The following is a 72089-nucleotide window of genomic DNA, read 5'->3' on the forward strand; positions in this document are numbered from 1 at the left end:
AGTGAACAGTCCTTAATGTAATATTGCGCGGCAGATTCGTGGAATCGCACCAGGCGTGAAAACATGCGAATTGTGCAACGTGTGGTTAGTTAAAAGCTGCCCACTCTTACAATGTATACAGCTGCGCAAGTGCGCATGGCACCTTATGGACGCGTAGTGGGCACTTCGCAACTGAACATCGCGTAGTCATTCTAGGATAGTTTGAAACGACCGATGTTGCGCACACAAACGTTCCTTTCCTTGCGGCGCGGTTTGAAGGCGATGTACGCGGGGCCCGATTACGCTATGTCGCTCTACTCTTGAAGGCGAAGCTCAAGCGTTCTCCAAGTTTTTACTGAAACAGTTTGAAGCCCTGGCGTGGCTCTTTGGTAGAACGCCTGCTTGCAACGAAGGGGGCCTGGATTTTTATTATTGAATTGTTTGCGTATGTCTCGATATTCCGCTCGCAACCTGACTTCTTTCTTGTCCTGACTTTTTTCTTGTGTCCGCGTTTGCACGCCCTGTCTTTTTTAGAATGAATACTTACCAACTAGCTCAGCTCTCTGTTATTCTAATTTCAACTACCGGGGGGTTCTTCACCGTGCACCGATATCGCGCAGTACACGGGCGTCTCGCTTTCCGATTCAATCGCAATGCGACCGCACCGCGGTGATTCAATCCTCGCGTTTCGAGCCAGAATCTTAGCACAGTAATCACTGCGACGCCGGATAGTCACAGAGAAGATTGACCATTACACTCAGTCTAAAGAGTACACATTTCAGCCTATTGTACCTTATCGAAGTAAGCAGTAAAGCTATGCTTTATTTTGTAAGAACCCCTGCTTGTTCTAATAGTCGCAATAACACCCTATAGTTTAGTGTGAGATTTTACTGCAGTGATTTGCTTTTGAAATGCTACTCCATGCACTTGAAAGAGCCCCCTTCTACGTGCATTTGTCTGATTCTACGTAAACGGTCTTAAAGGAAATAACTCGAGGGCCAACCGCACGGCTTCTGCGCAGATTCTGCTGCGTCAGCATTCTTTTGGTGCTTTTAAACAATCAGGCTATGATAACTGGCTCTGCAGAGCACGAGGGCATCGGTTCGATCACGAACCTCGGCTGCCGCATTACTTTAAGAACGAAGGGGCGAAACGTGTTTTCTTAGATGCAAATAAATGTCAGTTCACCCGTGGTTGTCACAGTGAATCAAGAGACCTCTCTACAACATTTTACTAACGATATCATATATTCCTCAAGTAGCACGCCACAATTTATTTTACTTTATTAGGAATTTACTCCCACAATACAGAATACTGAAGTGTGGAAAAGTGTGTCGTTTGTATTCGCATAGTTCTTTATGGATTGATACAAGCATAACGCCATCATGGAGGATGCGCAAAGCAGAGGGCCTACAAGCATCTCTAACTTGAAAGCGACGGGTGGCCAAAAGACAAGTCGCCAAGACAGTCGAATAGAACCAATAGATGTTGGGTTTTGTAGGAGGGAATATTACCGTAATCGAAATAAAGGCTGGACGGCATAACAAGGTAGAACAAAGAAAGTACGCGCCACAGTTCAGGATTGATGAACGTCGCAGAGTGAAGAAAAGTCAAGGGATCCTTTTCTTTTCCTGCTCACTCAAGTGTATCGACCCCCCCCTCACCCATGCCCGCCGAAAGCTTTCAGCACCTAATGTGGTTTTGCACTGCATACGGGATCGGAGGCGTTGGAAACTTCCGGCACCCCACGTGCATTTGCAGTGCCTCTATAGGATAGGCCCACCTTTGACCAAGCCACGATGTCATGTGATCACGTCGCAGTGGCGTGAGAAATTTTGGCGACTTGTGACGTAACCACATGATTTTTTTCCGTCACTTCGTGTTGACGGCAGCAAAGTTATCTTTCGCGTTCAGAGGTATATAAAGGCTTTCGCCCTAGTAAAGAACTGTGGCTATCAATGACAGCACACTGAGCCAATGAGCAGAGCTCACCAAGCGCTCCGTCCCCCCACAATTCTTCACATCTCTCAACGAAAAGAAGGAGCATCCCTTCAAATTCTAGAAATATCGATAGGCCAACATTGCAGGTTTCACTTGTGCTGCTTATACATTCCGTTTTCAGATATTGTCCGCAGAAAACAGCCAGTTTCAGATATATCCTTGAAACCATTTGTCTCTCTAGATGTTCACACCATCACCACTTGAATGGGCCTCCCGTGCGCCTCGAAATGGTACATTAAGGCACTTAGACTAATGCGCAGTTTGAGAAAGCCGCGTATTGTTTTAATTAACTGTTTATTATTTGCAAAGTATGCTTGCATACCATGTAGTGCAACACACCGCAGCACGTGGAAACTGGATTCTCTTTCAGTATAATGCCCATGATATTTAGCAGCTACCAATTCTCATTTATAGGATGATCACTGTACGCATCAGTAAAATTGTAAATTTCCGTCCATCTCGTGATTCTGTGTGTGCGCAAACAGTTGTCGTTGCCAGTCCTGGTAACGTTTGTCATATTTCTGTTATGAAGTTGAAGGCTTTTGCAGCGGAACTCAGGAGAATAGCGTGCCGCACTTTGACAGCTGTTGCTTCTGTAGTGACGAACTATTGAGTGATGAACGAACTGTAATTGTGCTGGCGGGGTTAATTTTAAATTCTCACAACAGTGATGCGAAACGTCTTAACGCAGAGTTCAATGATAATCTTAAATGCGAAGCATTTCTTAGCGAGCCTAAGACACTTCGAGCGTTTCTATCTATCTATCTATCTATCTATCTATCTATCTATCTATCTATCTATCTATCTATCTATCTATCTATCTATCTATCTATCTATCTATCTATCTATCTATCTATCTATCTATCTATCTATCTAGCCGCCTACGTTTGGGTGCTCTCGTGAATGCTTCATTAACTTGGTGTAGACGAAGATTGGTATCGAAGTTACCGGTAAGATGATTTGACAAACATGACTGGCAGGTCATGACATTAATAACGTGAAAATCTTGTGGCGTACGTCATCAAACTCTTTCCTCCAGACACGTGTGGCACATACCCAGTTTCAACGGGCCGTGCTGTACGAGTATGCGCCACAGGTGATTGTAAGTTTATATCTACCCAAGGACGACGGGAACATATAATGGTAATTTAAATGCAAAGAGTAATAATTAGGATCCCAGCAGAAATCGAACCCAAGCATTCAGCGCGACAGTCATGTATTCTACCCCATAGCCACGCAAGGTCTAGAAACTGCTTTGGGAAAGCACCCTATTCAGGCGTAATGTCGGTGGAACTCCAGTTGTTGTGGTGCTGGCTATGTAACTTTATAACAAAGCAATAAACACTGCACATGTACTCCTGCGATGCAGGCGTCATGTCAGGTTAACGTCTGTGATTCCTGTGTTGGCTCCGCTTTTCTAGCAGTATAATAAACATTATATTTGCACTCTTATGACTCAACAAGCTAAATTCAAGCGTCGTTCCACCCCGGAGGAATACGCTAACGAAAGTTACGTGTGATAGATTATTGACAGGCAAATTGCATTTAGTTTTGATAATGCTGACGTATGTACTCTAACTTAACTGCTGACGTTACGTCAGACCATAAGTCTCCCTTTAAACGCCATTGTTGTCGACGTGCATGGTAAGCCTACCTTGAGCACACCACTACTACACCTACATAAACACGTCGATCCGCCTCGTAATGCTTGGCTCAAAGCCAAAAAATGCAGCATAGAACTACTCGCTGGCTGCTTCGTATGAAACCGATTCCGACAAGGCGCGGGATCTGCCGAAAGTTTTTTTCCCTTGCGTTCTAGCTTACAAATCCCCCGCTATGAGAATAGACTTGTCTACTGTCTTATTACAGGCATCCAGCAATGGGCAAAGCCAGAAAACGGACCCGTCAACAAGTGTCCAACCCTGTCCAACGCATTCCTGGAAAAAGCTGATTGGAAAGGGAGCAATGTTTTGCCACAGTAGCTCAAGACAAAAAGTGAGTCATTGTTTTCGTCAGAGGTGTCTGAAATGTTATCAGGAATGTCCTCGTACTCTTCATTTAGCTCAGATTCAGTTTCTTTCTGAGAATTCCTGCTTCCTATGGCACACATTTTGGAGTTCTTGAAGTTTTTCAAATCTATACTCTACCGCAGAAAGTAAACTGATGGTCTAGTAATGTTACCACATTAAATAATATTACCCTATCTACGGCAAGTTGATTTTTCATCCATTTTATTTTCTTTCCGTTTATGACGTAGTCACTATACTACAATTAAACGTACAACCAATAAATAACCCCAATGCGTTCCTTATCTTCAATCTTGGTTTAATTAGGTAGTGTTCCGAGTAGCATAAGGTCGTCATCATCATCATCACCCTGACTATGCCCACTGCAGGGCAAATGCCTGATGGGCGCCCAACACCACCGACACACCGCCCAGCGGAATGCATGAATCAGCAGACGCGAAAATAATTCTAAACAGTGCAGATGGACGTTCAAGACGACCATTTGAGTTGAAGAAATCGCTGATTTTTCTCAGCCGCTTCACGGCTTATGTTTCACGTTGGCTTCACTTAGAACGAGTCGATACATTTCTTTTATTGCGATAGCAATTATATGGACAGTCTCGGCTGATTTTTGCCGTCGGTGGCCGCCGTCATTCACCGTATATGTATATATATCCTCGAAGAAAAGTATTTAGAAAAACTTTCCGACGCGCGGACTCGAACGTCCGACCTCTCGCTTGCCAGCGCGCGGCGTTAGACGTTAGGCCACGAACGTCAACGTCTTACAGCCTGCTAACGGCGAGCTATTAATATACACCACCTACTTCAGCATGCTTTCTTAGTGAACACATAGATGGCGCGACGTGCGCCCGTGACGCGCTTTAAACATCGTCGCCCCGCTCCTGCGAAAACATCGTCGCCCCGCCCCGCTCCTCCTACAGGGCGTGGTCGCCTTCGTACGCTTATCTCTAGGAAAGAACGGGCAGCCTCTAGGGTGGGAGCGGGGGGCACTAAGGTTACTGCGCTCGCTGCAGCGGCCGCGTTTGCGAAAGGAGTGCGCTGTTCAAACGGAAATAAGTAACAACTGTGACAATTAGTTCGCGTTCGTCTTGTGTGTACCTGTTCGTTCGTTTCGTGCGTCCTGCTTTATGTTTGAGCAGTGCGCTTCAAGTGTCGAGCTGTGACGCATTAGTTTGCGCTCGTCCTGTATGCGTTCTTTTCGTGCGTCTTTTGGGCTTGAGCGACGCGCTGGCAATTTCGAGCTGCTTTCCGTTCTTCGCGTTACATTCCAATTTCTTGCTATCGCATTCATTGCTTCGCCGTTGCGGCGGAACTGTGACTTTTTTATCTAAGAAGGCACGCTCTTGACAGTATAATGGGTGCTTGGCACACGGCTGTATCGCAGACATTCCGCCAGGAGAACGTGCTTGCTGCGTCACACCCTAACTGATACTGCTGCACACCGATCGTTTCATTCTCTTGGCACGTGGGGCCCCGATTCAAAAGGCGCGCTCTCAATGTAACCTAACCTCGGCGCAAGTGATGTTACGGTGCTTCACCGCGGTGTGGCGCTAATTTCTTATGATATTAGGCAGGCGCTTTGAGGCATGTTGAAAGACGCAAAGATTGCTCATAATCAATGACGCTAGCATTATTTCAACGACACGTTAGGACATTAAAGGTCAATTTCGAAGCCATAAAACATAGAGCTACTATTTAAAGCGCAAAAGTCATAAACGAATATTTTGCTGCCAGTGCTCCTTTAAGTTGCCTGTTCTCGATCAGAATTCGTCAAAGCATTCATTGCAAGCACGCAAATATGATGCCTTCAGTCTCGTGTCCGTCTCCCGACCCATTTTGGCTTCTGCACTGCTTCCTTTTTCCTCACGTGGTTGGATTTATCGTAGCCGCAATGCAAAACGTGTCAACGCACACTTTTCTAGCGATCGTTTTTTTTTTTAATTTGGTGTTCTAGCTTACTAATATTCAGCTATGAAAGAGGAATACTACACTGTTTCATTGCAGGCGTACAGCTATGACGGAACCCAAAACACGGACCCTTCAAGAAATGTCCGGCTCTGTGCAGCTCTCTCCAGGAACAAGCGGAGGGGGAATGAAGCGATGCTCTGCCGCATTGGCCGCAGACGAAAAGTCAGTAATCCGTTTCGATCACGCGTCATTTCAGAAATTTTCTTCTTCTCTTCAATCAACTCAAGTTCACTTTCATTTTAACAGTTTTTGTTTCCTGTCGCACACATTTTGCGAGCTTTTCAAGTTTGTAAAATGTATTCTCTACCAGAGGAAGGCAGCTGATGGTTTATTAATTTTTCCGCATTAACTGTTACTTCTGAATGAAGAAGATGCGAAGTTGTGCATTTGCTTGTTTTTGTTTCCACAAGAGGACTAAACTGAGCTGGACAGACAGAAACCTAGTACGTGTACCGAACAAGGCGGAAATTGATCGAGGGCTTGTTCCACTTGGTCAGACACAACCTATTGAAAGCAGCAGACCATGAAGCTAAGGAACTTATAGAGGACATTGCTTATATGTTTTAGCTGTTTAGAATAGCAATTATGTCATCGATGGAAAGGAATTAAAATGGATGAAAAATGAACTTGCCGCAGGTATAGGGACCAAACCTACAGGCTTCGGATGACTTGTTCGATGCGCTATCATATGAGCTACAGCGGCGGTCGCTTTCCCATCAACTTTATTGGGCATTTTTATGCTGGTGTGATCCTGGCAGTGTGATCCTGGCAGGTGTGATCCTGGCAGCCATGGCGGTGAGTGTGGAACAATATTTTTTTGCCAGCTGGCGTCACGTCGCACGGGCTGTGATTACGCGCACCGAGCTGACGCAATAAACTCTAGTATACTACCTATGTCAGCCGCAACGAACCGTACCTGCGGCAAGTTGATTTCAGCAGCGGAGCTGCTTAAGCTTGTAGTAGTGCGGTTTGCCGACAGCACAAAGCTGGCGAAGCTCAGGTAGGAGGAAAGCCGAGTATAACTATGCAATGCAACGGTAACAGAGGAAGTGCATAATAAAGTATGGCGAGCCATCAGCGTTTTCGCCGCCGACGACAACGAAGTTGCGCTGCCATGGCCCCCTGAGTGTGTGTGAGCCAGCAGTACAGGATCTACATCTACATCTACAGCTCCACGCGTCGCGCGTTCGTGCCAGAACACAAGAAGGGGACCAGCCGAGCAAGTGAAAACGTCTACCGGCAGTCGGAGCGCAAGCTACGAAGAAATAACAGATTTCAGCTGCTGGAGACGTCTTCATTAATTTCCACAAAAGCATTGTATGGAATGGCAAGGGGGTGGGAAAGGGAAGTGAGGGTGAGGAGGCAAGAAAAGAGAAGGAAGATGGTAAAGTATGGCTACCTTTAGTATAGCATATCAAGGGAGGGGAAAGGGAAGTGAAGGTTACAGCAGGGAAAGAGGGGAGGGATGAAAGCATGGCCATATTTGTGTTGTATAGACGGTTTCGCTGTTTGTAAACAAACTGGCGTGCACCGAACGGCCTGCCCCAGAAGACTTCCGGTGCGCCACTTCCGGTAATACTTTTTCAACGGTCCCGGCTGTATTTCCTGGTGTGTTTGAGTTTGTTGCTCTATTATTACTGGCGCATTCCTTCAGACGTGTTTAGAGCGATGTCTAGCGTCTACATGAAGGGGCTCGATGACGTCGCACGGGAGAGGTACAAACAGAAACTGCAGCCGCGAGGAGAATTGCCTGATCCGCTGGGATAGAGAAGTCGTGCAATTCGGCTTTTCGACAGGAGCCAAAAACCTGCCTTTTATCACAGCCGCGGACATATTTTAACACGAAAGTGCGGGGGTCACAAGTACATCCGTCACGGAGGACGTTGATATGGCGCAACGGGTGAGAAAGCAAGAAAGAGATACCCCGCTGGGAATCGAAACCACGACGTTGCGGCCGCGACGGCAAGCGCCCGACGCTCTACCGACTAAGCAACTCGGGAGATGCTAACGGCGCGAACGCGCCTTATATCTTTCACATCTCTTTCGCGGCGGGCGGAGGGGTTGGTGCCGCGTTGTGAGATGAAAACAAAGTAAGCTTCACGACGACACTTACTAGCGCACTCCGAGATGCACGTGACATCGGAGGTCATGGTTAAAGCGCTCGATTACCAGAGAGGTAGACTGGCCGCGCTGGCGTCGCCGAGGCACCTGGAACGCGTTACGCTCTTGCCTTGGGATTCGTGTTAGCGTGCGTCGGCATCGGAGTAGTGCAGCTTCCACGTGCTCGAACGATTCTCGCCGGGACTGATTCAATGCGAGAGCAACGACTAACAAAACTGCTGCAATATGCGTATGCAGAAAGGACGCGATTTCGACGGGCGAATGTCGTGCTTGGTGGAGCGAGAGCCGCGCTGCAAACAGAGGCCGCGGGACGCACGCGTTGCGGCTCAGGCTACGAACTCTACTCCGGGTTGCTGAAGCGCAGTGGTGTTTGTATGCATGAGCACAGGCGTCGGCTACCATTACATAGAAGCGCACCCCATGCTTTCCTTAATTGACGACGCTTTGAAGAAGTGCATACCGGGTACCAGTGTTGATTATGACTTGTTCTATCATCCTTATTCACCGATTCGCTGTGTCCAATATATGTTCACCCGTCAGCTACCTCAACGGGTTAATCATGATCATGGGCGTTAGTCGTCGCGATAGAGACATGCTGTCAACAGGTGCATCCACGTCAAACGGTGCTATAGCTGCCAAACACGAATGGACATTGTACAAGCTCTCTAATCACAAGTACTTCTGTGAAGACACGTCACTTCTTATACCGATTCCTAGACGGAGGGATCAGCCATGTTTTTTGTATATTCGTCTAGGCACACAAACCTCACGATAAAACGCTTATTACTGCGCCTCTGTCACACCGGGCACTCTTGATAGAGATCGGCGCCGATGGGAATCGCTCGCCATCCCGCGTTTTCGGTATGACTGAAATAATATAGATGAATGTACTCATGTGATCACGTCAGGTGCGGCTGAGTCCCGCGAACTACAATGGTTTACTCACGAGTACAGTATTCATTAATCCAACTTTCAAGTTAACCCGCCTACATCTACTGCCCACACTCACACCGAAAGGTGATCGATTTAGCTAGAGTGGGGCGATGTCCATTGGCGGCAACAGCACAGGTGATTAGTCATTTGCTCTCACTGATGCGAACTCATTCGCAGGCGTCGCTCTCATACAATGCAAACGCAACGGCAACAACACATGGGCACTGCGACGTACACTGTGCGGGAATTCATGTTGAGAGCGGCTGCTTTGGTGCCCCGCGCGTTCCTTCGAACAGTACACATCACTGATGAGGTTCCAACTACAGGAAACACCTTTATGGTGGATTTTCTGCGTTAGCCAGCTTTCACATCTTGCTATCCACTTCAGGCGTCAGCGTACTTATCTGCCACGGGTGGAAGACGACGGCGTCCGACGTGTTCTTTTTAATCGGGCACCTTCGACTAACGTCTCAACATCGCCTCTGTGCCATTAGAATATGCTTTGAACTTTACTTGCCTTTGATAAAGTGGGCAGAACAAATCTACGCGCTTTTTATGGGAATCCAGTTTTCTCGCTTGATCGCTGCAATCCAGGCGCTCTTTCTGCCTTCATCTCTCCGGAACTAGAACGTTTTGACTTGCGATAGGGGGGGGGGGGCAAATTAGCTCCGTATCGCGGCTTGCATCCTGGCACTACAGGGCAGTACCCGAGTCGGGAGCGCTTCATCGGGATAATTCTATCAGCAGAAAACATCGAAACACAAGCAGCCGCGCCCAGCAACGCAGGCTAAAACCACGCTAAAACAAGGTAAACAGGAAGTTTTCTAGGGCGAGTTTCCGGTCAACGCACAACGTTGCCAGAGAACGGCAAGCGCTGGCGAAACCGTCTATATCAAGGGGGCGCTAAATGGTTTTCAGGTTGAGGATAAGTGGTGTGAGGGTGAGGAGGCAAAGGAAGACGGGATTATGTGCAGTATAGCAATGAACAGTACTGGCCTCGAGGCCCACCACTGGAAACGCCGGCGCCACCGTCGGCGTGACGTGCTTGTCAGGATCACGTGGTCTCGGCGGCCGCGTCGGCTGCTTGTGGCGCACTGCCGCGTGCTTTGAAAACGAGTTTCAAGTCCCACATGCGCTGCGGTCTGTTCAAATTCGGAAGTTTTCTCTCATTTTATACTCAATTGAAACCATTGTAATAGAGTGGCTGCCTCCGAAGGCGACGAACATGGGGCTCTACCGCTCGGTGCCGTAGTGCCGCGCTTACGCAAAGGAGCCCAGTGTCAGCCTGCACTGATAACCGCGGGACAAGAAACAGCGTGAAGCATGGGTTGTAAAGCTAAGAACCGGCAAGTAGCTATCGGCTACGAGTCTTGTGTGCAACAAGCACTTCCGCGACGAAGACTTTTGTTACTGCGTCGGGCCTGCGATGTTCGGTGAGTAGCAGACAGCGCGCACTGCTCACGCGCGCTTCCCGCCGGCAAATGATGCTTATCTGCCACAGGATGGTAAAAGCGCTACCTTTTACCACGTGCGATGCCATCTCAGAACCCTCCAATGCGACCTCTTGATCGTCGGCCCCGTGCCCAGCGTCCACAAAATCGGCTGCAGATGCGCAAGTCATTGTTTAGATACGTTAAATTAAAAAAAATGCACAGGGTCCCTTATGCATTCGTTACAGATGACCAGAAGGCGAAAGCCATCTTCTTCTTGTCAGTCGATGTACTGATTTTCCCGCGCCCCCCTCCAAAAGCGTTCTGCGCCTAACGCGGTTTTGCACGGCCTCCGTGACCGATCACGGATGCAATGCAAAGCGACCATGACGTGTGAATACGTCATTATGTGACGTCACATTATGTGACGTCATAATGACGCTACTTTTTCGACGATCTGTGACGTCATGATGACGTCATATGGTGACACCATCACGTGACGATTATTTTTTGCATCACTCGTGTTGACGCCGCCGACGCGGGACGCCGACGGGCAACCTTCCCATTTGATGAGGCATGCAGTGCTTCATAAGCTACATAAATTTTGCATTGCCTCCGTGATCGGCCCACCGGCCAACCCCATGTATTCACTTGGAGCCTCATTTATTTACGTGGGAAAGATGCCACCCTGTTGGCGTTAGACACGACACTGCTGCCAAAATTGCTGGGGTACTCGCCAAATAATTACTATCCTGTTTTGCGGCTGCTGGTTGCTGCAATAACTTCTATTTTATTCACCGCTATTTCAAGTTCACGTGGGTCCTAGTTCAAGGCCGACGTTTGCAGAACAAGTCCGGCGAACGTTACTGTATTTTCTTTCTTTCCTTGACGTTGCATGCTACTACCATGCTCGGTCTCGTACACTACTTCTCCTTCCACCAGCAATCTCGAGGTGGTGAAGCTTTGGTCTATGAATTTGCTGATGACAGAGAGCGGCAGGTTCACTGGAATGCAAACGGAACGATAATTAAGGATCATTAAAAAAAGGCGTCGCATTTGCTCACGTTTTGTGTGAGCACCAAACGAAACGAATGCGCTGAATAAAGAAACAGAAGCAGCGAGCGGCATTTGCCCGCTGAGAAGACCGATCAATACGCAGTGCGAGACAACTTGTCAAATGACATTGAAACGTACCCGAATTTAGACCGAAAAAGAAAAAAAAAACACTGTATCGTCGGGACGGCAGATCACAAAGTTGCCATGGGCACCAAAGCCGCAGTTGTAAGGAAATTGTTTTTGAACTGCTCTAATAGCGTCCGCGCAACACTAGTTGTTTGTTTACTCACAAATTCTCATATTTTGCGGCCTAAAGTTCACAGCGCGGTGCCAAAACGCGCTCGTAGCAAAAGCGAAACCATCAGTACGAACATACATGCAGACGCTCATACATGCAGAGGCACCGTCAGTTGTCGCGAACCCGTGCGATCGCTGGTTTGGGGCATCTTTCTGTTATGCTCCGTTTGGTTATACAGGCAGTCTACTCTAACGAGATATTTCACATAGTTTGAACTCAGCGAGTCACCTTTCACGCAAGAAGCCGGTTTAGGGGTCTCAAAAGCGGTGACAGTGTGAAGCGGGTGCTCGGTTTTCTGCAAAGAGACAGCGACTGTAGACTATCTTGTGCTTTCAGTTCGTCGAAAATGAGTATTTTGACATTAAAGAACACAGTTCATTTCGAAAGTACTTACAGAAATGCCCTGGAGGGCTTCCGCAAGGTGTTTTTGTAGAGCGCCGGCAGCAACACCTATGGGGAGCGCGCCGGCGGTATCCTGCCTAGCACGCAATCGAGGCGCCTCCGATAGAGGGCGACTCCGTAACTCCTCGAGGCCAACAGTATATCAAGTGCTGGGAAAGGGAAGTGAGGCTGAGCAGGGGGCGATGTTCAAGTATAGACATATATATTAGAGTATAAAGAGGGTTTGGAAAGGAAAGTGAGAGAGGTGATGAGGGAAAGTAGGAGGAGAGAGGGTAAAGCATAGAATAGGCATACATTGTATTTCATAGTAAGGAGGCGGGAAAGGAATTTGAGGTTGAGAAAAACATACACGCCTTCTATTCAATGGTTAACTTCATTTTCTGTTAGTTTCATTAGGTTCCGTGTAACAAAAAGAAATGGCCGCTCGATCAATCTCCCCTCTTTCGTTCACTCATGGCGAGGATCTCGTTGCGGTAGACTTTATGCCGTAGGGATTATACATGGTTTTTTTTTTGCCAGCTTTGAGCGCGTAAAAAAATCACGTTGGCAACAACAGAGGGTTCTAGCTGGCAACAAAAGAGGGTTCACCACTCGCCTTTAAGGCTGCGCATTGCGCTCGCTAACACTCCCTGGAATACATAAACATGAAACGACCCTATTATGTGAACAGCAAAGTGACCACCGCTGTAGCTCGATTGGTAGAGCATCGAACACGTTATCCGAAGGTTGTAGATGCGGTCCCTACCTGTGGCAAGCTGATCTTTCATGCTCTTTAACGCCTTTCCATTTATGTCATAATTAGTATTCCTTAGCTTCTTCGTCTGGTGGTTTCTTTAGGTACATATACCGAGTAGCATAGGCACACCATCATCGTCAGCCTGACTACGCCCATTTCAGAGCAAATGCCTGTCCCATGTTTTGCCATTTAACCCGTTCCTGCGCTTGCTGGGGCCAGGTTATCCCCCCAAACTTCGTAATCACATTTTGTCAATAGGTGCTGGAAACATCTTCCACCTATCTTTCTGCCTCTCATTGGCGCATGTGCCTTCGCTTGGAATCCAGCCAGTTACTCTTAATGAGCAGCGGCTAGCTTGCCTTCGCGCTACGCACCCTGCCATGCCCATATGTTCTTCTTGATTTCGACTAAGATGTGATTCACACCATTTCGTCTCCCGACCCATTTTGCTATATTCTCGACCGAGTTCGGAGAACTGTTCTAGTATACCCACTGAATAGTGACACATCAGTATTTGAATATGCACTAAACATTTTATTGGTCTGTCATATCCGAGACAAAGATCTATGACCGCTTTTCTCTCTGGCATGTGGCTGTATAAAATGCCCGAGGCACCAGCCTTGTGTAACTAGTATAACAAAACGCAGGATCAACTGCAAGAAAGCATGACCGGGACGTAATAGGCAATAAAAATTGCGCATAGAGCACATTACTGCTGCACATAATTGCAAGGCGACATTCGCCAAGCGTTGGATTGTGGCGCCTTTATTTGGGAACGTGAGCTTCGTTTAGATCGACGTTAGGCAGGTTTGTTTGTCCTAGAGCATTGCACGGGCCCGGACAGACCCTAAAGCGTTGTGCCGGCCTCGGCCTCGGACAGCGCCGTCAGCAACGATGTTTGGCGTCTCGGGCCAGGTCCTAGCTTCAAGCCGTGGTCGATAGCCGGGCTCGTGTTTGAAGCCACGGACCTGGGCCAGTCTCGGACCCACTTGCAAAACGGCCTAAGTCAGGCTCCGAACTCAAGCGAGCATTCCGCATTGGGTGGTCCAAGGCATACCGTGCCAAGCTGAAGTGACGCGTGCAGAGAGCTGGTGGCTCTTATAATAAATATATATATGGAGATGACGTTATTTTCAGCGGCAAACTAACGTTGCTTCTGCTCAAAAATCAGAATTTTCAAAATGCTCTCAGCAGACCCTTTTTCTGTTCTGTGCAAGTGGTCCATTAGCGCCAATAAGCAGGCTTTTTTTCAATACAGATTTTTAAATAAAAATCATATGACAGAAAGGCTCCTGTCGTTTTACCTCACTAACTCTAAGTAGAGGCGGAAATATTTTGACCCAGCTGAAATGAGGTTTTGCGAATAATTACAAAAACTCGCTAATTAGCTTTTTTATTACTGACTTGACGTCAGCTGTTTATATTAAAAGGTTGTAGTGCCTGACAATTTATAATAATAATAATATCTGGGGTTTAACGTCCCAAAACCACGATATTATTATGACAGACGCCGTAGTGGAGGGCTACGGAAATTTCGACCGCCTGGGGTTCTTTAACGTGCACCTAAATCTAAGTACACGGGCCTCAAACATTTTCGCCTCCATCGAAAATGCAGCCGCCGCGGCCGGGATTTGATCCCGCGACCTTCGGGTCAGCAGTCGAGCGCCATAACCACTAGACCACCGTGGCGGGGCTCTGACAATTTATGGCATACCCATTATAGGGGCGAAGCTCCTTAAAGCGGCACCCGTTCGTCCCTCGTAGTCGTAGTAGTCGTAGTGCGTAACCAGTCATAACGCTAGTACCATATCTTGACCTCCAAGGTGGTGCCGGTGGGAGATTTTTCCTGTGCGTTGTTGAACAATAAAAAATTCGCAGCGTGCGCGTTAACTAAAAGCCGACTTCTTCTGTCTCTCATTCCCATTAGCAGCCATTGTTTACCTCCAAGGTAGTGCCTGGTGAGATTTCTCCTGTGCGTGATTAAACAGTAAACATTTTGTTCAAAACGCCGTTGTTTGATGAAATAAACCAACGAAAGACGCCAGATGTTTCTAAAGCAAAACGAAAAGACACCAGCTGCTTAACGAAAGACGCCAGATGTTTTCTAAAGCAATGGTTTTCTAAACAATGAAAATTCACAGCGTACATGTAAAACTAAAGTGAGCTGCTAGTCATCATAACTTATCGAACCTTTAGTATAAACGCGCCCGATCTCACGTCGGTGATGATGTACTGTGCAGAATTCACGGAAGATTCACGGTTTACCGATGAACCTCCACAGCTTCGCCCACTCATCATCATTCACTCCGTGGATATGCTGTGATTTTGTTTTAGAAATTACAAATGTTGCACGTAATTTCCTATGATTCGTGGCAGGCATTTTCCAATCTCGCCAAAGCTGATCATAAGTAACGACACCCTCAGGGACGCCAGATCGTTGGACGTTTGGTGAGTAGCGTCACCACGAACACTAGCTCACGGGGTGGTCATCCGCCCTCCCAGATGTAGTCTTTGCTGGCTGTCCAGTGTCTAGGCAAAAGTTATTACTGGGTATTCAGACAATGGCGTGTGTTTAAGGCCCCCTCGTGGAGGCGACACACCCATCTGGCATGTGCTTCGCGCGTACAGGGTCCTCTATTGAACCGAGCGGGCTTAGTTGGGAATCGCGTCTTCGTACTCTTCGCTTTGCCCAGTTTTTAACACCGAAGATGTTTAAGCTATCGGTAGCTTGTGCTCCATCGCGCGAAAGTCCATAGGTGGGTATGTGCCACCAGAATCGCGCCAACCCCACTACAAAGTACGGAGGCGCGAGCGTTAAACGAAAACTGTGCTCACGGAAGTAGAGCACGTAGAACACGTGAAAGAGAGAGAGAGAAGTAAAGAAACAGAAAGGAAGAGGAAGAGAGAAAGAAGGCGATATAATGAAAGAGAAAAAGAGAGATAAATAAAGGGAATAAAGACATAAAAAGATATGAAGACAGAGAAAGATATAGAAAGATACAGACACGAAAAAGAGATTGAAGAACAGCCAGCAAGACAGAAAAGGAAAGAGAGAAATAAAGAGAAACAAAAAGAAAAGATGGAGAAAGAAGCAGGGAGTGTAAGAGAAGGTAGACCGAGAACTAAAAATGAAAAGACAAAGAAATACATAGAGAGAGAAACAAGGAAACAGATACAAGAAAGAAATACAAGAAACAGACTGGAAGGGAAAGAAAGAGAACAAAAAAATTACACCATCTCCCGCTAAAGGGAACCATGTGTGCATGCGAAGCAGCGGGGAGATAGCTTGAGCGGGAGATGGTGTAATATTTTTTCTTGCGTTCTGGAGCGTGTGCCTTCCTCTGGCGTAGAATAAGCACTGTCTTCCAGTCATCATCAAGCTTCCCCTGCGTGGAACTGCCGGCATCCGAGGTATTCGACTCCCGCAAAGTCGCAAGATCATGTGTGTCTGCCTCTCTGCAGTCCATGCCGTTGTTGTCGTCGTGGGATTCTTCAGCGAGAGAAGGAGCGCACGAGCGCCCCCCGTCTAGAGCCACCGAAGCAGAGTCGGCCGCCGGCCGCTCGCGCCATGTCAAGCCGCCGGAGGCGTCGCTGCTGCCAACTCGTCGAAGGAAGAAAGAGAGCACGAGCGCCCCGCGTCTAGAGCCACAGAAGCAGAGGCAGGCGCGTGAGGGGGGGAGCGTAGGAGAGGAGAGAGAGAGAGGGGGAGGGGACGCGCATGCGCTGGCGCATCACGTGGGGGGGAGAGGCTGCGCCACGGCTGCAGCGCGGGGCAGGAGAGGAGAGAAGGCGACCGAACACCTGCGTAAAAGAGGATAGTGGGAGAGCGTGTTTGCGCATTGCGCAGTAAGCGTGGTCACGCCACACACCTGATTGAACTCCGCCATAAGATGCTTCGCGTTCAAAAAAATAAAGAGAAATGAGGATGATGATGATGAAAACTAGGTCCAAGGAATTTCACCTTGGACGTGGGGGAACCCCTCAGGGATCGGTCATTTCGCCATTAATTTTTAACATCGCGATGACGAAACTCTCACTCGAACTCGCTCGTATCGACCGCATCGGACATGCGCTGTATGCGGACGATATTACTATATGGTGCACTGGGGGTAGAGACGGAGACGTCGAGGAGTCCCTCCAGCAGGCCCTCAGATGCACGGAAGAGTTTTTGGATAGCACGGGGCTGCACTTGTCGACCGCCAAGTCGGAGCTCCTCCTGTACACACAGCAGAAGAAACGCAAGTTCACCACCATTCCATTTCCGCCGGAAGAGATTAGGATCAAAATTCACACACGGTCAGGGCAGGCCATCCCACGAGTCAATAAAATTCGGATATTAGGCATGTTCCTGGAGGAGCACGGAACTAACTCTCATACTCTGACCCGTATTGCGGCGAAGGCGGAGAACATGGTTAAGCTTATACTTCGGGTATCTAACAGGCGTGGAGGGCTTTGTGAGGCCAACCTCATGAGGCTTTTCCATGCCTTTCTTATGAGTCACATTAATTACATTGCCGCAGCGCATAGGTGGGAAAGGAAAGAACAAGGGAAACTGGATGCGATTATTCGAAAGTGCATTAAGAAGGTTTTGGGTCTTCCAAACAACACTAATGAGGAAAGGCTCAAGGCTCTTGGTATGCACAATACATTTAATGAGATTGCAGAAGCGCAACAAACAGCACAAGCTGCACGACTGTCCTCTTCCAAAGCTGGGAGGCGCATCCTGGAGTTTCTGGGCTGCGAACCAACTATGGTAGCAGACAAAAAGATACAACTTCCACCCAAATTGAGAGAACAGATTACGGTCTCACCAATTCCTAGAAACGTTCACCCACTCTATAATGTCGGCCTCCGGGCCGCTAGGGCTAGGTCGCTCCTCAGTTCCGCCTCTGCCACCCCTGAACTTGTGGCGTTCGTTGACGCAGCACAGTATCCCGGCACAGCCAATTTCGTGGCTGTGGTCACTGACCTTCACGGTAAACTCCTCACAGCAGCATCTCTTCGAGATACCACGCCGGCCAGGGCAGAGCAGGCTGCTATAGCACTGGCCGTGGCGATTCACTGATTCTCGGGCTGCTGCACGAGCGTTCATGACCGGGTCAATCTGTGAGCAGGCGGCCCATATTCTTACCAAAAGACCAAATTGCACACAAATCGACGGCAACATCACCTGGTTTCCTGCCCACATGGGCAAGGATGTCCACCCTGTTATCCCCAATGCCAATGAGCTTGCCCATACCCGCGCACGCGAACTGTCCCACCGTGACGGGCAATCGGCATCTAATTTTGGGGATGGCATCCGGCAGCTTGATTCTCTCCTCACCTTTAATGAGATCTGCAAACATTATCAATTGGCCAGGCGCAGCTTTCCACTCCCGCACCCGCAACTCTCGAGGACCCAGTCAGTCACATTAAGAATGCTGCAAACGGGTACTTACCCGTCACCTTTAGTGTACAGCAAATTTATTGACAGCATAAAGCCGCACTGCCCTCATTGCGATGAGAGACGATGCAGGTTAGCCCACATGCCCTGGCAATGCACGGCGCTGCGCGATTGCGAGAATCTCAGCACAGAGGACGCCTGAAGGACGGCAATCACCAGCTCGGACCGGGAGGTCCAAATCCGGGCTGTCCAGAGGGCCCGCAATTTGGCGGAGGGGCTCGCTCTTCCTGTCCCCACGTGGGCGCGGCCCGCATCCGACCCTCCCTCTTCAGGGGAGTCGGCTCCTCAGGACAATTTATAAATAAAGTTCATTGACTGACTGACTGATTGGTTAGAGGCCACGCGGCTCTGCTATTTCTTCTATAGCTTCCCAAGCAACGCTTAGCGGCGCTGCGGCTCTTGACAGGCAGCGCCATCTCTGGCAGAAAAACAGAAACTGGGGTGTTCGCAGCGCGCGTTTTCCCTTCTCTCCACCGCGTTTCTGCTCGCTTCTGTGCACGTGCAGAGCTCTCGCGGTGCACTTTCGGCGCCTCGCAATGTACCGCTTGCGGTGCGGCTTCAAAAGAATTTTCAAGGTTGACTGGCACTTCCGAAAAGCGAACTTGATAAAATGAGAAAGGCTCGTCAATCACGTTAACGGTGAAGAGCAGACGATCGACGACAACCACGCCCGACTCAAAGCGAAATGCATTTCCCAAGTCGCGATTACACCGTGTAGGACGTATACCTCGAGGTAAGTCTCATTCTGTCATGTTAAGGATGAATAATGGTCCACATGCACTCCGAAATGAAGCCGTACACGCTATCGATGTTCTGCGGCGTGGACTACGAATCATATGCAGTGATTCCACTCCTGCGCCAACTGCGCCAAAGTGCGCCAAATTGTATTTACTGCGCCATCCTGATAATATCGACGAAATTTGCGCCAAACTGCGCCAAAGTCTCGGGATTGGGGGCGTCTATCACCGGCAATCGCACCGCCGGCGCGTCAGAACATGTGCAGCTCGATCTTGGGGCTGCCAATAAAGTCGCAATCATGGACCAAGAATTATTCCGCTCAATAAATAGCGCTCGCGCGTGCGTTCCGAGTAAGCCACGATGCCATGCACGGTGCCGACGCAGCTTCTGTTCTGCAAGTCGGCTCGACAGCAAAACGCGCTCTCCGCAGAGGCTCGTGAAGTCTAGGCCTATCGGTAGCGGGAAAGTGCGACGGCGATTCATCGGCGGACGTCGTCTGTTCCAGAAACGCTGCTGATAGCTCGTTTCAAGCGTCGCACGGCACGTAAGGAAAGCAATGTTCAGGAATAACTACATGAGTGCCGCTAAAATGTCTGTCACTTCTGTTTCCGGACATCGCGGAATGAAATCTGGCATCGCTCGCAGTAGATATACGGGACAATATCGAATTTTCCTTGCTTCGCGTTTATGGAAGAGCACGCGAACGGTGGAAACGCGTTGACACGTTTCCTCAGATATACTTTATCCATGGATCTTCATCCAGAACAGCTTTTTCGTAATTCCTTCCGCCAGCACGTCTGAGTTTGTAATCACTCTGCGGTAAATACCCCCTAAAAGGCCCTGCCCTTTCGAGCTCACGTGCTAGGGTTCCAATTCGAATTTTTTGCTTGCTTTTTTAAAAATGTCATCTCATTAGTAAAATCATATCTCCTGGTCGGAGCAGCCGCAAATGCGCAGCTGTCATTAGCGGGCCCGTCGCTGACGGCCCACAGTGAAGCGGCTACGCCATGTTACACGTCCGCCCCTCGCTTTCGGGGGTCAATAGCTAACGGTTAAAAAAACTAAGTTTCGCTTAAGAGCGAAGAAATGAATGCGATACCAAAAATTGTATTTTGAAACGAAGTAAGACTAGCAGCTAACTCTTTTGGATCCGATCTCGCGTAACTCAACAAAACGCTGGTTTAAGGGAATATGGCCCCTCCAGGAACCGAAGCGTTTTCTTGCTCCGAGTTTTCTAAACGCGAAGTAAGCGTTGAGGACACAGCAAGTTTACGAGCCGTCTCCTGATGCCTCGAGATAGCGCGCGCGCAAGCGACTGCGCCCTTCGAACGATGCGGTCCCCCCCCCCCCCTTCCGCTCCCCTGGCGTCCCGTCATGCTCCTTACGAAAGACGGGCGGGGCGTTTCCTCTCTGTTTGATGAGCAATCGACGGCAGACCCGCACGCGGGAAGATATCTCATGCGCTGTTCGTGCGGCGGAGACAGACGGCCGGCTAGTTTAATCTCCGCTTCAGCCGCGTTCGTCGCCAGCGCTCGCGAGCTTTTACCCGCGGCTAGAATGCGCGTGGTGATGTTATTAATTTGGACTTTATACGGAAAATTACGGCAACGGCGACGGCAAAAATCCGCCGAGAGTGTCCATATAATTGCTATCGCAAGGGTCAATGTACGGGGCAGATTTCGCCCCCCCCCCTTAGGTGATTAGGGGGGGGGCGCCCCCCCCCCCCCTGTGCGCACGCCTATGCTCCTGAGATGATTTTTTCCGTGAGATTTGCAATGAATCGAAATATTTCTAGCCTTCATAAGAGCCCCATAATAATAATCAAGTGCTTGAATGTTAATGCAATATGCTTCTGTATTGCACTCCAGGATATAAAATTCGCTGCTCCAAAGTGCTCCCAGATGCAAAATTATCTGCTCCAAAGTGCTCCAAGATAAAAATTTTGCTCCTCCAAAGTGCTCCAAAACGGAAATTTTGCTGCTCCAAAAATTGCTCCAAATCGGAAGTCCTCGGTAGCATCACTGCATATGATTGTTGTCTTGATATGGCATGCTTACAGTAGCAGCCGTGTACTTTCGTGAACAAACGTTTGCGGCGTGCGAAAAAAAGATTATACGGCCATGGCACTGCTTCCTGAGAAGGTTAGAGTCAAGTCGCCCGTGCCGCTGGAGAATCACCCGCCGATTAAGACGCGAGGCAGCTAGCTGAGCTTTAACCACTGTGAAGCAAGATGAACTGCTCGCCTCGTTTTTTTTTTTTTTCGGCTCTCGCGTCATGCTTGCCGTCTCTTTTTATGATATCGACTTGACAGGCGTATAAAACCTGCTGCGTGAACGCGGCTAGAAAATCGCACAAAGTCAGAAGGTGGTTACTTCAAGGTTGCAATTGCAAAGCATGTATTAAGTGCCAGTTATATTTAGCGGCTTAAATATATATCACCCCAATAAAGTGACAAAAACAAAGCAAACCTGCAGAACGATGTCAAAGCTTGCTGAAAATGCACAGACGTCCGTTCCGGCGTGATAAAGCAGCCTTCCCGACGCGTGAAATGTAGGCGCCGAACTTCTGACAATGTGCGGAGTTCAATTGAATTCAACCAACCGCGCAACGCTAACGGTATGACGCGAATGTGAACGTTCAACAACGACGGGTAGGTCTCACGAGCACAGGGAATCAAAACACAAAGTTCCTTTACCTACAACCGTAACTGGACTTTAACAATGCGAGAAGACAGCGAGTAATCATTAATGTAGTCGCTGCGTGCATGCGCCCCGTTACTTACCGATTCAGGTAGTCGGAACGAACGAAAGCGATGAACTCAGACAGCCAAAATAGAAGGCGAGACAGCGCTGTCAGCTATCCACGCTTGCCGCCTTTATTTATCGTGCGACACGCCCGGGAACCGATACAGTTTAACACGTCAATCGTGTGCCTTGTCTGCACTGTTGTGGCTGGCCACTAAACCGCAATACTTCGGACCACGCTTGCGCTTCCGGGGGATCGCTTCTGCCATCGTGGAAATGCGCAGCTTCGCACAGCAAGCCTCTCGTTCAACGTACCCAGCTGACGGCCTCCCAGTTACCCGCACCGAGAGAAGGCGGCGTGCGCACGTGCGCTACCAACCTTGGCGCTACCGCTACCGTGAAAGGGGCTGAGTCGGCCGCGCTACTGTAGCCGCGCGAAGGTTCAGAGCTTTCCGACAGAGCCGCAGCGCGGCTGGCGCGGCGCTGTCGTCGCGCCGCAAACTTGAGCTTGGGTTCCCTATTCACCACTAGTGCGACGCTCGCATAATTTTTGATACCTCGCCTTTATTCTTTGCTGTTTTCTTCTATTTGCTTCCATTTTTCCTGGCGGCATGGGCTAACCTTGTATCTGTATCGAACATTGGTTTTACACATGTTAGGCTGACCTAGCCACGTGTAATTGGAATGACGTAGCTTACTTCACCTATACACCTGCCGTGTTTTGTCGTTGGGCTTGGTGGTGGGTGTATGAAATTATTAGCGAAAGGAAAACGCATGTGGTCATCGAATACTTTCTGAACTGAACCCTCCTAAACAGGACGGCTCTCATATGCGACCTTTCAATTCTTCCTGGTAGTCAAGTTCCTCGCTGCCACAGGAAGTGCCTTATTGTCCCCGATGTGGCAGTTGCCTTGATGCCTAATTACCGCAGTGCGAGAGAAGTCGCAATAGAGAAACTGGGAAAACTTTTGGCAAATGGCGACAAACACACATCTGCTGGTGTACACCGACCAACGAACACCTCTACAGTGTGGTGTCAGGTGGCGACATCAAATATTTGACTAACTGCAGAGTGGGTCAAAGCAAAAGGCGCTATGCACTTGCGGCAACAAAGAATTGTCAATAGAATACACAATACTCACGTTTGGGCTCTAGCACACTAACGCACACAGTAAACACAGGTAACCTCAAGTTATGTTTGAGACGTTGCATTCTAAACCAACGACGCTTTTTTCAAAGCTCAGAGCCTGATCATTCTTATCAAAAACTCCCAGGGCAGCTTTTGCAACGTGTGGCGCCATACAATTCTCCGGTGACGACTGCTTTGCTGAGTACCGCTGTGCGAACTGCGATGCGCTAGTCTTCCGTATTCCAGATATCTCACAGCCTGAAGGAAAGAAGAGGAAATTGGCAGCTTCAAATTCGAAGAGAACGAATGTGGCGTTTTTTTTCGAAAAGAGCCGAGTCCACTTTAACCAAAACTGAGAAAAACGTGCTTTTTTGCTACTGACAATATGGTCGGGCCTGCTCCAGCAATTTGTGCCAGTGTGTTCATGTCACCAAAATACCTCAAATATATATATTGCGGCTGAAACCTATGTACCCCACTGTCGTCGTTATTCCGAAACTAATTTGGATTTGGCTCTTATAGATTTAAAAATTTCATTTGGACTTGAATTACCTCGTAAAAGAGGTCTTAATCGCAATGAATGAATGATATGCCAATATTTTGCGGCAAAATTAACAACATCATTGTGCTTCCGTCGGTGCCGTCCTTTGCTTCACTGACGTAGTGGCCATGACAAGACTTCAAGACTTGAGACTTGGCCCATCCAGGCAACAGGCACACCATTCTGGTTTGCCGACAGCGTTTTGTTGTTTTTGGCATCTATTGGAGGCCTTCAAAACGTGCTGCAGCTCTTCTTCTTCTTAGCTCGTTTTATGCCGTGCCGTTTCGGAAGAGATCGGTGCCCAGTATCTCGATTTCAGTTGTCTTCTGTTTCAAGTCTACCAACTTAGAGCGAAAGAAAGCCATGATCATCATCATCAGCAGCAGCAGCAGCCTGTCTACACCCACTGCAGGGCACAAGCCTCTCCCATGTTCCGCCAATCAACCCGGTCCTGTGCTTTCTGCTGCCACGTTATACCTACAAACTTCTTAATCTCATCTACCCACCTAATTTTCTGTCTCCCCCTCACGCGTTTGCCATCTCTTGGAATCCAGTCAGTTACCCTTAATGACCACCGGTTATCCTGCCGACGTGCTACGTGCCCGGCCCATATCCATTTCTTCTTCTTGATTTCAACTATGATGTCCTTAACCCCCGTTTGTTCCGTGATCCACTCTGCTCTCTTCCTGTCTCTTAAGGTTACACCTATCATTTTCCTCTCCATCGCTGGCTGCGTCGTCCTCAATTTAAGTTGAACCCTCTTTGTAAGTCTCCAGGTTTCTGATCCGTAGGTAAGTACCTGTAAGATGCAGCTGTTATATACCTTCCTCTTGAGGGATAGTGGTAGATTACCATTCATGATTTGATAATGCTTGCCGAATGATCTCCATGATACTGCATGGTACTCCATGATATCATGAAAGCCATGATACTGCAGCGCAAAACTCGTAAAGAAACAAAGGCAGAACGAAGTAGCAAAGCCGTCGTCTTACTCTTTATATTCGAGTTTTGCGCTGCAACATCACGTCCTTCAGTAGATACCAAGTCGCCCAAGAAAAGCTAATCGTGGAACGAAAGCAATATAGCAACACATCTAGGACACAAATAAAACAGATTGATTGCGGCATGTTGGTTGTTCTACTCACAATTGTCGGCACTGCGCTGGTTTAATTGATCTGGCTCAGTTTGTTCGAAACAGATGCGGGATTTGACTATTTTTTATTCGAAACCGCCTTTTTGAGTTCACGATACGTATATTAAAGAATTGTCCCATTTTGATTTGAATTGTTTTAAAAGTGTAAGATACTTAGGCGCGCTTAACGTTGCCATGAAATTTAGCCTAGTATCGGTTGCTGGATTTGGCACTTAAAAAAAGCGCTACAAATTAGAAAGGTATGACAGTGTTGCTCACTCTGGTCATCAGACAGAGTATCTTTTGACGAAATGTCGAAACGCGGGTCAGCGCCAAAAAGAAGCCTTTTGTGTCTTCGCGAACCATGCGCTGCTTACTCAGGCAGCCACCATCCATTGTTGCCAGGTCAAAAAGACAAAAAAATGGCCATAAATTTGGAAAAACTAGCCAGAAAGCAGGCAACATTAGTCAAGGGCGGCAAAAGTACTCAAAATAGCCACGCGTGTGTATAAACGACTGCGACATTTCTATGTAAATGACGAAATGCAGAAGCCTTTTGGCGGAAATGTATATAAGTACTGCCTGAACCTTCCACAATCCGAAGTTCTTAGATAAGCATTTTTTTTTCACTTTAGCGACCATTTTGTGCAGGACGACGAAGGTTCTTACGCTGTTGCAAAAATGACACTCTAAACGCATTTTGCGTAAACTTTCTTAAAAGGGCTAGGACTAACTGACATGTGGATACAATAAAAAATAGCTAGGGCATGAGTGTGCTCAAAATCACAGTTGCGAGGCTTAAAGCATATAGTGCAGTCATTTTAGCAATCGTTTATCGCGTGAGGCTGAAGTGCTAGCAGTTTATATTGCTGTGTTGCAAACCATACCTAATATTAGGAATTACACAAGCGCTTCGTCGCATATCCGATTTCTAATGTCAATTAGTGCCGAGCAGCCTTATTCCGGAGCGCTTTGGATCGTTCTGTGCATATGCCATTACGGTTTAAAATCGCGTTCACCAATATAGGTGGTCTTCAAATTGAGGCTCTGTGTAACAGGCTTCCCCGAATACCTGCCAGGTATCCAAAACTCTTTTGTTTTATGCACTGCAAGCGCCAAATTAATTTTAGGAGCTGGACACCCACCTTGGCTTCCTTGTTTGACACCGCATACTCGAACGGCATCAGCTGCAATATCACCAGATATTAACAATTTCATTGAAATCGAGGAAACAAGAAAGTAGCCAAGTACCCAAGGCGTCTTTTCTGCCGCCGCCACCATAAAAAGCAGCGAAATTGGTGCAAAGTGTCCAAACATGGCAACCCTGCCGCCATCCACCATCGCCGTACAAGTTGTCAAGCCTGCCTTGCCTGATATTTAAAAATTGTAGCTCTTACCTTTCGGAGTTTCATAGGTGAATATCAATCCCCAGCCACATTTGGGGAACGCATGAACATTAGTAATCGTCTGCGAAACAGAATTAATCTCAAAACGAGAAAATCACCCACGGACATTATTACCCTACTGAAACATTCATTATTTTGTTCCAATAATCCCAGAAATTTTCTTACGGAATCTAAATATATTCAATGTATCTGTCATATATATCCGTAACAATCTCATGGAGGCATGGCATTATTGGAGGGTCATACGGAGCGCTTCAGAAGGCCACTCAGATAGCATACTCACTTGGAATATTATCGGCACTGTCAGCCTTCCCTACACGAAAACATTACTTAGCTCTTTCCCTCCCGTTGATGAGTGTAGTGAGTATAGTCGTCATGAGATATTGCACCAAATTGATCGATACTCTTCATCAAGAAAATTGGTTACACATGTAACCAATGATGACTAACCTCGTCATAGTTGTGTTTCTTGATGACCGCACTTGCCCATGTTGTTCCATTCGTGTCTCAGCCTTCATTTTGCTGCCATGTGGTGAAGCCATCTCCGAGCTAACTTTTTTGCGCAATGCGTGAAATTAGGAAACTCCATTGAATGAAAATAATGTTATTGTTTTATTCAGAAAGCTACAGAACTTGAGCGAGAAACATTCCGGCAAATTTTGTGCAATTGTCTTCTCTTTTCAGGGTAGGAAAAGAGTTAGAACCGCAAAAACTTTAGATGCGGTTCAGATTCCCGCGCTTTTCTGACATCAATTGCCTTTTAGTTTACCACATCTGGAACCCACGTAAAACTAGAGAAACGCTACAGAAACTAGAGAAACGCTTCTACAGCCAGACAACTGAGATTTGAAAACTTCAGATCATTGCTGTCCTCGATAAAGTAAGTTTTAATATAATAATATCTGGGGCTTAACGTCCCAAAACCACGATATGATTATGAGAGACGCCGTAGTGGAGGGCTTCGGAAATTTCGACCACCTGGGGTTCTTTAACGTGCATATAAATCTAAGTACACGGGCCTCAAACATTTTCGCCTCCATCGAAAATGCAGCCGCCGCGGCCGGGATTCGATCCCGCGAGCTTCGATAAAGTAAGTTTAATCATTTTATTAATTTATCGTGCGGTATGCTATATCACAGATGTCGGATATTCACGCTCAATACATTACAACCATAAGGTTTCACTGTAATATCACAGTCATTGCGTGCGTACCCTAACGGGGTCATTGAAATTTTGCATCATAACTAGATCTACAATAAATAGACACAATAAATACCTTTGAAATCTGCCGACACACCTCACGGCCTCGTATCCCTTTGAAATACTTCAAAATTTCTTCAAATTCGCGAGTGGCAATATGTCGTATTTGGCATACATCGGTTCCTTATCTTTTCACGCGATTTTGTGGTTGGTTGAGTTTTGTTCTGTTCTTCTATTTCGAGACGCTCACTTGAGGGCAGGGCTGCGATACAAATATACACATTAGTTTAGAGGGTGATCGTTCTAGCACCTGAATAAGGTTTCTAGGACCTTACTTTTGCCAACTCTGAAATGAAATAGCAGCACGTATTACGTTTGTAGAGGCAACGCGGGTTGCACCATCTTCATGTTTGCAATGCAGTATTAGGTCTTTTCATAAATCGTGGAGAAGGTTGTCAACATTTACGAACTGTCTGTAATGCTCAGTGTATATTTCTTTCGTCTGCAGGTTCGCTGGCGAGATCAATATGTCCCATGCAGAAACAACCAGCAAGCATTTGGACATGACATCTTCGCAGTGTGACCTATGCCAGAAAGTTTTCAAGTGCACGTCGGGGCTGCGAGCACACTTGTTAGTTCACGCAGGCCTAAAAGGATATACTTGTAAGGTGTGTGGCAGGAAATTCGCCCAGAAATGTAACCTCGTGAGGCACAATCGCACGCACACAGGCGAAAGGCCTTACGAATGCTCGTTATGCCCCGCTACGTTCGCGTGCAGTTCGGGTCGGAAAAGACATATGTTGTCCCACACGGGCGAACGCCCACATGATTGCATTCAGTGCGGAAAGACATTCGCGTTGAAATCGGACCTTATACGCCACACTCAGACTCATTCTGGGAAGAAAAGCTTTGGCTGCGATGTGTGTGGCGCAAAATTTTCCCGCGGAGGTAACCTCCGGTGCCATACCCGCACGCACACCGGTGAGAAGCCCTACGGTTGCCACCTGTGTCCTGCTACATTCGCACGCATGAGACAGTTGAAAGTTCACTGTCTGAGCCACTTTCAGGGGCGACCTGATAGGGCCGGCATAGACGAGGAGAGTTCTACCTCAATGCGCTACCTTTCGAAAAATGAATTTATTCACTCAGGCATAGAGGAGCTCGACTGTAAGTTCTGTAGCCGCAAATTCAATTATAAAGAAACACTGAAAAGGCACATGCGCATGCATACAGGAGAGAAGCCCTTTGTCTGCCACCTATGCCCTGCTGCATTCGCGCAGAAGTCTACGCTCGAAAGGCACGTGTCAACACACACTGGTGAGCGACCTCACAAGTGCGACATATGCCAGAAGACTTTCACTACAAAAGCGAACCTTTCGGACCATAAGCGTATTCACTCAGAGATAAAGAATTTTTGTTGTAAGTTCTGTAGCCGCAAATTTACTTTTAAATCATACCTAACAAGCCACATGCGCAGGCATACAGGTGAGAAACCGTATCAGTGCCACCTGTGTCCTGCTGCATTCGCGCACAGGACAACGCTCAAAAGGCACGTAGAATCGCACACTGGTGAGCGACCTCATAGGTGCAACATATGCGGCAAGGCTTTCACCAGAAGGTCGAACCTTTCGATCCATAGGCATATTCACTCAAACAGTAGCTAAGCTTGATTATAATTTCTGTGGCCGAACATTTTACCAGAAAGATAGACACAAAGCCCAAACTGCTTGAGAAGCTGTACTACGCGATGTTGAGCGGTGCGGATGCCTCCAGAATTGCCTTCAGATTTGGGTTGTTTCGTGCCAAGCTGAGTCACACAGGGGTCAGGCGGTTTGGCTATTCTATGTTTGGGAAGAAATTTTTGCCACAAGCAAATACTCTAGGACCACACATACGGAGCGTTCATCACCATACAAGCATCAAGACCGCATATGTTGTCATCCCTTGGCTTGTGACCCTGGGCATGTGATTGTCGTGCCGGAAATTTAGCTACCAAAAGAGCCGGTGGCGCTAACCGCGGCAGCAGAGTGTAGTAAAGGCTTTATCCTAGGACTTCCGTCATGGCTTATCTCATAGACTGAACCATCTGGATAATTACAACTGTATGAACACGGCCAAAAGGTCACTGTATAGCATCCAGGCAGTGTTGAATTCTAATGAATCGCAGACGGAAATCGTAATGTTAATGAAACCGTATGCAGAAAAATGTGACAGCAAGGTATTTTCAGCCTCACTGCACTCACATTGCCTGCGGAAGGCAGAAACGATGACTTTGTTCTTTCATTTCAGTTGCAGCTATTCTATGACTTATTGGAGTGCGTACGCAGCCTATGTGAAATAGGCAAGTTCTTTGTGATGTTATGTATTCATTTGAGCTCCTATGCACTTAGTTTTGTTCTGTTCCTTGACGGTGAATTACCAATTTAGTTTCCTGTACATATAATACTCTTACCATTCTCTTGAGTGTTCGATATGTAACCTGTTGTTTGTCGTATGCAATAAAATTAGAACTTTCATCTTGGTTGCTTTCCTCATTATGTGATGCCACGTTCAGTAGGTCAACTAAAACGTGGATGGTGCGCCGAAATAAATAATGTTGCTGGTGTTACTCGTAATCTGCTCTTTAAAGAGAGTTGGTTTTCTTGCAATGGACATAAAACTTGCCTCATTTTGAGAATGAACTGGAGATGCGAATTGGCGAAGTAGGTGGGCCGACATAGGTAACCAGCAAGATGACGAGTAGGGCTAGTTGATTTACGTTTCGCTTTGGAAAATTCGGTTGAAGCGCATTGAAAAAATGTCCACAGTAGAAGTGTACAGGACAGCGCTTACACTCACAACTGATTATTTAGCATTCCTGGCACATGCGTAACAGAGCAGGACGCAAGAAAAAGGCAAAAGTCGTGTGTTCATCTTATTAGTGATAGCTTCAAGAGTCAGTTGCATAAATTCCAGAAGTGAGGTTACCCTAGGCAGTTAATGTTTTCAGTGTGCACCATTCAAGCCAGATAAATAAAGGGCGCAAAAGAGCGAGCCAGTTTGGAAGCAAGTAAGTGAAAGAACCGCGGGAAAACGGCTGTCATTCCATATGTGCACACGTTAGCACACAACTTGGAGCGTGTTGGCAGTAGGTGCAACGTAGACGAGAAGTCTACGGTAAGAAACAAACTGGCAAATATGTGTCTGCACGTGAATGCGCAGATAGATTCCAGAGTTTGCTCTGTAAAACGGCAAACCAAGTTTTGTGAAATGCGTAAAGGGGGTGGTTTATTATGTGATTCATTTTTCTTCTTGTAAACTGTACGTCGGTCAGTCTAGAATACGTGTGAATGACCGGCTTAGTGAACACCACGCATCTATGAGGACGCCTATCAACGCTCGTCTTGCTGATCACTGTTAAAGGGACACTAGAGAGCAAAACTATTTTTCTCGTATTAGTAAAGTAATCTTTCACGATACCAAAAACACCACACTTGCTGCGAGAAAACGCCTAGTAAGCGAGAAAACGCGCAAAATAAAATGTGGGTGGCGACGCCACCTTGAATTTTCCGCACTATTCGTCGTGACGTCACATGTTTCGACGGCGCCTACTAGGGACTACATAGTTCCTAATCGGTAAAAATGAAGTACATTGTCCTTTGAGGGAGCCATAGACTTAACATACAAAGATTGGGGTTTTTGTTGAGCCAATGGCGCCAAAATACGATAAATACACTTTGAAATTCGTGACGTCACGCGCGGAGATTGCGGCACGAAATCTAAAAAATGAAACTTTCAACTTGATTGTCTCCTTTGCTATCAAACCTGTGATGGCGAAATTAACGACATTAGAGTTCTCAGAGCACAATTTATCGATCTAAACCGATTCATCGTTTCTCTTTAGCGTCCCTTTAAAACTGCGGCTGTAACCCCGTACTTAATGAAACCGAAATCGTTTTAGGCATAATGATGAGCTGACTCCCGAGATAGTGGAATCGTAGCATCCACAAGGGCGGGCATGACTGTGTTAGTCAAGCCACGATTATGCGGCACGAAAAGGAGTACGCGTGTCTAGACACGTAGTGCTTGTGGTTCTAATTAATGACATAATAGCATTCTCGTGGTAATCCCGACAGGAATGCTTTTTTATTGTGCCCTCCTCTGTACGACTGTGCGAGGAAGCCTGTATCTGATTTATATGATTTTTTTCTGACTAATAAAGAATTAGTCGTATGTGTAAGCGCTGTTCTGTCCACTTCTGTTGCCCACGTTTTTAAAGTGCGTTTCATCCTAATTTTCCAAACATGTACGTAAGCCGCGTTCCAAGTTTCCATGCTGGAAAAGCCTATCTCCTAACGCGCACATGCAAGGTCAGTGATTCCGGCCATCGCTAATGCATTATTCTGCGTACCTCTGATGGCGCATTACGCTACCGGGATCTCTGTGTTCGCTTAATGAAGTTAGCCCTTAATAGCTCTTACGTACTCTTAGCCTACTCTCCCCACCCTTATTTGAGATGAGAAAGTGGATAAGCTTATGTGAAATAATGGCCCCGCCACGGTGGTCTAGTGGTTATGGCGCTCGACTGCTGACCCGAAGGTCGCGGGATCGAATCCCGGCCGCGGCGGCTGCATTTTCGATGGAGGCGAAAATCTTTCAGGCCCGTGTACTTAGATTTAGGTGCACGTTAAAGAACCCCAGGTGGTCGAAATTTCCGCAGCCCTCCACTACGGCGTCTCTCATAATCATATGGTGGTTTTGGGACGTTAAACCCCAGATATTATTGTTATGTGAAATAATGGTTAACTGAAGTATGAATCATCAAGAAGAGTAAATATGAAAAGAAAATGTAGAAGGTTGGAGAAGGAAAGGGAAAAGAGGGATGGACAAAGGGAGGGATCTCAGACTGACAGCTTGGTGAAACAGATGGAATACTGGTCTACTTGAGAACGTGCTACCCGACATCCAGACGTGTCCTTTTAACGCGATAGCGTTAAAGAGCTCGTTTCGCAGAAACTCCGGCGCCGGGTTGGCTATTTGGATTTTAGTAAATTTTCAACTGCTTTAAAGCCGAAAGTAAGCCGCAGATTAAAATCGAGAACGCCCGAGTCAATCATGCGCCATTGTTCACAGAGGTCGTTCACTGTTGAACGGGAAATGCCTGATGACCACCCTTGAGGCATCCACTTATCATCATTGTTGTCACTATGGCTAAAACCAGTTTGCCATAATATTGTTCCAGTTGGCGTTCATCTGTACCAGTGGGGAGGAAGGCACCTCTCCTCGAGAAGGATCTGGCATTTGTAAAACTTTGCACCGCGGTCTGCGCCGAGCGTTGCTAGCCGTCTTTGCGGGTCAAATCCCAATACAACAAAAGTAGGCACTCGCCTCAATATGTTCTTTGTTAGCATCCGCCATGCATCTCACACACTCATTCTGGTCCCACTGCCTGAATACGAAGATTCAATGTAAGTAGATATTTTTAATCACTAAGCTTCGAATATCGGTTTCTGCTCCAGTAGAGTAATGGCATCAGTGTTATAGTTCCCACCCTTTTGCTGCGGGTCTTCACAGCAAATATAATAGCAATTCAATCACGCCTTTAAATACGTGGATGGTGTGTCCGGCAGCACTACTGCAAAACAACCAAGACAACTGTTTCTTTCCCAAGACAACTGGTTCTTTCCCACTGCACTCTACATTTGACCTAAGACGGGCCCTGAAACGCGCCTCTTCCTTTGTGAAAAAACACGTAGCGGAAAGCAAACGCTGCAGTGAACATCTCAACCAAACCTTGCAGACGTGTGAGGCAGGGAGAGTTCACAAGCGGAGCGCGAAGTTTCAATTTCTTAAGCGCCCCCTTTACATAGGGAGGCCCCTAAACACATTTGTCCAAGGGCTATCACGCAGCAGATTTTTCATCCCTTCACATGTTGCTGCTATTGGTCGATAGCTAGCATAAGCCACAGCCGGACTGGAAAGGCGCGCGAGAGTTTTGTCTTACGGCCTTCACAAAGCGCCTGTTTTCACCTCCCGCCGCACTATCGTGTTGTCGCTGCGACCCTGCCGTTGCTAGCCGTTGCCAGAGTGCCTCGATGCGCGCGCCCCCGCTTAAAGTGTCGCCATTCATTCAAAGGGTCGACGCCGCCTCGCCTCGCGCGTCCTCCATGTTTTAGCCCACGCTGTACTTTGTTTAAACGTGCACGCGGCGCCTGTCGCCTTGTCGCTAGTCCCGTAAGATGACTGGATGTTGCGTGCCACAGCGCACGAACCATTCTGGCAATGAATGGAAGATGTTTTCTTTCTGAAATGATCCTAAAAGAAGACTTTTATGGACAGTGACAATAAAGCGTGACAAGTGGTAGCCGAGGAATACCTCTCGTGTATGCAGCGTGAGTATTGCGAGCTTTGTTGTTATCTATCACCTTTGCTTTGCTACGCCGCGTACTTTTGGGATGATTTTTAAAACGGGGTGTATATTACTAGCAACGCTGTCACGGATTAGACTACAGACAACCCAAGCTCAAGTTTACGGCGCGACGTCAGCGCCGCGCTGCGGCTCTGGAGAGCTCTGGCGAAACTGGGGGCAGGCGCAGTCGACTCAGCCTCTTTGTCAGCAGCGGCAACACGCTCGCGCTCGCGCGTTTCTCAGTTGGTGCGGAGAATTGGGGCCCGTGCCGACAGCGTGGTACGCTGAAACGAGAGGCTTGCTGTGCGAAGCTACATTTCCGCGTTGGCAGAAGCGAACCAGCGGAAGCGGATGCAAGGTCCGAAGTATTGTTGTGTCGTGGGCTGCCACAACAGTGCAGACAACACCAAGGCAGGCGATTCACGTGTGAAACTGAATCGGTTCCCGGGCATGTCGCACGAGAAATAAAAGCGACAAGCGTTGATCATCGCAGTAAGGAGAATCAAGTATATCCTAGCTGACAGCGCTGTCTGGCCTTGTGTTTTGGCTGTCTCAGTTCATCGCTTTCGTTCGTTTTGACTACATGGTTGACAGCTCTTCGCGCTGCGATCGTATTGTCCCTACCGCACGTCGCCAACCCCACCGACGAGGGTCCCCCTAACTCGAACGTGGTGGCACGTCGCTATGGGCAAGACCCTATCATCGAGTTCGGACCTCTTGGTGCGAAACACGCGAGAACGCTTAGTCAGGTACAATGACATCACCAAGCACTACCAGTTAGGCAGGCGGACATTGCCCCCGCCTCACCCGAAACTGAAACGACGCCAGGCAGTGATCTGGCGAGCTGTAGGCACACACCGCCCCAGTCCGGCGCGATTGCGTCACATACTCCCTGCGAAATACCCGAGTGCTATTTGCAAATTATGTCAGCCAACTAGAGTGACACTCTCGCACATGTTGTCGGAGTGTCCTGTTACAGCAGCTAAAATAGCAGTAGCACCAGAGCCTCTTCCGTCGAAGTGACACAAGAGTGGGCAGTCCAGCGGGCCCAAGAGGCGGCGACGTGGCAAGGCCTCGAATTTCCCTCACAGGGGACCTAGCGCGGGTTGCTAAACATCGCCGGACTTTCAATAAAGTTTGTTTCCATCCAGCCATCCGATTCAGACTGATGTGTCTCGCAGCCGCCTCGAGCCACGCGCCGCAGGCCGTACCTCATTTTCCTCACTGGGCCGACGGTTGCGCTCCCTATAACCGTATCTACTTCCATAGCGGGTGAATGAATGCCTACGTAACTCTATAAACGAAGAAATACATTAGAGGCTCATTCGCAAAGCTTCGCGTCGCTTAAGTAGCATCAGGTAGCATCCTATAGTCCAACGGAAGTTTGACACGTCGCTGATAGCTGTAGCAATTGGCTTGCGGTCAAGATAAAAAGTCATAATTTCCCTCACCGGCAGTTCATCGGAACATTCATTACACGCACCACGCATTATTACGTTCCCCAATACGCGTACATGGTAGTTTTTCTTGCAAATCAATCTTGTTCGATGTCTTACGAAAATGTAATAATGTATTTTTAGTAGAACGTCTGGTGGAAAGGTAGAAAAAACCGTCAGGTGGGTAAACAAAATTGGTAGTCATGCGCTGCAGTACACACTAACAGAACATAAACATGATTATTTTGTGTATGACACTAGTGAAGAAGAATGTCCAGCCCTGCAGCCACATCGCCAGCCCTGCGCGAGGCACGAGCTGGCGCTGCCTAGCCCGTGTTTTGCTCCAACGCTTCCCAAGCCTGTCCAGTTCTTGCTGCTACTGTTACGACGCAACCACCGCTTGCAGCCCAGTGTTTGCATTATATTTTAAATGCGAAAGCATCTTATGCTCCGGGCAGTGTCTGTTCTGCGGCGTCCGCACCCATACTGCGCATGCGCCAACTCTCCCCCTCTCCTCGTCTGAGCGCGGGGAGGTGGGAGGAGGCGGCGTGAGCGCTGCCTCCACTTCGTTTTTCCTCCCCCGCTGCTCTCTCTCCGCCACAGCTGTGCGCTCGTATATAATGCGGTGCGCGCTCGCTCCCGTTGCACTGTCCTTCGCAACGGCACTATGGACGCTCGCGAAGCTGAACGTAAACGGCAACGCCGGCAAGCGAATCTCGAAGCTGAGGCAGTGAAAGCGCGCGTTCGCGTTGCTTCCGTCATTGCAACGGTGTGCAACGGTGTGCGTCTCTGTGCAACGGTGTGCGAAACGCCATGAACAACGCCAACGGCAGCGCTAGTTGCAGCGGCAGCGCCACCGCCGCGGAGCAGAGGAAGGCTCGGGAAGCCGAACGTAAACGTCAGCGTCGGCAAGTGGTAATTCAAACGCCTCGACGACCACCGTCTCATAAGTCACATAAGAGAAACGGAAACTCAATGCGCACCCCCCGCGATGCGTTCGCATCCCACCATGGTTGCCCGTAGGGGGAGATGATGTGTAATTTTTTGGTGGAGGTGCTGGGTAGTGTTTGCTGTCGACCACCTGACGCGATACCTCTTCCCTATACCCTTCCTCGCGATTCCTCTTCACGGCAACACAGATATTACATGCAAGCCAGCTGGACGTAACACTAATATTCTTTATTTGTTTCTGCAATAGTAAGCGGCACATTTCGCGGGCGAGGTTGTTCTAACAAAGAGAAGTATAGCACGTAAGAAAAATGTCCGTACACGATGTCAATTTTTTGTATCACCGTTTTCAACCGCTTTTAATCAATTTTGTTTTATGGGGATAATAAAATTATAACCTTTGGAGTGCATTCTACGCGACCGATTATGTAGATGGAGCTCCGAAAACGGGAGGGAGCACGCATGTGCGTAGTAAAATGTAGGCAGGTTAAAATTTTCTGCAGTAATTTCGATAGTTGATATCAGGGGTCGGCAACCTGCGGCTCGCTCGGCATTGTTGTGAGGCCCATGGCACGACGTCAGAACCCTCCCCCTCCCCTTCTCTCTTCTTCTCTAAGGCCGGTGTGGCAGTTTTGACCTCAAATGGGGCTTTTGCTTTTTAACCTATGTTGGTAAATTGCAACCTTCTGTTATGCGTGCTGAAAATAAACACGATTTCTATTCCAGTTTTGTACATTATTGGAAATTCGAGGAAACCCTCCCCCCCCCCCCCCGCCTCCCTGACTTGCCGTGCAGCCCCCGCCGTGTCGGTTTCATGCCACTCGGTCCTTCGCCTCAAAAGGCTGCCGAACCCTGGTTTATGTCTACTTGTCATAAACGTATATTTTCTGAATGACTTCCTCTCATGGCATTCCTGAAATGATCAAGTGATGCTAAAATAAATATAGGAGATTTCGTACATGAAGCTGTCCCACTCGAAAGTCGCAGTAAGATTTGTTTCCAGTAATTAATTTCCAGGTCCAGTAACGTTTGCGGCCGCGTAATAGATCCTGGTGGAACTAATGTTCGAGCTGAGCTGTTGGAGAGGAAAATTAGGACAGCCTTCTTCTCAGGAAACGCCTGTTATGCAGCAGCGCCACATATGTGTGTGTGTGTGTGTGTGTGTGTGTGTGTGTGTGTGTGTGTGTGTGTGTGTGTGTGTGTGTGTGTGTGTGTGTGTGTGTGTGTGTGTGTGTGTGTGTGTGTGTGTGTGTACTGACATGCGAGACCCCCTCCCCCCCGAACAAAATTTCTGGCGACGGATCAAGTCAAACTCTGGCACTTATTCATGTTCATGTCTCTCTTTCGCACTCATAGGTATTTATTTCCCTTTATACTGACAGATACTGAATTTATTTTTCACACACTCACGCCTTCGAAGGCATCAACGGTTCTATACATTAGTGATTATACTTACCCACGATCTTATTGTAGTAACTTTCATTGTATCGTTTAGCGGGAGGACTCGTGCAATGCTGTCCGCCTCGTGCGCTGTTGCTTTGAGCTGTACGGGTGGCGCCACCAACGGCGAACGGTGGTGAAAACTGGATGCGCGCGGCTCATAGAAGCCTTGTGCAAAGCATCCCCTGCCGTTTTTCCAATAATGTTTCATTCTGATTTGACATTTCCACTACCGACGCTGCTACACTACACAACCATGCCGTTTGTTACGTCGATTGTTGTATATTATTCGTTTTAAAATGACAGGCCCGTTTTTGTATGCGTGCGCGCGATGCACTGCGTACGTTGCCTACGTGCATGCGTATAAGTTGTTTGCGTGGTCTCTTAACACAGATGAAAGAAACACTGTTGCAATACAAAACAGCATTCTCGTTTTATTGAACACCCTAAACAGTACAACAACAATGCAGGCCTGTATGCCTGCGTAAGAAACGTACAAGAGACACGCACTTTTATCTTCGCCCTACACTTGTAGCACTCAACTATACAGCTATATAATTACGACAAGAAAACCGAAATCTAACTTGCTGAACGTTTTAACAGGCGTCACACAGATGCGTAATGCGGGAAAGTACTAGAGCAAACGACCAACAAACATTCCCACAGCCCTTTGTTTTCATTTCAAACACCGTATTAAAATTATTAGAAAGTTCTAACTGCAGTACAATCACATATTTCTGAACATCTAATCAATTTCACCATTGCAGCCACAATCCTCTATCACATGCGCTTTAAATGCGATTCTAGAAGTAATATGTTCGTGGAGTAGCGAGCATAAAGAAGGGCAACTACTTACAGCTTCACTGACCTTTGCAAAAATGGTATTCGAATTGCAGTTCAATATTAACCGACCCAACAACGATAACAACACACTTGTTGCACACAGCCGTATCAAGTTGACGCGCGAGGCCAAGCGTGGTATTTTAACCATTTTAACAGTAGCACATTCGTGCGCGTACAGTACGCTACAATATTCTGGCACAATGTCCTAAAGGTTGCAGTCACTTTAGCAGTTCCGACGATGCAGCACCAGTTCACCTCCTCGCGTCATCACACTGTTGCGACGCCGAGAACTACACACATAGCTGACAGACAGGGGAAAACGCGGTCTTGTAGGAGGCCATCTTGTGCAGCAACCAACGGACTAAAGTGCACAACTGAGGAATCTGAAACACTGCCGTTGATGAGATGGATGCTGAACGAAATGAGGGCTCATCGTCCGACGTGTGGCCACCGCCTTAACACAATTTTAACGTTGGAACGTCCAAGGAAGACGCGACGAAAGCGACAACAGCTGGCCTTGTCGAGCGACGAGTGCGCTGTAGAAAACAGCGACACTCTCCTCCGCGCGCGCGTTTTCCTCCTCAATTCTCCTCGGATTTCTCCCCTCCCCTGCCCGGCGCGCTGCGCACAGCACGCTGAACCCTCCACTGGCTCGCCGCAGCCGCATTAGAATCACTGGGCGCGCTTGTTTAATCGGCCCCTTGAAGCATTAAATGACAACCTGCCTCTTAAAGGGCCCCTCACCAGGTTTGACAATTTTGAGCTAACGAGCGCAATGCATACACTGGGCCTTCACGATCACGTCAGCCAAAATTTGCAAAGCTACGCGCCGCGGAAATGGGTCAAATTTCAAGGTGAACGCTGCTTGCCCTTCCTCTCGCGGGCGCGCGCCCAGAGGATGAGGGCATGACGTACATGAGAAAATGGCCCTACGTAGATGGTAGTGCTGTGACGTCGCTCCTGTACGTAGACGTCTGTGCTCTGACGTCGCCAGCAGTAGCACGTGACACTGCAATAATTATTTGACACGACCGTGTGTAGTTTGTGTAATTTGCTGCTTGAATAGAATAATAAAACTTCAGAGAAATAATGAGACGCACAGAGGCAATGTGTGCGTCTTTTTCACTTTTTCGTGAATAGCAGCGATATGTGGGGCTAATGTGCCTCCGTTTTCCACGCGTTCGTGTCCCCGCGGTTAGCGCATCGAGCAGACGCCAGCCCTGGAAACGAAAGTAATCTTCTGGCGCATTCGAGCACTCATTATGCTCATTTATTCTACCACGTCCAAGTAAACGTTAATGCGGCACTGGCTCATGATACCGCCACTCTCGTGCCCGTACAAATGTCGCAGCTTTCATACCCGTCCCGCAGAAACAGGCAGTACACCACAGAGAACGCCGGCACAACGCCCACGGCCGCTACATAAAAAAGAAATTGGCCGCGTATCTGCGTGCTTCGCTGCAAATATCGTCTAAAGACGATAGAAGAGGCGCTGCGTGAGATATGGACGCCATCTGGCAATACGTCGGGAAACATGAGTGCTGTGTTGCGGGCTGGTAGTCCCGGCGCAGCAGCAGGCGAAGACCGGCGGTGACCAACGCGACCGGCGGGGACGCCACAGAGCCCGAACACACGGTTTGGCGCGAAGCGCTGAAGCAGAAGACACGTTCGCACTCAACGAGTACTCTCCACACACTCTTTTATTTACACGTGGCCTGGGTAAAACATGAATGCCAGAGCGGCGCCCCATGGCATTCGTACAGTGCAATACAGAACCGAAACCGAAACACAACAATGAGCTCGCGCATAGGGCACGGAGGAAGGCAAGTTTCAGCGCAGTCGCATTTTCAGCGCAGCTTAAGAAACTAGGGTCTTTAGAATTACGTATGTATGCATTTTCTATTAAAGGAACACACCACCTAATACTTACCTAGTGATGTTGCGCCTCAGATATGCGTAATGTTTGCTTTTTGATCGACAATGTACACAAGTATGGACCTAGTCAGCCGTTCAAAATGGCTGGCCCTTGGGCAAGTGGTTCAACTTTTGCCGTGTGGTTGAATCGAGTGACGTGCCGACAAACAGAAAGACAGACAGACCAAAATCTCTCCGTTTAAGTATCCCAAGAAAGACTATCGTCTTTAAAAAGGTAGCGGCCGTGCAACGCCGCTCGCGTGCTCGGGCTGGCTGGGACACATCATGCGCACGTGCCCATGCATGCGCATGACGTGTTCATGCGTATGTATCAAGTGAAGAGGGCCGGGAAGGGATTTGGCTTGCGAAGGCTACACGGGGCGAGTGGCAAGGGTTTGAAACTCGCCTCCTCGCATCATGGTTTCGTCCCACTACAAATTATTGTTTTTCTGAGCTCCCAATGAACCGATTTGAAAAATTCTTGGGGCATACTGCTCTTCATTCGGCACACAGCAACTTCCAGCGTCAACTATAATTTGCTATGCAGCCTGGTGAGGGGCTCTTTAGGCAATAGTCATGACGAAAGTGGGCTTCCGATAGAACTAATTAAGTGACAAATATATTTTTTAGGAAGCTTCGATAAATACAAATGAGCGCTTCGAAAAAAATTAGTATACCAACTGGCGGCTGAGCGGTTTACCTCTCCGTCGCCGCCTCGGCTGTCCGTAACGCGGAGGTGTATTAAGCGCATACAGTGAAACCTCGGTGATACGAATCTCACGGGACCACCAAAAATATTCGTATCATCCGAAATTCGTATCACCACTAAGCATGGAAAAAAACCATGCGACAAAGGAAAGCTGGCGTACATTTTCATTTATTGTTTTTCAGGGCCGCAAGAACATCAGGAAGAACCCTGAATGATTTCCATTCAAGTTTTAAGATGTCGGCAATCCTACCAGCACTCGTAAATATACGGCCCCTACGCGCGTATTTAACTAATGAACCAGGTGCGTTGTGACCCGCGACAGCAGTAGCCCCTTCCAAATTTTAGTATGCTTCTTTGCATCACGACTGAGTACTGCAGCGAAAGTAACAAAAGAAGCGCTTTGAAGCGATAGATCAAGGCCACAAAATTACAAAACCACGTTACTGTGTTATGATGTTGTTATCGCGGAGGTGTTGGGGGATGTTTTTTGGGAGGTCTACGGCGGTGCCCGCACAAATGCGACCTCAACGGTCGCGCATGTTGACGTTGTGTGGCCTGACCCCTTCGCCAAGACCGTCCTCGCCTTCTTTCAGTCCTCGTACACCAGTGTTGGGCAGTATCGAAGATACATGTATCTTAGATAATATTTTAGATACTCTTTGGGTATCTTGTGTCTGTATCGCGATACGTCTCGCAAAACAAGTATCTGTATATGTATTTCCGATACATTCGATAATGTATCGTGTATCTTAAGATACAACATACTGCTATCGCAACACAACTGTGCGAAACAATAATCGCTGGCCAAACCCAGATCCTCAAGCTGGTACTGGCGCCACTATGCCATCTGAATAAAACTAAAGGCAGTGATGAAATTTTCTTTCTGCCAGTGCCCTCCAGTGTGGACAGAATATGAGGTCTGCGTGTACCTTATTGGTGGAGCAGAGTCACGTGGCAGCGCTCGCGCAGTCTCGAGAAAAACAAGCGCGCGGATGTCTACGCCCATATCATGTACCTTCTGTTTTCTCAATCCTTTTTTTTCTTTTTATTTGCGCCAATGCCATGACACTTGCTCTTAACCACTGTCCTACGCCGAGTACTCCAATGCGTGCGGCGTCTATCGCGCAAACTCTGATGATGCTATTCGCCGCGAGATCGGGCTACAGGTGGCAGCACCGTCGCCGCGCTAGTGTGGATAGGCGGTTGTCGGCGCGTATACAAACGTGCACAACAGCGCTTCGTTGTGAGCTATGCGACCCGATTTCCGGCAAACAAAATGAGTTGACTGCAGTTTTGTGGTAATATGTGTGCTCTTCATTCCCGAATTAATGCATGAAGCGCGTCGAACGTTAGAATTACTTGTGAGAGAAGCGCATTCTGCCAACGAACAGGTTGCTCGCCTTCGGCGAACAGTCGGCGTTTTCGCAATGGGTGACGTTTTCTTGTTCTTTTATTTGTACATCTTTAGCTTGTGTTCTACCTACTACGCACTGCTGTATTGGCCGCGAGATCGACCTATAGGTGGCAGCACCGTCACCGCGTTAGTGTTTAGCGGCGGTCGGAGGCGCGTATACAAATGCACACAGCGGCGCTTCGTTGTGAGCGGTTTGAGCCAATTGTCGGCGAATAAAATGCGTTGATTGCAGCTTACTGGTAATATATACGCTCTTCATTGTTGAATCGATGCACGAAGATCATCCAACGTTACTATTACTAGTAAGAGAAGCGCAATCTGCCCACGAAGGGGATGCTCGCCCTGGATGACAGTCTGCGCTTACGCACTATATGACGTTTTTTGTTGTTCAGTCGTGCTACGCAATGCAGTAACACGACAGAACTAGTTAAGTGTTTAGGTTACTTCTTGTTCATCTGTATACCAGCCCATATTCCTGTGCAATGAGTTCAATAGCACTGTTCACGCGAATACGCATATATACGCAGGTAAGAGTTTAGTACAGAGCTTTCATCGATTGATTACGTGCACGACAATGATGCAACAAAGGTCCGGTTATTTTATGGAACAAGTGTCTTTTTTTTAACTAATAATGTCCGCTGCCATCCATCAATTTGTAACAACTCCACACAATTGCTCAAGATAATGTAAAAATAAAGGATGAGATTTTGCGTGAAATTACACGACATAAATGTAAGGCACGCCGTCGGGATTAATTTTGAACATCTGGGTCCTTCAAAGCGTACCTAAATCTAAGCACACGGGTGGTTCTGCATAATTGTCGTCCCAACTTAAAATTGCGCGCGGCAACTCCGTTTTATCACTGCCGTGTCATTCCATTGTCTGTTTTTTTATTTTCTTTTTTTAGGGACAGTTTGAGTACCGAAGTCTCAGATTTCACTTGATAGAAATATTTCGTTGTAGCGGGACCACGACCGTACAATAAAAGGACATCTTAAGCACAACTAAAGCTGATCGTGAACTGGAATGCCGCGGTTATACACTCAACAACAACGCGATAGTGCACGAGCCTTGTTTTTGTTTACCACCGAGTCGCTAAAACGCTGCATTCACACAATATTTATTGTTCCTCATGTTTGGGCACTATGCCAAGCGCACTTTAGGGTGTGCTTGAACCAGAAAGCGGCACCAATACTTAAATGATTCTGGCGAACGAAGGGTACGACACCAATACACAGCCCTCTCGAAAGTCGCATTCACTGATCTTATTACAATGCGCATGCAGCCGAGCAAGCTCATTTGCTTCTGTACATCATGTTAGGTATACGTACGAGCAGTTAAACTCGCGCTAACATAACAGAACAAACCGTTCTTTGAGAAAGTGCAGGACGTACGCACACGTGCAAACACGACGTGGCTAGCAGACGACGCAGGGAGCAATCCACACTAGGCGCGCTTCAGCCAGTAGCCGCCAGGCGGCGACTCCGCTCGATCTCGCGTCCAATAGCGCGACTGACTTAACTGTTTACTTCTTGTTCATTTGGATGCCCCTCAACAAAAAGAAAGCCCGTATTCCTGCACGATGAGTTGAAATAGCACTTCGTGCACTGCGTGCTCAAATATTAATTCGCATTTCTTATTCAGTTCTCCATGAAATGTAGGACACTTGGTAGGTTTACTGAGGAAAGCTACGTGGCTGACAGCGCTTAGCGCTACGGCGACTTTTGACACGCACATGCCAATTGCTTTTATTCCAGTAACAGTACACAAAGATAACTGTACAGCAGGGAAATTTCTTCGATTGATTACTTGCACGACAGTAATGGAACAAAGGTTCGGTTATTTCACGGGACCAAAGTACGTTTTCTCATAAGAACATTGTCCGCTGCCTTCCGTCAATCTAAACAACGCAGCACAAACGCTCAAGATAATGTAAAGAAAAAAAATGCGGGTTCGCGTGAAATTACTACGACATAAATGTAAACTACGCCATTTGGATTAATTTTTACCATCAGCGCTCTTTAACGCGCACCTTAATCTACGTACACGGGTGTTTTTGTATAAATTTCACCACAAGTTAAAATTGCGCAAGGCAACTCAGTTTTGCGATTTCCGTGTCATTTCATTTTCTGTTCTTTTTAGGGGACAATTTAAGTATCGAAGTGTCAGACGTGACTTAACAGAAATATTTTTCTCTAGTGAGACCAGGACCGTGCACAACTAAAGCTCGTAGCGTAACGTATAAACAACACCTAACCACAACGCTCTAGTACATACGAGCCTTCTTTACCACCGCGCCGCTAAAAGGCTATATTAACATGAGATTTAATACTTCTCATCTTTAGGGCAACGCCAAGTGCACGTTGCAATGCGCTTGAACCACAGAGAGGCGCCTACACTGATATGACTGTCGTGAACGGAGGGTACTACGACCACACAGCACTCTCGACAAGTGCACTCTCTGATCTTATTACAGTACATATGCAGCCGATCAAGGCCAAATGCTTCTTTACATCGTGTTAGGCACACGTACGAGCAGTTAAAGTTGCACTAACGCAACGGAACAAACCGCCTTTTGAGTATCTGCATGACATACGCGCACATGCAAACACAACGGGGCTAGCAGACGACGCATGGAGCAATCCACACTAGGCGCGGTTCAGCCAAAAGCCGCTAGGCGGCGACTCCGCTCGATCTCGCGGCCAATAGCGTCCTTATTGAAGATTCTCTTGCGTCTTGCTTTGTAACGAAATCTGACGCCTGCAAGGATGGGGTTGCTTTGCGTCTCGTGGCTTTTACATATCAGCGATTTGAAGGATCTCGGGGATGTATGTTTGACTTACATGCAATGAATTAACTTACATGCAAATAAGATTCTAACAACTTTAGCACCACTGATACTGATGCTAAATATAATAGAGCGAGCGTTTACCTAACAGAAGATATCTTGGTCTACCGTATTTTTTCTTCCTGCTGTCTTTATTCAAAGGATTTATGAAATCGTAATTTGAATAATAGCAGAAGTGCTTTATTGGCTGTCCTTTTACATCTCATACATTAGCTAGGTCTCTGTACTGTTTTTTACGGTGTGGTCACTGCAGTATATCTTTTGTAACGGGCTATCAAAATAAGATCTCTGCTTTATTCTTTTGACTGCATTATTTCTACTACTGCTTACACATTCACACGTTGCCAAGGCGATTTTGAAAACATTTATAGTCATGTGGGCGCACCTTGAGTATACAGTACAAAACATTCTTTACCGCTTAGTAAAATAGCGAAATTGAGTTTGCGTTATAAAAGAGGAAATTATTAGGAGCCATCTTAAAGATGTTACGTAGGGAGTTCGAGGAACGCTGTTATACCGAATGCTCTGTTTTTCTGATGAGCGTCCTAACGACCCGTTTCAGGCAATTTTCCATAGGCACTAAATTTTCTATTTTCTCACCTTCACAGGTGAGTTGACGACACTTCATGCTTAATTGTCATAGCTATTAAGGGCACCGTCTGTATCGTCTTTCTGTACTCATTTAGTGTGAATGTTTATACGGAACCGCCTCTCTATTTTACCTATATTTGTTTTCCTGTTTTAGGCCTTCCTGAATTTTTTAGTGTTACTAATCGCCACGTAATCAGAACTATAAGTGGCAATAGCGCGAAGGGCGGCGGTATCCCGCGACGCTTTGTGCAACTAAACAATACGTCTGAGACTTTTCTTGATTGCACATGTTTTCTCGTTGAAGAAAAATCGTTAAAAGATTGTACTTTAGTGAGTACGTCAACAAAGAATCCTTTATGCCAGCAGATAAGTACAATATGAAAATTCATTGCAGTTTTACATCCTCTACGTATATAACAGGGGTCCCAAACTCGCCGTATAGCCAGCGGGCCTCAGTCACCAAATGCAGTCCCGCAAGAGCCAGGGCAGTAAAGTGAAGGTTGAAAGGGGGGGGGGGGGGAGAAAGGCTTGAACAAGATGACAGCAACGTTGCCATTTGAAAGTAAGCCTTTCCCATATCTCATATATAAGTCATTTCTGAAAGTACTTTGGAGTCAGGATTCGAGAAACATCGATACCGTTCTACAGAATGACTGAAATTGGGACGCGGATTCTGAAATATAGAGTTTGTGTTAATAATAATAATATCTGGGGTTTAACGTCCCAGAACCACTATATGATTACGAGGGAAGTAATAGTGGAGTGCTCCGGAAATTTGACCGTCTGGTGCGCTTTAACGTGCACTGACATCGCAATGCGACCGCCGCGGCCGAGATCGAACCTAGTTTTTGTTCCACGGTTATGTTTCAACACATGGTGACCACATGTCCTCACGAAAAGAATGATTGAGACCAGTCATGTCATTGTAGCTCATGTAAATACTTATTAACAAAATAAAAACAAATGGGACGAAGACGGTCATATGTGCGGGCCGGGCCGCGTGCTTGAGACCCGTGGTATACACAATGAGGCAAGAAAAAAAAATTTCGCTACTAGCGTTCTTGCTGCTCTGCACCTGTCCAGTGATCCGATATTGCGCCAACGGTATTTTACGTACAAGGCAAAAGTCCACACCGGTATTTGCGCCATCGTGCGAAGGCTTCTTATTGAAGTTCTTGTGATTAGATGGCAACCCGTCAGCTGGTCGGCACGCAGAGCAGCGACTCCCATCAATTGCAAAAATTACAAGCAAAAAGCGCTGTCAGCGAAGTGTATAAAGAGCTGTCCTGTTAAGAAGCTAAAACAAACGCCAATAATTTATTTCAGAAGGAAACCAATGAATTTACGGAAGAAGGGAAAATTTTTGTGATACTAACAGACATTTCACTCATGTTCTTTTTATTTATTTATTTTTTTCAAACTACTGAGGAACGGAACCTGATACCTTTTCATCATCTGGACTCACCTGAATAAATTCATAATTACATTATCACTATTTCGTAAACAACATTTTCATTTTAGAGCCGTTTCTTCGTTTCCCTTCCTTCGTTTGAGATTTTCAATTGGGCCTTGTACGTGTGTTTCTTATGTTGTACCTTGCCCCTCCTGCTTGGGCCACATGGCCTACAGTACGATGTAAATAAATAAATGAAACGAAATGGGTCACAGTTAAGAATTTTTCAAGGAGACATTTTTGTGCGTAGGCGTTTGCTGCTACATTATATGGTCTTATAAAAACAAATTTGCGAATGTATCGAGTATCTTAAGATACAATTGCCAAGTATCGTATCGGATACAATTCTTCTGGCAGTATCTTGTATCTGTCTCTCAAATACTTCTTGCCTGAGTATCTTGTATTGTATCGCGATACAATTTCGAAGTATCTTTGCCCAGCCCTGTCGTACACATTTCATAGGATGTGCTTCATAGGATGTGCTGAATGGATGTACACATTTCACTCGCACGTGCTTGGCGCGTCTTCCGCGACAGCGCGGACAGCACCTCTTCGTACCTCGGCGGTAGCGTATGTTCGTATCAAACGTCGCTGGGTGAAAATCGGTTCGCAACAACCGTACTCCATTACATTGCAGGCCAATAGGCCTTGGCCGGGACCAACGAAAAATTCGTATCATCCCGAAATTCGTATGAACTGTGAGCGTATCACCGAGGTTTCACTGTATAATGTAACCAGCATAAAGTACAGGCGAAAATGTTTTCCATAACTCTGCTCTTGATGAGCTCAAAGAAGGCAGCCAAGAAGGAATGTGGTGGTTTACTTAAAGGAGTACTGACACGATTTTGAAGTGCAGCAAAACGAACGTTTTGGTTTCCTTGGCATGTAGTGTTAACGCTCTCCCCACACCGCACCCGGGAAACACGTATAAACATTTAAGTTTGATTTTAAAGTTTTCATCTCCCAGTATCTGCAAGGCAGCTTCACCGCATGGAGAGCCCTATGACGTTTCAAGTCAGCTCACTTGGTTTGCGAAATCTGGGTTCTGCATGCAGCCTAAATCACAGAAATCGCTGTCGGAAGCACTGCACGACAGTTCACTCATCATGAACCACGTTCGACTGACAGCAAAGGACAACAGGTGCGTATTTCGTGGGTTGCAGTCTGCCCGTGACGTCACGGGCCGACTTGACACGTCACTATGAAGCCGCCCTCTCGAAACCGAAACCGAAACTGCTGGTTGAAAGAAGCGGTATTAAAAATGTATGCAATGCATCCCCAGGCACCACGACACTCTTTTTAGGGTTCTCGACACCCGTGCTTTCATTTAGCGCAACAACCCGAAAAATATTTAAATTCATGTCAGTACTCCTTTAAATTGTATTGGACCAAATGAGTGGGCCCGAAGCCTATTTGTGTCAATGCCGCTGTCAGACACGCACGCACGCACACGATACAGGCACGCAGGCACACACACATGCTCATACACACGTGATAAAGACATGTACATACATACACAAACGCACATAGATACACACGCGATACAGACACACACGTACATAGATACACACGATCATACGCACGCGATGCAGGCACGCACGCACATACACACGCGCGTACACACGTGATACAGACACACGTGCGTGGACATGCCAACACACACGCACGCACTTACATACACATGCGCATACAAATGCGATATAGACACGCACGCACATACATGCATATACACGCTCATACAGAAGCAATACAGACGCGCACATAAATACACACGCGATACGGACACGCAGGCACATACATGCACACGCGATACACACACACGGATATACACAGCGATGCAGACACGCACGCACATGCACAAGTAATGCAGACACTCACGCACATACATGCACGCACGCACATACATTCACACGCGATACAGGCACGCACACACATACATACACGCCCGCGAAAGCACACAAACGCACGCAGGCGCACACATACACACACACATACGTGCGTACACGCACAAACACTCGCGAAGACATACACAAACGCACGCACATGCACTCACACGTTAACACGTGCGCACACGCACATACAGACGCAGGCGCACATGTGCACACAAAAAAATTGGCCGCGTATCTGCGTGCTTCGCTGCAAATGTCGTCTAAAGACGATAGGAGAGGCGCTGCGTAAGATATGGACGCCATCTGGCAATACGTCGGGAAACATGAGTGCTGTGTTGCGGGCTGGTAGTCCCGGCGCAGCGGCAGGCGAAGACCGGCGGTGACCAACGCGACCGGTAGGGACGCCGGCCAGCCCGAACACGCTGTTTCGCGCAATGCGCCGAAGGAGAAGAAACGTCCGCACTCAACGAGTGACTCTCCACAAACTCTCTTACTTACACGTTGCCTGGGTAAAACAGCAATGCCAGAGCGGCGCCCCCTGTCATTCGTACAATGCAATACTGAATCGAAACCGAAACACAACATGAGCTTGTGCAGAGGGCACGGAGGAAGACAAGTTTCAGCGCAGTCGCATTTTCAGCGCACCTTAAGAAACTAGGGTTGTAACATTGTAGGGCGAGTAGGGCCAGAAGGACCGTCACGACGAAAACCTGCCTCCTCAGTCGTATTCGCCTGGAACGTTGGTGTGGCTTTGCGTTCCCTCCTCCGCTCCTGGCCTTTCCACAAAGCTACTGCCTAAGTACGAAGGCCCCTACCGCGTCCTACGTCAAGCATCCCCAGTTAACTATATGAGTGAGCCTGTTCAATCATCTACGGACCGTCGTCGTCGCGGCCGCGAGACTGTTCACGTCGATCGACTGAAGCCGCATTATGACCCACCAGTTGTACCTGTTCCTTAGGTCGCCAGGATGGCTCCTTTTCCGCGGGGGAGTGATTTGTAACATGTTAGGGCGCAGACAAGAACGCCTGCGAAAGAAGAAGACGAAAACGGTTGTTGTTGGCGCTCGCGCTTGCTCGGCTTGGACCGCTGATCGCTTCAGCTGTGGCAATCTTTTAATAAACGCGTTACTGTCTCAACGTTAAACGCATACCATCAAGGTCTTTAAAATTGCGTATCTATGTATTTTCTATTAAAGGAACACACCACCTAATACTTACCTAATGATGTTACGCCTCAGATATGCGTAATATTTACTTTTTGATCGACAACGTTCACGAGTATGAACAGCCGTACCAGTTCAAAATGGGTGGGCGCTAAGCAAGTGGTTCAACTTTGGTCGGTTGGCTAAATCGGGTGACGTGCCGACAAACAGAAAGACAGACAGACAGAAAGACAGACCAAAATTTGTGCGTTTAAGTTCCCCAAGAAAGACTATCGTCTTTAAAACACGCATACACCTGCACACACGCGCCTGGAGGGTTCATGGCATAAAGCGCGCGAAGTTTGCTTGCGCTCGCTTCTCGTGACGTCAGGGTCACCTGACTGGGAGCTATCGCGCGTCGCAGCCATTCAGCGTTGCGGATGCGCCGGCTCCGCGAAAGAGAGGGTGAAGAAAGGAGGTTGACGGCCCCAGGCTACAGTGTACAAGACAGTTCTAGTACATTCTACCCACTCCGCGGCGAGGGTGAGGTGGCGTGGATAAAGGAGCGCCGCAACTTTCCAACATCAAGGGGCTTTAGCTGCCGACTGCACGGCGCGCGCTCCCACGACAACCGAAATAAAAAAGTGGAGAGAGGAGTTAGCTTGGAACATGGCAAGTGGGTGGAAGCAAGAAGAGGTGCTGCCTCATCGGTGTGGCGTGTTGTCGAGAGATGGCGCTAGTTTGTTTTTGCGCAACCGAAACACAAACTTCATTTAAAATGCATGGAATCGTAGGGGGGGTTGGGAGAGGGCGCAACCGCCTTTCACCTCACTAGTCACCAGGGGGAACCGAGCGGTGGCGCCACAATAGCAGCGCACGAGACGGCAACACGCGCAGTTCAGGTAATATTGTAAAGATCAAATATATACCTGCAGGCGTAAACCGTCAATCCAGACAGTTCGCAATGGGCACGCAATCGTGTAATTGTGCAAAGCGTACGTTACCTTCAATCTTCATTATCGCATTGCGTAATTCATCCAAACACACGCCTGGCTGAAACGTTTTCGATTACCGCGGTTTCTTAGTACGAAACAGAAATACCGAAGCGCGAAGCGTACGGTACTAAAGCAGTGGGGAAGCTCTCTCAAGCCTCTTTTTTAGCGGTGCACACTGTCTTGATGTTTGGATATTTGGAACAAGAAAACGTCGTCCAGTCATTTTCGTAATGATCGTGCCGCTCCAGTAATGCATCACCCACGCACTGCACTGTGCTGAAAACAGGTTTCAAGTTTCAAGTTTATTAAAAAGAATCGCAGTATACAATATATATATCGAGGTGCGAAGTTTTCAGAAGGAGGCCCAAAAGTAAAACTGTGGGAGGGCCTCCTATCAGAATTGGACAAAAAAAATTTTTAGTAAGCACAGGGAACAAATTTATTATACGTTCACCAAATACAAAAAATCTATAGAAAAGGTCAATATGGGCAACACAATAACCAATTGAATAGAGAGATTAATGTGATGAAAGCAGGTATGTTCAAAAACAGTACAAAATACACTCGGGAAAACATCAATACAGACAATGCAAAAATTGGGGGACGCTTAAGCTTCGCCTTTAAGAGGTGAACGCGATAGCGATATTCTGTTCCTAGTGCGCAGTTCGAACACTACGAGTGTTTAACAGAATGCGCGCGCTAAGGCGTGTCTTATGTAATGGGTAGCATGCTTTAAACCACGACCAATTATGCGCGAGAAACTTTTACGAAATTGCGATGCACCCACTACGTGGTCTTAAGAGAATACGCGCAGTAATGTGTGTGCCTTTTGTAATGGGTGGCTGTCTTTAAACCACGAAGTCGTTATGATATTGACGTGGTGTGACGCCCGATGGCAATGTACGCTTGTACCACGCAATATTACTGCCATATTGCATCTCGTACTGTGACACCTGTATACAGGACGCGTATTTTTGGGAAGCATGAAAGTTACTTTCAGTGCAACTACAAGCAGAGGCGTGGCTGTGTGGTAGAACGCCTGCTTGCCACGTAGACGGCCTGGGTTCTATTCTCACTCGGACACCAACATTTTTATTATTTATTTTATTTGCAGCTTTTTCGATTTTTCGGTCACGGACAAGATGATGATTTTTCGCTCACAACCAACGGCCCCGACGGCGACGGCGGAATTTCTGCGATACGAGCTCTTTAACGCTATCGCGTTAAAAGCGGAATGGTACAATAATTAGTCATGAGAGCACGTATGTTCACAAACACAAAAACACACGGCAAAACATCAATTAAGGAAGTGCAAAAACGGAATGGTATACTAATTAGAGTAACGAGAGCAAGTATGTTTTCAAAGATGATCCAAAACGGTTTAGTGATAACGTTTTTAAATCATGGTTTAAAGTGTTCCAAACGGAAACTGCGCTGAGACAAGCAGTTTGCTTGCCATAATTTGTAGCTACTTTCGGTAACAGGAAATTATTTGACAGAACAAACCTGGTCGTATTCTAATTAATGAATTGATGAATTGGAAAGGCCTCAACAGTAAAGGCCTCAACAATAAAGTGCGCAGCCATGCTCACTGCACGCGATTTTATGATAAAGATACTGGCTGTGGGGCGCCTCACACTACCACTGTTACCGGAGGGGCGACCTCCCTGTCATCCCCCCCCCCCCCCCATCTCCGAATGGCATCGCCCGAGCTGCAAGGGGCCGAGGGCCCCCAGCCCCAAGCACGACGCGCGCATTGGGCACCGAAATTAACAGCCAGTCTGGAGAGCACATCTCGCCGAAGGAGTGGCGTCTGAGCTTCGCTAGGCGCTTTCCCGCGCGTCCCATTCTCCGCTCCCGGCAAGTGCGGCAGGAATCAGCCAGATCAACAGTTCACCTACAATCAACTGGGTACTCGTGGGAGACTCTGTCGCCTAGCTGGTATGTCATCTGCATTTTTTTTTTGTCCGCAGGCTGCAGTATTTAAGAGGCCGTTGAAGGTGAAGTGTGCTACAGCTTTCTTTCTCAGGAAGCCCCGATACATGACTTCGTTAATGCGGCCGGTTGAATCTTTCTCGCTGCTCTCGATGCAGTTCAAATACGTTGTCATGTTGAAATAGCACTTCTTCACAATAAGGGCTATTCCTTTCGAAACTATTCCATCAGAAATTCGTAAGGATGCGAAAAGTGAGAATTCTCCCTAGGCTGCATGCATCGAATTCGCTGCATAGTCCGTGCAACTAACGCCCATTTCTAAATCGGCGTGTTAGCCATTCTGCATCTGGGGAGTGGCACTTAGTAGGCACAAGCTGTCGGCGCCTTGATAAAGCAGGCAGGCAGTGCTCACGGGTGTCGATCTCGCATGCGTGGTCGAGGCAGAATATTACTGCGCATGAGATGATCGTGCCATCTTTGCTGCGTTTTATTAACGCGATACCTCAGAATGGTTAATTATATTTCGCCGTACCTGTTTTGAAACTGCGACTGTATTTTGCAGCGAAGGTGTGTTATTCTGGCCTGTGCCGTAGCACTGGCCGGCGTCTGCAGAAAACTCCTAGCGGGTATGTGGTCAGTCAATTAACTCCTGATAAGCATAATGTCATCAAAGAGATTGCGCAAAAACCTAGAGGGGAATACGTATCTCTCATTTGAAAGCGAGGGGAGGCCGAAAGCCAAGTAGCCAAGATGATCGAGTACAACCGTTTTAACTGCATGTTGTAGCAGCGAATACTTCATTATAGTTCATTGTAAAACAGCGCAAAAAGACGACGACACGAGATGGAGGACCACACTGGACAGGCGCTGCACGGACAACTGTCGGGTTTATTGTGCAGAAAGAATAAATAAACGTAGTCACACTGTGCGCGCATCATCGCATTACAGACAATTGTAATTTCTTTCAAACAGGCTAAATTTCGCACTTATGAAGACAGATAAATGGGGTGGCGATGCAAACATCATAGTTGTACTCAATGTGAAAAGCTTCTATGATTTCACGTGAACTTTGGTCGACGTGCCTGGATATGACATGCGTGCGATGAAACATCGCATCGCAAGCCATTTTCTATATTCTTTTAACTCTCCAGAATTAAAGCCCAGTGCGTGCTATAATTTTATCTGTAAAAACAACTTGCATTACTTTTGTGGGATTGGAGTTTCAACGCCGCCAAAGTGACCAAATTGACGTTCACGCGCAACCACTTAAATGAGCGCGTATTTAGCTATAGTTGTCATTGCCATGATTTTTAAGTCATGAGTACATCCTCTCGTGCTCATGAAACATCACATTGATAGAATAAAAGATCAAGAGTTGCTTTAAAGTATAAATTTGTACAAATGCGTGTTTGTAATCCTCGTCGTATTGTTCCTGGCGAAAGCAATTATCAGGAAAAGTTCGCCTAGATGCACATTCGAGTCGGGTTTTCCCATGCAACAGTTTCTTCAGCGCTAATGCACTCAGGACGCGAGACAGGCATTGAAGGAGGACATTGGGTCCACGCAGAAACTGTCGTGGAGACGGCACCAACGATCTCCGCCTTCTCGCGCCTCGTGTAGGACGTCCGAAAATGACGTTTCCCCTTCACCGCCATTCCCGGAGGAGAATTATCTGTTGAGTAAATCATTAAGTTTAGCTCCTCAGCGGCGTTTTATCATGGAAAAAGTTTTTGACAGACACAGGTGCATCTTTACATTTTACGCCGACCTGTTTGAAGAAGCTGAAGTAGTTTCCAAGACGGAGAGAGTTTCTTCTGGCAAAATCTTTATGAACAAGGCGTTATCCAAATGTTTTATACCCCGAAAGTTCCGCTTATAGCTAACAGGGTTCGTTGCGGTCCTTGGAACCATTGAAAACCCTGGAATTTTGAAACCGCATTTTCAAGGCCTTGAAAACCCTTTAATTTGTGTAGTTCCTGAAATATATGTCGTTGAATTTTATCAATACACTTTTATTGAGCCAATTTTTAGCAATAGCTTTTTGGATAGTTCTGTGCGAATAATCGAGCGCATATTACAGTTGTCGAATTCGCCATGGCGTTAATATAAATTCGAAAGTATGTTGTATTTAAAAAGAACGAATAGACCTATTCTACCACATGTAACCCGCCGTAAAGATGGTTTCGCTGCACCAAGCGACTGCTGTGCCGTGAAACCACCTTGTCAGGGGAAATCCGTACCAGCACGAATTCACACTTCTGCACTTCAGTCACTTTTTTTATGAGCATCTTGTACTGCCCAAATATGAGAAATTTTACGATAAAGTATTTTTCCGCATACATCAACTCCTCCTACTATTCGAATTCACTTCAAAGTTATTCAACACTAACTGCCATGAACTTTGAGCCTAGAAAGTTATATGCGCATGAGCCTACTTTTGAACAATGGATTAACGAGGAGTTTATTTTGTGGCAGTGGGGAGAGAAGGGTGCCCGACCCCTTTGTAAATGTGCGAGTGTGTGTGCGATCCGGTGAACGTGTTAATGGCCTTGTTGGTACTTGCTGTGTGACATAATTGCCCTTAAAATAACACAAGGCAAGTTTCTGCCTGTGTTGTCATCTTTGTGTTTCGTTTCCTGCGTCTTCGTGTTATATTAGCGGCAGTTATGTCATCTATATATTCTAAAGCTGCCGATGCACATTTTCTGTGTGTGTGTGTGCTTGTGTGCAAGCTCACGCAATACATCCATATTATGAGGCTCATCAGTTTAAGCAAACGGGCAGAAGAATGCTGAAACCCGCAGGTAATAAAATATGCGCGAAGAAAGTAATTAATAATTGTGAAAAAGTGCCTGCTTTAGCTTGTGTGCATTGAAAGATGCGCTTCATGCTGTAAAAGCTGGTGTTTCCTTTTTCTACAATCTCAACAATTGTTGTTTCAGGTCCTTGAAAATTCTTCGTTAGGTGGTTGAAAGTCCTTAAAAACCCTTGATTTTTCTCTTCAACATTGCTATGAACCCTGGCTAATGTTTTTTCTTGTGCTTGTTCAGATAGCGCTAAACGCTCGCTTTCAGCTGTGCAATTGAGCCGTAAATCTCAGGGGTGTCACAACGGTCGCGGAAGACGTTCAATGCACAGTTCTGCAATCATAATTTTTTGCTTTGCGTTCTAGCTTACAAATTTCTAGCTATGACAGGTGACTCTCTATGGTCGTCTTACAGGCATCCAGCTATGGCTGAAGCCAAAAAACGGACCCGTCAACAAGTGTCCTCCTCTGTGCGAGGCTCTTCAGGAACAAGCGGCGCGGAAAGCAAGCAAAGTTCTGTCACACTGACTGAAGACAAAAAGTGAGTGATCTGTTTGCATCACACGTGAGAGAAATGTCCGTCCCTGCCAACATGCCGCTAGCAGGATCCGAACCTGAGACCGAAGGTCGCCGGTTCGGTCTCTTCCAGCGGCAAGTTGTCTTTTCGTTCACTTCACTTTCTTCACATCTATATCAGAATTGTTACAATACACTTAACGTCCCCTATACCTTCCTTGGCATAATTATCTGCTGGTTTTCACTACGGTTGTGTCAAAAAAGAAAAAACAAGCGAGCCCTAAGAAAAATGCCCTTCCTTCATTCAAGTTGAGCCTAGAAAGCCAAGTTGCACGGGTTTCTCGCTCTTTCTCTCTATTTTGTTCTCAAATTGTTCCTCTTTCTCTCTCTCTTTTTCTCGTTCTTTCGCCCATAGCAACGCGGTCATGTGGTTCCCTTAAATGATCGTTCTGCTAGCCTGCCTGGATATCCGAGTGCTTACGACAATCCCATTCGGACTGTGGGTACCCGGGTTCGAATCCCGCCTCGCCATTAAACCTTTTAACAGCGAAGCTGTTCTTAGTCGAGGCTTTCATATCCGGGATCGGCGTAGAACTGATCACGTGGCAATTGGCCTTGGAGTGGGGCGAGAGTGAGGCTTGCTAGGACGGGGAGGGCTGCACCGTGCTGCGAGAGGCGAGGGGTGAACCTTCGAGAAACGCGCCAAGATGGGGTGACGGTGAGGCGCAGTGGAGTGTAAAATAGCGTGTTAGGGTCAGTGTTCAGGAGTTCGCGCTTTCAGAATGGCGAACATTTCTCCGTTCTTCCGAGGTAGAAGCCACCCGACGTGAGCGTCAGCGAGAGCCGACGCGCGAACGCGCATGTCGTCGCCGAGCCAACCGCGATGTTCACGAAAGTGAGGCCAAAGAAGCTAAGCGCCAGCGAAGGGAAGGCTTGCAAAACACAGAAGTGCGATATAGCCTGAGGAATGACAGGCATGAGCTTCGCCGTTTCGACAGTGTCCGCGAACTGTGGCTGGCTGGATTTTTTTCGTTTTATTTACTTCTCGTCTCCGCTTCTCCTGTCCTCTCCTTCTCCTTTCCTTCCTCCTCTTCACTTCCCGAGCAAAGTTTTCGGTTAACGCTCGCCTGATTCCTAGCTCCTTTCCTCAGCACTCCTCGTTTTTCTAGACTTTGCTCTCTTCCTCACTCTCATCCTCTGTGCTCTCTCCATCCACTTTCTTCGCTTTCCCTCGCGGCTGCTGTACTCGGCAGTGGGGCGTACCCAATTTCTGTGGCGCATACCCGGCCTAGCTTTCCTAGAATCGACGCGGGCTGTCGCTAAGCTTGAACAGGTCCTCTGTTGAAATCCTCGTTACCAGCCTCTCAAATCGGCTATTGTAGTTAGCACACAGCTGCTTACGCTTTGTAGAATCACCGCTACCAATTCGAAACGAAACGGTTAAAGCATATGTGGATGCAGTAGAAGCATAACATATCACTAATTTTTTAATCGGCGACTCTCAGTGGCAGATTGTCACGATTATTGAATATTGTGTACGACTAATGTATTGCCACGTGCGTTTCTTATTTTCACTTTTGCTGTATTCGGTTTTCGCCCACAAAGACTGTCAGTAACGCTCAGCGCAAACTGCGGCTCATTGTTCGAGAATCTTCGCGATATTGTAGATCGTTTTGTTAAGATTGCGAACAAGATGCGAACACTCGAGCTTATTCTAGAGCTTGCGCGACAACCAGCGATAACGCTGGAATATTCGATGGCGCATGTATAAAGGCCGACACGCTTCAGCGCTTCTGTTTTATCGACGGCCGACGCCCTGTTCGCCGCTATCAATGTACAGCGTGTATTGCTGTAGCTTGACTTTTCATCTCCCGGCCACAACTTCGGCCACATAAACAGTTTCATCTTGAACGCGCCGACTGATGTCTTCGTGGACGTCACGACTCCGTGACAGTATAAACCTATGTACGAGTAACGTGTGAGACTGTGTGTGACCAATGGCGATGCACGGCAGTTGATGTGGTCGAAGGTATACGGATTTCAACGCTTAGACCTTTGTTATTGTGAAGAAGACCATAGCTCTTGCGTTTCATTGCTGAAACATCGTTTCAAGGGACTCCGCAGTATTTCGTAATTGTCTGTTCAGCCGTTCGAATATTGTGGTACGTTAGCCGGGCAGATTGCAAGGACTGGCGTATCGGTCCCATGGAAGCGCGGACTATTTAAGAGCGGGTCCTTTGGTGTTCCAGCGATTCCTGGTTGTGGTCCAAAAACCGAGTAGGAACGTACAGTTCAGAAACACACACACAACAACAGAGATATTCTTCAGGCAGTACTGAATTTTTCACGTACATTAGCACTTACGAATACTGTTTCTTTATGCGTACATATCCAACAATGTTTCATGCCACTGAGGTGAGGCAGAGACAAAGAAAGTAATCTGTTTGCACACTCAGTCTACAACCCGTTTCATGAAAAACAATGCAGCTTTGAGATCAGCAAGAAAAACATTCAATAACAGCTCAACTGAAATACATCAGTATAAATAAATCATGGAAGACAGGTACCTATTACATGCAAACTTTCCAAAAATGTTAATAAGATTGTAGTTTCATGCTTATCTCTTATAGTATGATCAATGGGCATTAGCAAGTGAAGAGATAAATACTTCAAACAAAAAGTGAAGTAAGACTAACGATGTGCGTAAGATTACATCTCGAATGTAGCGAAATGAAGTTAAGCGAAACAGAAGTAAACATCGTAAATGGTAGCATGCGAGTGCGTGTATAGAAACACTGAAAAAACAACAATGCTTCAGCTTGTGTCGGAAAATAATATTGCAGCTTTAGCAGCAAAGCTGTTCAAGCTGGGGGTAAACCGTGTGACCGGATAAAATTATCATCATCATAAACGGATATGTGCCACAAGAATTGGGTAAATACCACTACTCACCACTGGTCCACTAAAACTGAAGAAGGTAACATTTAGCCCAAGAAATTCATGCGAAGCGACGGTGGCGAAGCCGAAACCCCGAAGTACGTACAACGAGAAAATACCAAGGAATAGGAAAGGAAACTTCCCCGGGGAATGGGAAAGGCAAACACTGGCGTCTTGATTCGTGCTGAAGTTCTCTCTTCTATGTAGCTCGTGGATTATTCACCCAGCTGCTGTTCATCTTGCAACTGCGGTTCTTCTCACAGCTTATGCACAGCAGTTCAGACAACACAACTACTATAGAGGTATTGAATGCGGATCACGTAGGATAAGCCATGTCACGGTTGTTGTACCAAAGTCTGGCCGTAACCACGAGGTAGAAATGTCCTTTACTCACCCGGAGGCACCGCGGTATTTTTGCTGTGTGTACATCGAGGCCCATTCTTCCACCGGAATGTCGACCGCGCAGCTTAACAGAAGCAAAATCACAGAAGCCTTGATCCAACTTGCAACAAAATGCGTCAGACAGTGCGGGTAGTGCAGTGCGGAGTGATGACCCACACAAAAATTGAGGGACACTTTGTAAATTCCAAAGTGCGTCTGGTGAAAGCGTGTGGCCATTCGACTGACTATGTGAATATATCGGTGGAATTCGCATTCTTGGGGCGCTTCTCCGAACCACTTGCCGTGGAATCAATACCGGGCCGCTTGGGAGCCATCCGACTAACTCGACTGGACGCGGTGGCGGCGTCCAGGCGGCACCGCCGACGGACGCCGCCGCTGCACGCCGCCGCCGCCGCGTTGCCCAGCAGTTGCGCAACACGGGTTGGAAGGAGCAGCGCGCAACTGTTGCTATGCGCCGCTGTGCCATCACGTGATCGCTGAGAGAGTGTGAGGCGGAGAGGCCATAGCTGGCACCGTGCCAGGGCGCGGCCGGATGGCGGACTGGACACCGCGAATATGAGACATTAAAGGCTTTCGCCTTAATAGTTAGGTACTGGAACAGATCGACTGGGGACTAGCAGATTATGCGGTGTCCCTTCGAACGAAGGTTCGGCTGCGGAACGCAAGTCTTACGCCCGTGTTCAGAAGAGCAAGCGTCTATGTGTTGATATTCGTATAGCTACGAACATATGACAGTAGAGGATCACCATTATATACAGCGTTACCTATTCGCCGTCACGATACGTTAAGGCTCATCCAGAGGTACGACTAAAAGGGGTTGCGCGACCAAGCCGCATCGCGACTAATCGCAAATTGTCGCAAATGGCCACTTTCATCGCAGAGAGACTGCGTAGGCTCAGTCGCTCGCTGCTCAATGTTTTCAGTCGCAGAACCGCAGTCGGAAACCTCTGGGCCAATCAAATGCGTAGGAAGAGGACGTGCGCTTATTTTACGGGGCAACAGCAATGGGAACAGACATGAATTGTGTGTGGCAACGGGTGTCGCTTCGCACGCAGGTGTGAAATGTACTCTAAATCGTCAACCAGTCTCAAGTTTCCTAATGGGGCCCTCCAACATACATTTTTTTAAAATGCGAATGCATTTCTCAGTCGGGCTATGTCAGGCGTCGGTGTCCGCGCGCCGGCAGGTGTTATCTCTCCGCTCTCATTCCCTCTCCCAAAGCAACAGCTGCGGGGGCGCGCGCTTATCCTCGCCCCTAGCAACCGGAGCAGGTGGTGCGGGCGGAGTAGCGGAGAGTGAGTGGAGTGTACATCCGTCACCTTGTGTCGCGTTTAGGCCGCCAGTCGCAAATGGCAACGGAGCTAGTCCACAGGTGTGAATGAGGCTTTAATGGGAGTCGCCGACGAAGAATGGCGAATTTTTAGGGGCGAAGCTCCTTAAAGCGGCACCCGTTCGTCCCTCGTAGTCGTAGTGCGTAACCAGTCGTAACGCTAGTACCAGATCTTGACCTCCAAGGTGGTGCCGGTGGGAGATATTTCCTGTGCGTTGTTGAACAATAAAAAATTCGCAGCGTGCGCGTTAACTAAAAGCCGAATTGTTCTGTCTCTCATTCCCCATTAGCAGCCATTGGCATGTTCCAGTAGAAACGTTAGTAGAAGTGTAAGTGTTAGCTAAAAGCCGACTTCTTCTGTCTCTCATTCCCATTAGCAGCCATTGTTTGCCTCCAAGGTAGTGCCTGGTGAGATTTCTCCTGTGCGTGATTAAACAATAAAAATTTTGTTCAAAACGCCGTTGATTGATGAAATAAACCAACGAAAGACGCCAGATGTTTTCCAAAAGCAAAACGAAAGAACGCACAGATGTTTCTAAAGCAAAACGAAAAGACGCCAGCTGCTTAACGACAGACGCCAGATGTTTTCTAAAGCAATGGTTTTCTAAACAAAGAAAATTCACAGCGTACATGTAAAATTCAAGTGAGCTGCAAGTCGTCATAACTCTCATCGAACCTTTAGTATAAACGCGCCCGATCTCACGTCGGTGATGATGTAGTGGGCAGAATTCACGGAAGATTCACGGTTTACCGATGAACCTCCGCAGCTTCGCCCACTCATCATCATTCACTCCGTGGATATGCTGCGATTTTTTCTGCGTCTGCTATCGTCCCATATGCTTGAACTATTTCGTTCTAAACCGGTAAAGGTAATTTGTTACAGCATAAGCGGCTGTGTATTCATTACAATAGCTAATTTAGGTGGCGATGTCCTCCGTTTACGGTGTACTTCACAAATGCAATGTGTATTGCGAAAACCGCATTATGTGAAAAGCGCAGTTCGAAACGCAGTTTAAAAGCCGGCATTGTCATAGTTATATATTCATGCATTCTACGATAGACATACCATTATTTGAAGCTCAGAATACCCGCCAGTGTCCCTCCAATCACGGTGAGGCGAAGTTTTCGCAAATGCAGATAGACACACTACCACAATGTTCGGGAGAAGTGCGTCTCTCCGAACAGGCAATGGGAAGCCAACTGGCAACTTTTGACCAGGCCTGGCGAGCCACTATTGGCCGCGAGATCGAGCAGAGTCGGCACCTAGCGGCGAGTGGGCGAAACCCGTGGTGTGGATGGCTCATTGCTTCCTATGCTAGTCACACCGCGTCCGCATGTGGGGCTTGCGCATCCTCAGAGGGCAGCTTACTCTGCTCTGTTAGCAGATTAGCAAATGCTCGTATACGCATACATACACGATGTACGCAAGCATGGTGCCTTCCAAAAATTGTATGCCCTCTAATATGTGAGTTCATGCATGTGTCAGTATGAGTCATGGTACCGTGCCTTCGCCAAAACCATTTCAATGTGGGTGCCACTTTGTCGTTCAAGCACATCACATAATGCATTTGGCGTCGTTCTAAATGAAAGATTTACTAAGTGACCAGGTGTTAATTTAGAATTTTAGCGGCACCGTCTCGAAAAGTTTTGGTGATTTCAAAATCCTTGTGATACCGCAAAGCGTGGGCCAGCGTCTGCAAAGAGCGGTTAGTGGTAAAAACGACCTCAAGCCACGCAGTTCTATAGCGGTATACGTTTTCACGCTAGCAGAAAAGCACAAAGTTCTACTTCATTTATTTACGCACAAATACTCGCTGTTCTTTTATTATTATTCTTTGGGGTCGCTAGGGCAAGAGTGATATAGTTAACTGGCTCAGTCGCGCAAATCTATTTATATTGTTGTATAGGAAGAATACAAGTTAAACACGTACAAATAAAGCAAGAGAAAACATCGAGCACAGTGCAAAACAAGACTGACCCAAGGCCAGCACCACATTTACTGGCACATTGCGCTTCTCTCACACGTAGTAGGTACGTTAGAACGGCTTCGCGCATTAATGTGGGAATCGAGGGCGTATACATCACCACGAGGCTGCAGTCAACGCGCTTTATTCGTCGATGATCGGCTCAACCAGCTCACAGCGAAGCGCCGCTGCGTACTTTTGAACGCATGCCGCCAACCGCCTATCCGCACTAACACGATTCTACTCATACATCGCAAGTTCGGCCACGTAGAGTGACCAACGCGCTACTGGGAAGTTATAGCTCCTAGGCATATTAAAGGGACACTAAAGGCAAATAACAATTTATGTCAGAGTGAAAGCTCAATGTATGACAACTTCTAAAACGGCAATATTATCAACAGCAGTGCCCTACTTACCGAGAAATTAAGCTAAATGTATCACATGATGAGCGCCACGAGCGGGACATTTTCGAAGTGATCCCGATGACGTATGAGAGTCTGCCTACAATAAATCACAAGTAATCAAACTAGCAGCAATGAAAAAAGAACCTTCCGCGCATCAAAAGACGTAATAAAATGGTGTTTGTTCGTTTCCATTTAATTCATGGAAAAAGGAACCTCTTTGGCGTTGCCATGGGGAACGGCGCGCGTGGTTCAAAGGTTCCTTTTCTCCGAACTGCGCTTTGCCCGGCGCCCTGCTTCGCTCACGCGGTCGCGTCTCAGTGGTAGTTTCGGGATCGCGTACTACCGCGTGTGTTTTGCGCGCTCGTGATAGTCGGTCTGACAGAAAGTTCGACAAAAGGCCGCATGCAACGACGCCGGCACTAAGAGCCGTCAGCATCATACCGCGTTCATCGGGGCTCAAGTCGCTGAATTGGAGCCCAGCGTCGCGAGCCAATGTCTCGTTGTCAAGTTCTCCGTCCACATCCATTGCGGCGATTGCGGCAAGCTTCGATGGCTCCGATGGCCGTTGTTGCTGCTGTGGGTCCCGCTACTTTCGCTCTGCTGCCACTAGTGTCGGCGGCCGCGCAGTAAAAGCGGGCAACGTTGGACACGGCAGCAGTGACGAATGAAAGTCGGATTTAAGGCGGGTGATTTGAAGTGCGCTAACGCGATGCGGACCACTAAAACGTGATTTTATTTCAAAATAAGCACTTCCTTGGCATAAAAGTAGCACTACGAGGTTTCTCGACCGCTATTTCAACAATCAACGTCGACTTAATATTTGCCTTTAGTGTCCCTTTAAGGACAACAGTTAAAAAGGATCGAACTTTCATATGCCGCACTGTCCTGCACCATTTAATGCGCAAGCTAACATGCAAAAAAAATGCACATTACATTAGTATAGCTGCACACAAAAAAGCTGCACATAAATATAGGCACCGTCCACTGACCAGAAGAAGCTGCGTTACTCGCACTGCGCCGTCCCAAGTTCGCTGACGTTGGCTGTTAGAGGCACGCGGAAAACAGACGCGTGAACGCGTCCCTCGTGCAGCCTGCCCACAGTCCGCCTATAATGAAGGGAGGGAGACAGGCGCAGCGCGCTCCATTTTGCCCTGCCCCGTCTCAATGTTGCTTTTTTATCCGCTAGGCTGTGCGTTCTGGCGCTAGAGTCACACGGGAAAACTCGACTGCACGGTGCCTATAAGTGCTTCGACGTATCGTAATATGCGTGCGGGAGAATGACTATAAAAGCACTCGTTGCATAAAGATTTGACTTCCCTTTGGTTTCACAGCCTGGCTGTTATGATCGAGGTTTGCCGTTTGTCGTAGATAGAAAATTATCATCATCGTGAACCGGCACGGGCTCAATGACCACCCAAGCATTATGCACGGACGGTTAACCAGAGAAGCTGAAGCGTGTGGGCACGTCCCACCTTGACTTGGTGCAAGCTTGACTTGGCTGGGCTACTAGTGCAAGCTGCTCAAATTTTTTTAGGTAACATCTTAAACGGAGGTTTTTTAAACGGCGGGCGTCGGGCGCTTGTCCCGTCAGAAGCTCGTCGACAACGAAGCGCCCCAACGAAGCGCCCAGCGAGTGCTGCTCGTTGGTGCAGTGTTGCGTGCTTTATAGTCACGCATACGATGCGCATTGATGTTGTTGCCTATGCTAAGTAGTAGTGTGGGATTAGTAGGCACATCGACTGCACTGTCGGGTAAAGGCTAGATTGTCGTCCGACGTAACAATGTCACTCACGTTACAGCGGTCATGTAACTTTGAACGAAACGAAGTGTACGATACGGCACAAGGATCTGTATAGCATAGTTAGCAGACAGAGGCGTATTCGGGCAGCGGTTGACTATACCTTGCTTCGTCCCAGGAGTAGATCTGTGGTATTTATTACATTATTACAAACGCGGCTAGCCAACTATTGAGGGCGCAATTGGTGATGTCGTGACATCATTCTTCTATGGGGTGCTTCCCGGAGCAGTTTGAAGCACTTGCCCGGCTTTGTGATAGAACTCTTGACTGACACGCCGAATGCCTGTTTTCGATTCCTGTTCGAGCCGTGAATTTATTATTTCCTTCCATCTCGATTTTTGCTCATCGACAACGCCGCCGACGCCGGCAGTGCACAGGATTTCGTGCAACACGGTCTCGTTAACGCTACCACGTTAATACTTTCAGATATAAAGACGCTTATTAGCGGGCACTCCGCGATGATACACGACTGCGACAGTCAAGACGGGGTGCCGACTCTGAGCGCGAGGAGCGTGCTGTCCGAGAAGAGCGGAAGAGGACGACCCACTAGTAAGCGCTCGAGAGGGCGACCCATTACAGGCTTGCAACGCTTGCAACGCTTCGCTACAATTACCCCGGGTGCGAAAAGGGAGCCGCCTGGCGACCTAACTGCTTGTCACTATGAGCGGGTCATGGTAGGGTTTCAGGCGCTCCACGTTGACAATATCGCGCCCTCGACGGCGCATGTCCGAAGATGGTTCAACGGGCTCGATCAGGTAGTTGACCGGGGATGTGCGTTTGACGACACGGTAGGGGCCCTCGTACTTGGGCAGCAGTTTTGGAAGAGAGGCCAGGTACAGTGGTAGGGACCGAGATCCATACGAGTGCTCCAGGGAGGAACGTGGGCGCAGAAGTAGTGGTGTCACCGCGAATGCTCTTCTGCCGCTCTTGGTCATGCGTAGTAAATGTCTTGGCAAGCTCCCGACACTCCTCAGCAAGTCTTGCTGTGGCAGAAATAGGAGCACACTCAGACGTATCCGGCTTGTATGGAAGGATTGTGTCGATTGTGCGCGACGGGTGCCTGCCGTACAATAAGAAAAAGAACGAGAAACCAGTAGTGCTCTGGGGGGCGGTATTAGTAGGCGTAGGTGACGAAAGGCAGAATGGCATCCCAATTTGTGTGATCGGCGGCGACGTACATCGAGAGGATGTTGCCGAGCGTGCGGTTAAAGCGTTCGGTGAGGCCATTCGTCTGCGGGTGGTAAGCAGTAGTTTTCCGGTGAACAACGTTGCACTCTTTGAGAATGGCTTCGACGACTTCGGACAAGAAGACACGGCCTCGATCGCTGAGCAGCTCCTGGGGTGGACCGTGGCGCAGCATGAATCGGTGCAGCAGGAAGGAGGCAACAGTTTCGGCGTATCGCGTAAGGTGGTCAACAGCGACGATGGCCCAGCGGTTACCAGCCGACGTTAGAGGAAGTGGTCCATACAAATCGATGCCAACGCGCCTAAACGGCCGGTCAGGGCAAGGTAGAGGTTGCAGACCTGCCGGCGACAGGTGCGTTGAAGTTTTGCGGCGCTGACAATCGATGCAGGAGTGAATGAACTTCTGCACGTAGCGGTACATCCCTCGCCAAAAGTACCGTTGGCGAATGCGGTGGTAGGTTTTCGATACCCCAGAGTGTGCACACTGCGGATCAGAGTGGAACGACTCGCATATGTCAGAACGCAGACTGCGGGGTATTACGAGTAGCCACTGGCGGCCGTCGCCGTAATTGCGTCGGTGGAGGAGGTCGTCGCGAACGGCGAAATGGTGTGCTTGACGACACAACGCGCGAGTGGATGGTGTCGCCGATGGATCAGTCAGCAAGGCTATCAGAGAGGCAATCCAGTGATCCTTGCGCTGTTCAGTAGCGATGGTGTGAATATCGATAGAGGAAACGGCATTGTGAGACACTGAGCTGGGAGTATTGTCGTCAGGCAAGGGGGAGCGCGAGAGTGCGTCGGCGTCAGCATGTTGGCGTCCGTTGCGGTACATCACGCGGATATCGTAGTCCTGTAGGCGAAGTGCCCAGCGGGCGAGGCGGCCTGAGGGATCCTTCAATGACGACAACCAGCATAGTGCATGATGGTCGGTGATGACATCAAATGGGCGGACATACAAATAAGGTCGGAATTTCGTAAGGGCCCAGATGATCGCCAGGCATTCCTTTTCGGTGACGGTGTAATTGGTCTCAACTTTAGTAAGCGTACGACTTGCATATGCCACGACATATTCAGGGAGCAGTCAAGGCGGTGATGCTGGGCTAGTTGGTTTGAATCACTAGTAATCATATTTGTAGCGCAAAAAAACCAGACGTAGACACAAGTAAGGAACACATACACAGAACCGTCGTCTAGCGCCCGTCCTGTGTATGTGTTCCTTACTTGTGTTTACGTCTGGTTTTTTTGCGCTACAAATATGATTACTAGTGATATTCAGGGAACCCTGGTTTGCGCTGCGCAAGGACAGCGCCAAGGCCAACACCGCTAGCGTCTGTGTGTACCTCTGTAGGGGCCGTTAGGGTCGTAGTGGCGTAGTATGGGAGGCGACGTCAACAAACGACGGAGCTTTGCGAAAGCGTCGTCGCACTCTGACGACCACGAATGGAGGGGCCCGTTACTTCCGAGGAGTTTCGTCAGTGGCGATATGATGGTCGCGAAATTTCGAATGAAGCGCCGAAAGTAGGAACACAGTCCTACGAAACTGCGCAGTTCTTTAACGGACGTAGGTTTGGGGAACTCGGTCACGGCCCGAAGCTTGGCTGGATCAGGAAGAATTCCGTCTTTAGACAGGATGTAGCCGAGGATTGTCAGCTGCCGTGCTGCAAATCGGCACTTCTTTAGATTGAGTTGCAGACCGGCGTCGCTCAAACGCGTCAAAACATGCCGTAGGCGTTGAAGATGCGTGGAGAAGCCCGGAGCAAACACGACGACGTCGTCGAGGTAGCACAAGCACGTGTGCCATTTCGGGTTGCGCAGAACGGTATCCATCATGCGCTCAAAGGTGGCGGGTGCATTACACAGCCCAAACGGCATGACGTTGAATTCATACAGGTCGTCGGGCGTGACAAAGGCGGTCTTCAGTCGAGCGTCATCAGCCATAGGTACTTTCCAGTACCCTGATCGCAAATCGAGAGATGAAAAAAATTCGGCGCCTTGCAGGCTGTCAATCGCGTCGTCTATTCGCGGCAGTGGATACACGTCCTTACATGTGATCTTGTTGAGTCGTCTGTAGTCCACACAGAACCGCACAGAACCGTCCTTCTTCGCAACAAGAACGACAGGAGACGCCCAAGGGCTGTTAGAGGGTCGAATGACATCGCGTCGAAGCATGTCGTCGACTTGCTCGGTGATTACACGGCGTTCTGCGGGAGATACGCGATATGGACGTTGCCGCAGTGGCAGGTGGTCGCCAGTGTCGATGCCATGCGTAACGGCCGACGTGCGGCCGAGAGAAGTTTGAGCGACATCGAAAGACGGCCGAAATTCTTCCAACAGGTCTAGAAGCTCGTAGGCGGCAGGGTACGGGATCAAAGAGCGAGGGGCATCGAATGAGGGCCGAAGTTGTTGTGAAAGCTCAGCACCTCCACCAAATTATAAAGACGCTTATTAGCGGGCACTCGCTATTAGCGGGCACTATAAAGACGCTTATTAGCGACAGTCAAGGCGGGTTGCCGATTCTGAGCGCGAGGAGCGTGCTGTCCGAGAAGAGCGGAAGAGGACGACCCACTAGTAAGGGCTCGAGAGGGCGACCCATTACAGGCTTGCAACGCTTCGCTACACAGAGTCTATTCTCTCTGTTCCTGATACAGACTATATAGGTATGTCACATACGTTACCAGGTGGAAACGGTTATTCATGCCATTACCTGTGAATGGACAGACAGACACACAGACAGACAAAGTCTGCTCGCATGGGCTCAGAACGAACAGTGAGTAATCTCCTTCCATAACACGTGACTCAAACGTCATCAGAAATTTACGGATCTTCGCCATTCAACTTCTCACTAGTTTTTTTTTTATTATTGCTGGTTTATATCGGACACATTATTCCACTTCTCCAAGTTCATTAAAACTAAGCTCTAATACAAAAAGGAAAGTCATCCCTATTGCAAAAGCAGCGCAGTTCCAGTGCGCCCAGCGTGATACCAGTACGTTTTTTGGCACTGGATCGCAGTGGGAAAACTGGAATACGCTCCGATTCACTGGGACTCCGGTGAACGCACTCGGAAAGAGCTGGGTCGCACTGGTACGGGCTCTGGCTTTGCCGCTGTGACTCTGGCGCTCACCGGGAAGCGCTGGAGACGCTGGAATTTTCACTGGCGTGCGGTGGCACATACTGAAGCCTGCACTGTTTCTGCCAGTGCCACGCGCTGCTTTCAGTATTGTGCACGGCGGAATACTTCGGTATCGTTGAACAGCGTATGTTTGATTCGATGGTACCGATAGATGCTATCCTAACAGGTTCCAAGCATGTCTCACAAATTCTAGCTTGGCTGAGAAAGATGGTGAGATATATGCGCACTATTTTCATGATGTACGTGATATGTGAAACCACGGTCACTTTTAATGTTTCCCTGTCGAATGTGGCGAAAAATATGTTAATACACCCAGAGCAGCCAACACTGATCATTTTGCTTTCTAGCACGCCTTTTTCTTGTTTTTTTTTTTGCAATGCCAATAACGTCGTTAATTCTTGCAGAGCACAGAGCTGCAATAAATACACATTTCGTGCATGTCGTGCATATATATCAGCTTTGCATCTGTGATGTGTTGCGGTAATGATATCATATTGTATTGATTATAAGTCTGGAGGCGTCGGTCTGAACATACAGAGCAAATCGTTACATCGCCGTGCAGTTGGCATGAACTAAATGAGCTCTGGCTTCGCGACCTCTCCCAATGGAGGCCAGGAAAACAGCCGTCGTTCGATATCGCCACACTGGAAACGCATCTCGGGCAATTCTTGCACTTCCACTTACTTCAGCTATACGTTAGGTAACAGTTAAAACGCTTCCGAGGCTAAAATGCAGAACCTTCAACCATCTCAACTCATCTGCGCCGAGATGGTCCTACCCTGTGCGACGCCCAGCGATAGTTAGGCCTAGCTTACCGGCCGAGTCCGTCTACATGCCACCGGCGCTTGTTGGTTTAAGTACACGCAATTCCAACTTGTAAGGAATACTGGGAAGTACAGTCAGGACCGAAAGCAGCCGGCCGCATTCGCCGGTACTTCTCTGACTCATACGTCAGAACGCATACCTGTCAACTGGTACGCGTTAGTGAACTAATACACCGGCATCTTTTTTCAGCGAATTGTATTTCTTTTTGCTGAGCGGTTTTTAGTTGTAGGTATCGATAGAACTGCATATTAGTATACAGGCATGCCCGCCTCGCAGTAATATCGTCGCTCGCGCAAGAAAACTACTCATTATGAATTCTTGTAGGCGCGTCTTTATCGAATGAGTGATCATAAAGCTTCTGTGCATGTTGATCATTACCAAGGGCGAGAAACGGCTAATAAACTTCGGCAGTAACAACCGTCAAGCTGTACCGTGCTCCTCGATCCATTTGATATTTTTCGGAGTTAAGACGGGAGTTCCTAAAGGGACCCTGAAACGGCTTTGACGATTTTGTAAGAACACATTGAGCCGGTAGAGCATGTCCTAAGGATCATTTACAGACCGATTTAAGCTCTATGCGTAAACTGTGTAATTTATTACAAGGCTTTAAAGCTGCGAATCGCCACCGATCACAGCGGCTCAGCCAAACGCGTTTTCAAACCGCCCACTTCCAGTGCGCGTCTTATTGGAAGCGCGACGTCACGCGGGCGGCTGATCTGATTGGAAATGTCCAGTACACGTCACTGAACCTCCTGTGGGCAGCGAGCGTCGTCTGCCAGTGTTACAACGTACTCCGTGTTGACGTGAGCTGAGCGACAGTGTTTATCTCGATATTTCGTTTCTTGGACATAATAAATGCCACTAGCCGTGTTGTCTACCACACTATCTAGCATTGGTGACTTGTAAATGCGACCTCAAGGATTTCAAGCTCCGACAGGAATGTGTGCGACAGTCAACGAAGTCGGACGGAGAGGCAACTACCGCGCACTTTCTTGTTCAACGTGTTTGTGAACTCCCTGTGCATGATGCATCGTGGTTTAACAGTGCCCTATTGCGTCATAACAACCTTGCTGCGCGAACGATGGACCGATCAGCGACAGCAAAAGTTCATATAACGCCAGCTGGATCCCCTTGCCGGGCCCATCGCCGCCAGCGGCGACAGGTTGGATCAACGTCCTTTCCGGGCTCAACAGATATCGCTTTATATATCGGAAGACCTAAACCGACCTCTCACCAAATGCGATGACGACTGTCAAGCGTCTAGCATGAACGAGACCTGGATACAAGCCAAGATTATAACTGCATGCTGTGTACAGCTCGCGCCGTGGAGCGCACGGCGAAAAACTCGGCCGTGCCGGTAATCGCAGCCACTCCGCCGCCGGGATTTCCTTCTTCCTTTCAATATGCGATATTATTGTGAACGCATCGTAAAGCGCGCAACAGCGGTAGCAAAGCTGTGACTTCTTTATGAGCGTAGGCTATTAACCTGTACACTGCCGTTTCGAACCGGTAGGCCTAGCGACGATACCGGCGCCGAGCCACCGGCTGAGGCCGCCGCCG

The sequence above is a fragment of the Rhipicephalus sanguineus genome, chromosome 3, assembly GCF_013339695.2.
Source record: "Rhipicephalus sanguineus isolate Rsan-2018 chromosome 3, BIME_Rsan_1.4, whole genome shotgun sequence".
In the NCBI taxonomy this organism is placed as follows: Eukaryota; Metazoa; Arthropoda; class Arachnida; order Ixodida; family Ixodidae; genus Rhipicephalus; species Rhipicephalus sanguineus.